The sequence below is a fragment of the Nelumbo nucifera genome, chromosome 2 (assembly GCF_055504915.1).
Source record: "Nelumbo nucifera cultivar China Antique chromosome 2, China Antique-T2T, whole genome shotgun sequence".
In the NCBI taxonomy this organism is placed as follows: domain Eukaryota; kingdom Viridiplantae; phylum Streptophyta; class Magnoliopsida; order Proteales; family Nelumbonaceae; genus Nelumbo; species Nelumbo nucifera.
In genome coordinates this window covers 106,780,912-106,853,000 of record NC_142650.1, presented here as the reverse complement: position 1 = coordinate 106,853,000, position 72,089 = coordinate 106,780,912, and the positions used below count along the sequence as shown (strand labels likewise).

The 72,089-nt window shown below is 39.7% G+C and overlaps 5 protein-coding genes across 5 annotated transcripts; all 5 read left to right on the top strand.

The window, feature by feature from the left end:
- The first annotated feature begins 3,568 nt into the window (after positions 1 to 3,568).
- Positions 3,569 to 4,757, top strand: LOC104603576 (polygalacturonase inhibitor-like). Its single transcript, XM_010267641.3, has one exon. It carries the CDS (start codon positions 3,587 to 3,589, stop codon positions 4,556 to 4,558), a length of 972 nt encoding a protein of 323 aa, XP_010265943.1. The 5' UTR covers positions 3,569 to 3,586; the 3' UTR covers positions 4,559 to 4,757.
- A 27,179-nt stretch (positions 4,758 to 31,936) lies between these two features.
- On the top strand, positions 31,937 to 33,234 carry LOC104603577 (polygalacturonase inhibitor-like). The gene has a single exon (XM_010267642.2). The coding sequence runs from the start codon at positions 31,959 to 31,961 to the stop codon at positions 32,901 to 32,903; it is 945 nt and encodes a 314-aa protein (XP_010265944.1). The 5' UTR covers positions 31,937 to 31,958; the 3' UTR covers positions 32,904 to 33,234.
- A 2,920-nt stretch (positions 33,235 to 36,154) lies between these two features.
- Positions 36,155 to 37,396, top strand: LOC104603468 (polygalacturonase inhibitor-like). The gene has a single exon (XM_010267513.3). It carries the CDS (start codon positions 36,203 to 36,205, stop codon positions 37,175 to 37,177), a length of 975 nt encoding a protein of 324 aa, XP_010265815.1. The 5' UTR covers positions 36,155 to 36,202; the 3' UTR covers positions 37,178 to 37,396.
- An 18,618-nt stretch (positions 37,397 to 56,014) lies between these two features.
- On the top strand, positions 56,015 to 57,296 carry LOC104603470 (polygalacturonase inhibitor-like). Its single transcript, XM_010267514.3, has one exon. It carries the CDS (start codon positions 56,077 to 56,079, stop codon positions 57,094 to 57,096), a length of 1,020 nt encoding a protein of 339 aa, XP_010265816.1. The 5' UTR covers positions 56,015 to 56,076; the 3' UTR covers positions 57,097 to 57,296.
- Positions 57,297 to 60,030: 2,734 nt separating this feature from the next.
- On the top strand, positions 60,031 to 61,400 carry LOC104603578 (uncharacterized). Its single transcript, XM_010267643.2, has one exon. It carries the CDS (start codon positions 60,047 to 60,049, stop codon positions 61,097 to 61,099), a length of 1,053 nt encoding a protein of 350 aa, XP_010265945.2. The 5' UTR covers positions 60,031 to 60,046; the 3' UTR covers positions 61,100 to 61,400.
- The last annotated feature ends 10,689 nt before the right edge of the window (positions 61,401 to 72,089 follow it).

Sequence of the window (72,089 nt, the reverse complement as noted above, 5' to 3'; positions counted from 1 at the left end):
ATACAGGGCTTTCCAAAGAATCATGGGGGAAACAATCAAGCCTTCCATCTCTAATTTCTCCAACTGTTGCTGTAAAAAAAAACTGGGCAAAGTTTTACAGTGTTTGGTTGAAAAGGAAATGTGAGAAAGATAAGAAATGGAAAAAGAAAGAGAAAAAGAAATGAAAAGATTTTCTTTTAGGAGAGTGGGGCCAGTTTTGCTTTCTGTCACCTCTGCTTTTTACCCTCTTGGGAAGGAAATGAAAGGAGGTAAAAGAGAAAATTTATCTTTTTCAGACAATAGATTTTTTTTTTTTTTTTTATCAGTAATCAACCATTTTTACCCTTTGGACTGGAGAGGTCAAAGGCTATTATCTCTTGTCCATTCTTTTGTTACAATTGTACCTACAAAAATTTGATCTTGTTATGCTAAGGTATCAGCCATACTGTAAGCAGCCCTTTGCACCCATTGGAATCATACTTCCATATCTTTAGTCAACCATCTGAATTTCTTAATTTCATTTCAGTATCACCACAGAGCTGCCTCTCCCCATGCAACAATCCAATTCATCATTCTTGAGTTTCCTTGAATAATTAATTTATTCAAATTCTTTATCCTTGTCCTTTGCGCACCATCCATGACAGAAAAAATCTGGTTTGGTTCGATTGTATAATGTATATGCATGATAAAATCTGGTTTGGCTCGATTATATAATGTATATTGCATGAAATACAATACTTGCTATTTACATATGGATCTTTTGACCCAGTTACATGTGTAGTAGGGGTTGATTATTTCATCGAGCACTTTAGTTCAAAGACACATTATCTCAACCGGGAATTCTCGGTGTGAAACAAGGACAGTTATGAAGTAGAATTCAGATTTATCACTGTATGATTAAGTGCTTTTTTTTTTTATGAGATATTTTGCTGAAGCACATGATGATTTCTTTTAAGTCTTTATATGTGTTTCAAGATGACTTAAGTACTTATAATTGCAAGTTTCTTATTAAGAAACAATTTTATCTTTTTTAATGTATCAAATAGCAATGTTATAATTCCAGTCCAGCCCCTGTGAAGCAGGGACTCTCTGCTAGTCTTACCTTATTTGCTAATGTCCACTTTGTTGCAAACTGTATGATAAGATGGCCCTCCTAACTCCTAAGGTTGTATTTGGTTGCAGTGCAAATTTATTTGCACTAGTATAAATGCATGAAAATGCAAATGTAAAAAATGCAATTCTTGTTTAATTTTGTTTTGGATTTTACTTTATTTTGCTTCATGTTTTAATTACTTCATTTGTATTGCAATCAAACAAAATAAGTTAAAATTTGAAACAAAAATAGGTCAAAATTTATACCCAAATAATTTGCACTATCATGGTTTTGCATCAGTGCAAATTTAGGTTGTGTTTAGTTTCGTAGGCGTTTATTGAAAAAACGTTGCCACATCAATGCCACATACGCATTGGCGTTTATTGCATATGAAGCAAAATGAAACAACTATTTGCTTTTGTGCATGGGGCATTTGGGGAAATGTCGAATTCTTGTTTCCCCCAACACCCTAGCATTTCTTAAAACAAAATGCTGATGTGGCATACTTTAATGGGTATTAATCTGAGGTGGAGAGTGAAAAACATTTACAATGAAGCCCAATCAAACAACAAAAATAAGAAACGTTTAAAGTGAAAAAATACAAATAAACGGCCTATCTAGAAACGCCTACAGAACCAAACACATAATTATTAATTGCAACCAAACACATATAAAATAATACAAAATACAAGGTTTGCACCCCATATATTTGTATTTATACTCTTTTCGACTTGAGCATTAAGAACTTTTGCTTAACTTTCTGTTTATCTTGTTTTCTGTCAAATCAAACACAGCCTTATGTTAGTAATCAAACTAGTTTGTTAACCCAAATTTAAAGTTGCAATATAGGCGGGTTCAGATTGGGCTTTTGTCAAAATTCGAATGGACTAACATGAAGACCATAGCCCAAACCAGTGTAAAATGCAAACTTGGGCCAACCCCAGTTGCACCCCTACCCAAATGCCCTTAAATATATCCACCAAATAAGTCACCTTTGGCCCAACACTGTCAAAGCATGTTTCTAAGAAAATAAAGACAGTTTATGGTTTGGCTTGCTAATTGAGGGCCTTGAGGCACATCAACAGCACCATCAAAATCACTTTTTTTTTTTTTTTGTTTTTTTGTTTTTTTTGGTAATCAACATCACCATAAAAATCTATTACCAAAACGCTTTAACCCCAAAAAGTATGGATGCTTTGAATTGTCACATGGAATCCAATGTGAAGAGAACCGGCTTTGGTTCAGTCAGTCTGAAGGACGGTAAGAAGTTAAAAGTAAAGCTGGAATTTTTTGATAAACCAGTTATGTTTGACATCTGATGATTTTTACAATTTTTTTTGGTTGAAGATTCTTTACAATTCATACCACAAATCGATCTGTCACCCAATGAGATGGGGACTAGTAGATTTTATTACGAAGTTTGACTAGCTCATGTTACAAGCCACCCTTAAAACGTAACATATAAGAGATCGATGGTTTTGTTCAGGGATGATTGCTAGGGCTACGAATCAATTGAATTCATTAGAGCTACCAATTAGGGGTGCAAATGGATTGGATCATGATTTGATCTAAGATCTAATTTTATTTGATTGAATTTGAATTACCTCTGTTCAGATTTTTAGATTGGATAATAGGATCCGATTAGAAATCAGATCGGATTTAGATCACCCCCTATCTGAAGACTTGATCCGATATATGTTATATATATAATACATATATATATATATGTTATTTATTTATTTATAAATATATTATTTATATTATATTTTTATAAATTTGTTATATTATTTATTTTTTTTATAAAAAACATGTATATATATGATGAAAATAATTAAAAAATACTTGTATTTTTTGTTTTTTCTTTATTTAAATTGGTATATTTTAATTTTCTTTTGATAATTTATTAATTTTTAAACAAAACAAATAGGATCAGATCAGATCCGATTCAAAGATTCGATTTATTGATATGATCCGAAATCAGATCAAGGCCTATTAGATCCGATCGGATCTGCCATGAATAATGTCTAATTGGATTCCGATGTATCTTAATTTGAATACGATCTGATCCATTTGTATCCCTACTACCAATTGGCCACCCACACATTGGATTATTTGAGACAAACGTAATCACTGGAGTGTGGGGAAATATAAGGATTTACACTCAGCTACAGGCTACACATTGGATTATTTGAGACAAACGTAAAAAAGTTCACTTGAAAAACTTTTTGATATATGTCAGTACAAATACATACAAAATAATATAAAATATAAGGATTTACACTCAGCTACAGGCTACAGAAGCGTGGATCACTGGAGTGTGGGGAAAGTTTCAACTCGAGAGCAGTGAACAGAAACGATACAACTAGTCGAGCACATGGAAAGAAAAACCAAACAACACGAAAGAATCTCTTATGTTTGACTAACGAAACTGGTACGACCACCTCTATATATCTATAGGTTTGCAATTAATCCCTCCACATCTTCTGATCTGTTCAAGCTCAGGTAGAAGCAGAAATGGACGTTCATAGTAGAGATGTCTATTCACTTTTCTCTCTACTTTTGTCTCTTCTCCTCGTTTCATCTTCTCTCCCTTCTCCTACCGTCTCTGCTTCGGTCGCCTGCCACCCAGATGATAAAAAGGCCCTCCTAAGCTTCAAGAATTCTCTGAAAATTTCAGAAACATTCCCCTACACCCCCTGGAATCCCGACACTGATTGCTGTGGCTGGGCCTACGTCACCTGCGATCCCAACACCAACCGCGTCGCCAAGCTGCAAATTTACATGGCCACCATCTTCGGCCAAATACCGGCTGGCATCGGCGACCTCGTCTACCTTGAAACCCTAGTCATGTCCATCTTGAATAACGTCGACCTGCCTGGATCCATCCCCGACTCCTTCACCAAACTTCAGAACCTCAAAACGCTAGATATCAGTTGGACCCCTCTCTCCTGCCGCATCCCAGAATTCTTGGGCCACCTTAAAAGCCTCGAGTACCTTGATCTCTCCCATAACCACCTCTACGGACCCATTCCATCTTCCCTCGCAAATCTCAAAAATTTGAAACATCTTCGACTCAGTGAGAACAAACTCTCTGGCAGGATTCCGAACTCGTTTCGCGCGCGCCATTCAAACGTGCAACTGATCGACCTGACCTACAACAAGATTGCCGGCGACGCGTCGATGTTTCTAAGGGACAGTGGAAAGGCAAGATGGATCCTTTTGTCGGGGAATCGGCTCAAGTTCGATATGTCAAAGGTGAGGTTTCCAAAGAACTTGACGGCTCTGTATTTGGCGCATAACAGGATTCGAGGAAGGATTCCAGAGAAGATCACCAAGCTGGCTCTACCAGATGCGTTGGATGTGAGCTACAACCGGTTGTGCGGGAGGATTCCTGTGGGTGGGAAGCTTCAGAAGTTCATTCCCAGCTGGTTTATTCATAATCGGTGTTTGTGTGGTGCGCCGCTCCCAGACAAGTGCAAGTCGTAAACCGGCGAGCTTGAGCAGGGTTTATCCGGGAGAGAAATTAATCTAACTACTTTTTAAAATGCCTTTAAGCGATGTTTGGGAGTATTGATGTTAAAAATAAGTGCTTAAAAATAGGTGGTTATTCAATAAGCACTTATTTGCATTTGGCATCGAAATTTTTTCAAACGTTTAAAAAATAAGTATTTATTTCATATTTGGTATTCGGTAGTCTTTTTCTACAATAAGTACTTAAATAAGCATTTGTGATTATTTTATCCTTTATTTTCTTTTAAATTTTATGAAAACATTTTTATAAAAGTACTTTTATGAAAGTACTTATATGGAAGCATTTTTACAAAAATACTTTAATAAAAGTACTTTATACAAAGGTGCTTTTATGAAAACACTTATGAAAGCACTTTTACAAAAAATACTTTTATGAACGTATTTTTAAGTACTTTTATGAAATCACTTTAATAAAAGAACTTTTACAAAAGTACTTAAATAAAAGCACTTTTATGAAAGTATTTTTATAAAAGAACTTTTATGAAAGTACTTTTACAAAAACACTTTTATGAGATTAATTTATAAAATTCAACTAGGGATAATTTTGGAAGAAAAAGGTTAAATAAGTGCTTATTGTATAAGCACTTAAAAGAAACTAGAAATTTGGGATTAAAAAATAAGTCATTATTTTTAAAATAAGAATTTATTTCAGGCTTATTTTCCAAACACCAATAAGTGCTTAATCATATGGTCCCGGCTCAAATAAGCATTTATTTTTAAGAACTTCAAACATGGCCTTAGTTATAGCTAGACCTGTTCATGGGTCGGGTAGCCCAATGGGCCGGCTTGGCTTGACCCGACCCTTGGACGGTTTTGCACATAGTTATTAGCCCACAGGCTTGACCTCGGGCCTAAAAGCCCGAGCCCGACTGTTTTACGGGCCGGGCTCGGGATTTGTCACAAAAGCCCGGCCCGACCCAACTTTTATATATATATATATATATAGCTTTTAAACCCTAAATTTCTAACTGAACCCTTCTCATATTTCATTCTTTCTCACTCTCAACTCTAACCGGCGCCACCAATGACCGAAGGTGAAGATGGGTTGTAGTTCCAATTAATAAAGGAACTCAAAACGGGAAGATCATTGTAAGAACGGAAGACTCTCAGAAAGTGTAACTTGTCCATGATGGCAAAGCAGAGGATGAAAGGAACAGAGAAAACAGAAGTAAGAGAAACAACATCGGTCCTAGTGTAATATTCATCCTTCTGAACCTGTATAATAGCTAGAGCTGGAAGAATTCCAAATGTAGGAACTGGGTAAGAGAAAAAGCTAGAAGAAAAAGTATGAAACTGCCCAGAAAATCTAAGCAAGAAATAGAACAAGAGAGTTTCTGCAGGTCTCACAGAAATGGGTTTCTCGAAAGAGAGTAAGATTGTTTGTCATTTGAGTGTTGACGAGTGGAGTGACCAGGTCCTCTCTTTTCTCTCTCTCTCTCTCTCTCTCTCGTTATCTTCCCCCTCTCTCTCTCTCATTATCTTCCTCTCTCATAGAAGTGGAACAGATTTCTCTTTGTTCCTCTCTTTCTCTCAGTCTCTCTATCTATTCTGTAAGTTGATTCTTCTCTCCCTGTCTCTCTCGGGCTTCGGGCTTTTTATGAGGGCCAGGCTCGGGTCCAAGTTGTAGGCCTGTTGGTCGGGCTGGGTTCGGATTCGAACCTACAAAAATTATATTAATGCAGAGTGGAAGCCTGACCCGAGCCCATCCCGACCCGACCCATGAACAGGTCTAGTTATAGCTGACGTTAGAGACAATTCATTAAGGATTTGTTGATTATCATTATGTCTGTGTATGAACATTGGTGTGTTTTCGGTTCAAGCAGACTTGATCTCACCAAGTCATAGTTTTAGTTTGTCTTATTTTCCATGCTGTTGCAACTTGCAAGTGCCAAAAGTATTTGCTGATTGTACCCAATAAAAGTTCACTTCAATCGAGTAAAGCTGTAAACGCCAAGTACCTTAGGGTAGCAATAGTGTGATATTAGGGGTGCAACTCAGGCAAGTTGGTTCGGGTTGAAGATCAACCCAGGCCAACCCTAAAGGTATAAATCTCGGGCCCAAGCCCTGGCCTAACCTTAGGTTAAGTTTAAGTTTATCAGTCTAGACTCAATTCAAGCTTAATCCAACATAATTCGGATTGGGCTCGGGCCAGGTTAGTTGGGTTTGCATGGGTTGGTTAAGTTTGGAAGAATTTATGTATATATTTTTTATATAGCCAATTTTATTGGGCTTTATGGCCCAATTTAAAGCATAATTGATTAAAAGCATGTGCAAATTTCATTTATAAATGTACATATACATAGCTTATAGTATACATGTATATATAATTAGAAAATAGATGTTTTTTATATAAATGTAATGTATATATACAAAGAAAGAGGAAACAATGAAAATCGCAATATATCAAAGAAAAAATACAGACAAAAATGAAAGAGAGAAGTACTGAAATATAGAAAAATACAAAAGAATACAAAATTTCAAATGGGCATTTTCATAAATTTATCTTTCTGTCAAGCCTTTTAATAGGATAGGGTGAAAATGCTGAAATCTGAAAGTTCAGGGTAGATCTTGGTCACAAATTAAAGTTTATATATATAAATATAATTTTTAAAGTTTAATGAGAATAATTTTTAAACATTCTCATCTTTTTCATTAATAAAAAGGAGAATGATAGTCGTGATTCGCCCAAATACCCTGATTTTTATTTCCAAAATTACCCCTATTTCTATTATCTTTCTCTTTTTAACTCAGTTTATATATATATATATATATTCAAAACAAGAGAGCAAAGCAAGAGACAATTTAGTAGCAGTAAAGGTTGCAGTTAAAAAAGAGACGAACAGAAATTACCATTCATCCCAGAAGATTTCAGCAGGTGTTTGTGCATGCATCGTCTTTTGGTTTAAGTAGTACTAAACATTGTGTTTTGGACCTTTTGGTTTAATTCTATGTTTTTTAATCTCCTTCTTGTTTTTTACTTAATTTTAACCAATTAGGGCTTTGGTTTAACTGGTTTAGAACTATTCAAATCAGCTTAATCAGCTTTAGATAGATTTGTATATTATGTTGTGTTTCTGGTCTTGTGTTGAATTAGGTTTAGATTCCTCGAGGCAAATCCATTTCTAGCTCCAGTAGCGGCAAAGCCACTGGCAACGACTGATTCTCTCTCTTTTTCTGATTTTATTTTGAATTAGATTTAGATTTTTCAATGCTAATCCACAGCTGCTAGCTCCAGTAGCAACAAAGACACTGGCAACGACAAATTCTCTTATTTTTCAGGGCTCTTCACTGTTCCCTTCCTGACTTCACTAGGAAGCTACAGGCAAATCCAATAACTACCGAGTTTTACTTTATATGTTAATTGGCTAACTCGAGTCTGAATTTGTTGTGGATAATCCAAAATATCGGGTTAATGGTGATTGATACCAGTTTAGAGAGCATGTCAACTCTCAATTATTGGTCCAGGAAACTGATATTTGGTGGGTTAATTCATTTTCAATTCATGCTTTGCTTCAACATTTTCATGTCTCATTGTTTATATACTTCTTCATAATATGATAATCTGCAGCTGAAGGGTTGATATCAATGCTAAACCATTAAAGCACTTATTTTATACGTAAGCTTTGCTGACATATTGTTTTTAATGATTAAATTATCAGTATCAGATATTGTATAGAACAACTTGGATATGGATATAGATACGATTTGAAAATACATGGATATAGACAGAAAATATGAAAATACATACAAATTTCATAAAATACATTAATAACACTAAACATATGCATCTATTATATTTTATTGATGATGTATCAATAATTGTTCAAGACACAATATGCACCTATTATATTTTAATCATTATATAAATTATTTTCTTTTTTATTATTTATACTTTTTTACATTAACATAAAAGTCAACAAAAAAAATTCAATGATCAAAGTATAAATTAAAAAACAATTAATAATTTATAAAATTATGTAAAAATTTTAAGATACATATTGTGCACAATACAAATTTATTAATTTTAAGTACTAAAATTATTATTCTATTGTTAATATTTTATTTGTATAAAATTATTAAGATTAATATCATTTTTTATATAAATATGAATTTGATAGTTTGTTTAATTCATTAATTTATAAAATACTAATTTTGAATATATATATATATTTTTAATTTTTACTTGAAACTGTTAAATGTAAATATGTATTAAGCCCCATTTGGTTCGTGGGAATAGGGGTCTAAAATCGGATTCAATTCCAACTGTTTGATTGGGCAGAATTGGAATCCCATTCCCCTCCCTTGGGAACAAAATCCTATTTTACCAATTCCAATTTTCACTCCCATTCCTGTTTGTACCAAACAAACTATGTGAATAGACTATTCTGATTCTGATTATAGAGAATTCCGATCCCGACTGCAAACCAAACGGACCAGATGGTTTGGTGGTTTAAGGCTGAATTTAGGATATAAGTGTTGGACGTTAGACAGCCTATGTTTGAATAATGCTATATATTTATTTTTTAATAGAAAGGCAGTGTATTTATCCGTATTATTTATTTATTTATTTTTTTTGAAAACAAAGCTGAATGCTAAATGCATTCATCAATTCTCAGTTAAGTTGTTTTTTACAAAATTGTAGGAAGTAAAAAATCCAGGATAGAAGACCACGTATAAGCAGAATTGAAGTCAATCTATATAATACTACAACGTGAGCTGTTTGATTTGATTGGCACTGTATAAAATTAATGTTTTAAAAAACGATCGGAAGCTGAAATCGTTTCACTAGTTTTTAAGTCAATGGTTCAATCATTCAGTCTGAATGGATGATCCGTTCTAATAAAATACATTCAAAAATAAAAATTTAAAAATGGCCAAAATCTATTGTCAAATTGACTGATTGTTTTTTAACCGATTTAATAGTTTTTGATTAAGGACTAGGTTCAGGGTAAAGTGGAACCAATTGCCTAAATGAATAAGAATGCAGTGAAGTAAACTTCCGCACTTGGCAACTAATATATGAAGCCGGCCTCTACGGTGGGATCAAAATTTCCACCACCAACAGTGGAACAATTGTATCAGTCCTTATTGACTGATACAATGTGATCTGGATCAACCTCATATGCATACACGATTCACAGGAATGGCTGGATTTGATGGGCTCGCTCTCTGTACACCCGTGGGTGTAATGGACGAGTGCACCCGCGAATGGCATATCGACACCAATACGTCGATTAGGTTTATGTTAACGCTCAAACGCACGTTAACGCGGTCTTCTCTGGTTCGCGGGGAAACGAACCGGTTCGCACGAACTAGTCGAACCCCTTTTTTCCCAGTTCCTTCGACTCTGCTTCCAGTTCCTTCGTCCCTTTTTCTCCACCGAACCCTACCCATACAACAGAGAAACCCTTGTCCATCGGCGGCGACAGAATGCCAGCGAATCGACGGCAACGTATCATTCTTTGCTTCTTCTTTGGCTCTCTCCTTCTTCTTCTTCGTCTTCTCCAGTGTAGCTCCGAACGAGTAGGTAAAACCGAACCCAACAATCCTTATTATCTCATAAATCAAATCTGCTCCAGCAATACTAACATTGTAAATGAATCTGCGTTGACCTGTACGTAGTTCCGATTAAATTGTTGCAGCACACTTCTCAGACAAAACATCATCAGTAACGACAACACCACTCCAACAGGTCAATGGAGATAGGAATATAAGATAGATAGATAAAGGGAAAAAAAAGAAAAAGGGTTGTAGTTATAGTTAAAAGATTGAAGATGTAGGGGTGGCTGCTGACCTGCTGTTCCTGCCGGCAGTTGTCCAAGTAGGTGGTTGCTGTGGTCGCCGATGGCTGTCCAGGTGGGTTGTTTCTGTTGAAAACGTAACACAAAAACCACTTGTAAGAAGAAATCTACCGCTGGAGCTATTCTTGTCGCCGATGGAGGGAGGGTTTGGTGTGTGGGTTGGCCAGCGGGAAAAAATTCGTAGAATGAAGGTTGGCCAGAAACCCAGGTTCGTTTAGGTGAACGTTGACTGCCGCTGTGATCTGTTCCGACCTGTTGAAAGTAGGAAAAAAACATTAGTTTGGTCGGACGATTTGCCGTTACACCGCCGGTGGCTTCGTGGTTCATGGCGCCGGAAGTATCCTTGTCGCCGATGGAGGGAGGGTTCGGTGAAAAGAGGAAAACATCCAGCGACAAAAATCCTCAGAATGAGGGTTGAGGGGACTTTTGATTACTCTGGGTTATATTGTGTCCGGTTCGTGCCCGATTGAACGTCAAACCCAGGTTGACGTGCAATTCACTCGTTTACGTTAAGATAGACAACGTGGCTGAATGTAATTGGTCGGTGCACTCGTCCAATGCACCCACGGGTGCACAGAACGCGAGATCAAGGTGGGGAAAATCTTTCTTATGGCTGTGTTCACCGTTCTGTATGTACTTCTGTATTAATTCATTTTGTATTATGCAATTAAATATCTTGATGTTTGAAAAAATTTAATTTGATGTGGACATGCCATGGGTTATTTAATTTACAACACCACATTTTACACGTTTTGCACACATGGGTATTGATGAATACATAAAGAAGACTTTTATTTAGAAGTATGCAAATGGGAAGAAAACTTTGTAAGTAGAGCCATATTTGATTCAGTTTGGATGTGATACATACTTTTCAAGTGGGATACGTTTGCAAGGTGCCAATCAGCTGTTGGTAAGTCTGCTACTAGTCTGTAGCAGATATTTGGGATCGAATCCCGTTTACTCCTATGTATTTAAAAATAAATAAAAAAAAGTAAGATAAATTTGCTATAAATAAATAAGTTAAACATAAAATGATTAAAATATTGAGACTATGATATGGAAAATTGTATCGTATCGAAAATCTCTCACAATATCACGTTTATAACAATTACCGGATTTATTATAAAAACAGGTAATTAATTATTTTATATTATAATTAAAATTTAAAATATTTAAAAAAATACTAATAAGCTAATTCCCAATAATTGTATCAAAGAACATTTTCTTGTACAATAATAACCCAATGTCCCACTTTGATCACCATACTAAAAGGAGTAACCACACTAGGAATTCTGAGCAGTGCAGCCATCATCTAAAGAAGCTGTGGATGAGGTGGCAGCATCAAAGAAATTCAAAGTAATATGTAAAAATGTAAGTCTTTCTAAGGATTTCATCTGCAAAATTGTCAATGGAAATGAAAGAAGAGGAAGGAGGCAGAAGAAAGAAAGAAAGAAAGCTTTACATTCAGGCTGCTATGTTTGGGGCAACCATTGTAGGCATTGCAGGTGGCCCACAAGACATCACTTCTGGTGTCAATTTAAACATAGAATTCTTTTGGAGGAGTCCCCAATTTCACTCTCGTAAAATAGAGTTTGGTTCAAAGAAAAAGAAATGTATCAAAACCATTACAATAAATCCCCACCCTATAGAGTTTTAAAGAGATCAAAAGTTGAAGAAGATAAACAAATAAAGAAAAGGAATCAACATTGAAATCCCATCTATGAACTACATCAAAAGAGAAAGAACAGTATAGACCCACATAGCTGTCAATTTGCAAACTAAAGAACCTCAAAATATTAAGAATTATCACATCTACAACCCATTAAACAAAGAAAAGGAAAACAGTAAAGAAAAAAGCCCATCAATATTATTATGATAACTGATGTTGCACAATATGGGCACTCCTAGCTAGCTGAGGGTTGACTCCTAGCTGTGATGGACGGCACCTGAGAGGAAGAAGAAGGTGAAGGGTTCCCGGGAAGCTCTCCTGGAGGGAACACTCCGATGGCTAAGTTATAAATCTGAGGAAAACTCAAAGAAGATACAGAGAGTTAAGAGTGTTGAAAGTGCTAACTTCAATATCTTTGCTTCGTGAGGGTTGGGGTTCTTTCATATCGGAGCTCAGTCACATCTGCCATAACCGCCACTACCCTAGCCGTTACTACCAGGGTAGGTGTGGCAGGCACAGGTTGCTGCTACAGGTTGCTATTGCAAGGTACGGACTCGACAGGCGTGCCATGCTTTTCAAAGATGGCAAACAGAATGCCGCCTGACAAGCAGATTGTCGCCTGGCAAGGGATCCGAGCCCTGCCTCCGGATCTGGTAGGTACGGATGTTAGGCAGGCACGGATGTCAGGCAGATTTCCCTGCAACCTATCGAGCCATTGCGCACCAAACCGCCTGGGGCAGGTTTGCCTTGCGCCGAGGTAACGAGGTACACCGAGGTGCCCGCATTGTAGACAGACCTTAATCAAGTTCGAATAGGAGTCTCGACGGTACTGCCGCGAGGAGTTCCTCCCTCAGGACACTTAGCCAAAAATCGGGGTGCTCTCTCCTTAGGAAGGGAGAGCTCGGGGCCCCTTAGGAGGAGCTCGGGTCTCAAGGGGAGCTCGGGCCCTGAGAGGAGTTCGGGATCTCCCACACTTGGTGGGAGTCAAGGTTGGCCGGGCACTAGTCCCCAGCGAGTGGGCAATGTTAGACTCGGCGGGTCCCTTCCACCGAGTTACGGTTGTGCTGTTAGGCTGAGCTGTTCATCGAGCCAAGTCACACACACGTGTCCCTGTGCTGCGAGGTCGGGCTAAATCACCCTCCATCAATTGTCCCCCACTCCCCCGTGCTGGGGGTGCTGACCCAGTGCGGGGAGTTCACGGTGCGCCGGGTGGATTTGGCTCGACACTTATGCCACCCTGTCGGGCAACCCGTTGGCTAGACCGGTCTGGCGCTCGATTCACTCGGAAGGAAAAAACCTAGGCCGCGTACAACTCACACGCGGACGTCACGCGATCTTGACTTTGCGGATGCCAAAAAACGCGCTAAACTAATTTCACCTTGAGAGCCTCGCAGCCGGTTTTCTTGAGAACCGTCGGATTGTTTCGATCTTGGCCGTCGGTGCCCGGGCCTAGTGGCTATAAATAGTGGGGGACCCTGGTTATTTTTTTCCATTACTAAGTATCCCTTGTCTAGCTTGAGCTCGCGTATGGAGTCCTCAGCTCGGGTCTTCTAACTCGTCCAGTTCTAGCTCGGTTGCATTTTTTCTTGGTGAGTCCCCGAGCTTCCCTTTCTCTTTTTTCAGCTCATTTTATTCAATGTCTAGCGGGGGTAGTCTCTTAGACGAGCCCGAGGTGGGTACCTCGGGTCAGGGTGACCCCGCTGTTGCCCAGCCTTCCCATGTCTCAACACCAGTTTTGGAATTTGATGTCTTCGAACTGCTTACCGTTGTCTGAGATCAGTACTCGAGGTAATCTGAAAAGACACACTATGTTCTTCCAAAAGAAGTTCTGCACATTCCGAGCTGTGATTGTTGTGAGAGATTCAGCTTCGACCCACTTTGTGAAATAGTCAACTACCACCACTAGGAACCTCCTTTGTCCTGTAGCCGGTGGGAATGGTCCGAGTAAGTCAATCCCCCATTGTGCAAATGGCCACAGGCTAGTGAGGTACTTTAGGTCAGCGGCAGGTCGGTGGTGGATGTTGGCGTGCTTTTGACACTTGTCGCATTTTTTAACAAGTTCAGTCACATTTGCCTTCATCATTGGCCAGTAATACCCTTGCCGTAGTGCTTTTTGAGCGAGGGCTCTACCCCCCAGGTGTCCACCGCACAGGCCCTCATGAGTATCGCGGAGGATGAGCTCGGATTTAGAGGGTTGCAGGCAGCGCAGGTAGGGGACTGTGTAGGATCTTCGGTATAGTCGTCCATCTATCATGACGTATTTGGCTGCCTGGCGCTTTACCCTCCTGGCGGCATTACGATCTGCAGGGAGGGCCGCGTGTAGTAGAAAGCTCGTGAGCGGGTCAATCCAGCTCAGCTCTGCTTGAACGACGATGGGAGCGACCTCCTCTACCCCCCTGAGAATGCTAGGCTGAGGTAAATTTTCTATATACACAGTCCTCATGGTGTTATCTCCCGTGCTGGCTAACCGTGATAGGGCATCAGCCTCAACGTTCTCTGATCTCGGGATCTGCTAGATGAAGTGTGACCGGAAGTTGAGCAGAGCCCCTCTTACTTTGGCTAAGTATGCTACCATGGTTGGCTTGCGAGCTTCGTACTCACCCAGAACCTGATTGACCACGAGTTGGGAGTCACTGCAGACGACGATGTGCTTGGCTTTCACTTCCTTTGCCAGATCCAGCCCGGCTAATAGCGCCTCATACTCTGCTTCGTTATTGGATGCCGCGAACTCAAAGCGTAGTGCGTACTCCAGTTTCACACCGCTTGGCCCGTACAGAACAATCCCAGCTCCGCTGCCCTACCAATTTGACGAGCCATCTACGTGAAGGATCTAGGGTTCTTCATCCTAGTTCGGACTTGGCCTAACTAGGAGAGATGCCGCTTTGGTTGCTACTTCACAGTGCTCGAGTTCAACCAGCCCGGAAACTCCGAGCTCTCCCGTACTGGGGGCTTCATGTTCCTCCGGCCTAGGGACTTCGGAGCCAAAGGTGCATTCTACGACAAAATCTGCCAAGGCTTGGGCCTTGATAGCAGTTCGCGGTTTATACTGGAGTTCGTACTCGCTGAGCTTGATGGCCCACTTTGTCAACCTTCCCAAGACCTCGGGCTTGAGCAAAACTTGCCTCAGAGGTTTTTTGGTAAGGACAATGATGGTGTGAGCTTGGAAGTATGGGTGGAGCTTTCGGGCTGCTATAACCAGTGCATAGGCTAACTTTTCTCTCTCTGGGTACCTTGTCTCTGCTCCCTGCAACACTTTACTAACATAATAGACGGGTCGTTGGATCTGATCTACTTCTTTTATTAGTACCGAGATGACCACCTCATCACTTGCCGAGAGGTATAGCTCTAAAACATCACCCACTTCGGGTCAAGTTAAGACTGGAATGCTGGTAAGGTGTCTTTTGAGCTCGTCGAATGCGAGCTGACACTCTTTGGTCCATTCAAAGCCTTTGCATTTTATGGCCTTAAAGAAAGGCAGGCAGCGATCTGCTGACTTGGACAAAAAGTGACTCAAGGCGGCTAACCGGCAGTTCAGCTTCTGAACCTCCTTTAATTTCCGGAGTGATCTTATTTCTAGGATGGATTTGATTTTGTTCGGGTTGGCCTCAATGCCTCGCTGGTTGACGATCTACCCTAGGAATTTACCCGAGGTGACACCGAAGACACACTTGTTTGGAATTAACTTCATATTAAATTTATGTAGAATTTCAAAAACTGAATGTAAATCTTGCACTAATTCATGCAAAAATTGGGTTTTGACAACCATGTCGTCTACATAACATTCTACTTTTTTGCCAACTAGTGGCTCAAACAGCTTATTTACAAGTCTTTGAATAGTGGCCCCAACGTTTTTCAACCCGAAGGGCATGACCTTGTAACAGTATAGGCCGATCTCGGTTATGAAAGCGGTTTTCTCTTCATCAGTTGGGTTCATCCTGATCTGATTGTAGCTCGAATAGGCGTCCAGGAAGCTCAACAACTCGTGCCTTGAGGTCGCATCAACTAGATGGTTGATCCTGGGAAGTGGGAAGTAGTCCTTTGGGCAAGCTCGGTTCAGGTCGGTGTAGTCAACGCACATGTGCCATTTACCGTTGGCCTTTTTCACCAGAACGGGGTTGGCCACCCAACTCGGGTAATGAACCTCCTTGATAAAATTAACTCCAAGGAGTTTCCCGACCCCCTCGTCGACTGCCCTCCACCGCTCTGGGGCTAAGTTGCGTTTCTTGTGTCTAACGGGCCTAACTACAGGATCAGTGTTGAGCTTATGAGTTATAATGCTGGGGTCTATGCCGGGCATTTCTGCCGCTAACCATGCAAAAACATCTAAATTTTTGAGTAAGAAATTTACCAGTTGAGACCGTAGGGGCTCCTCAATAGAAGCACCGACCTGAAGTACCCAAGCTAGATCCTCTGCCGAAGCCGGGACGGGAATAGTCTCTTCGGTAGGTGTGGCTCGCTCCGCGAACTGCTCCACAGGCCATTCTAGCTCGAGGTTGTCTGCAACCTTGGCCTTTCCTTTGAGGGCAGCTACGTAGCACTTGCAGGATTCGAGCTGATCGCCTCACATCACCCCAACTCCAAAGTCTGTAGGGAACTTCATTGCCAGGTGGTAGGTGGAGACTACTGCTCGTAGGGCGTGTGTAATGGGCCGACTTACTATTGCATTGTACAGGGAGGGGGTCGCGACCACTAGGAACTCGTGGCTGAGCCTTACGATGCTTAGCCAGGTACCGACCTCCACAGGTACAATGACTCTTCCTAAAGGCCTGACCTCCTCACCGTTGAAACCCACGAGTGGAGTGTTTGCAGGCTTTAGGTCGCTTTCTTGGAGCTGAAGTTGATTGAAGGCTGCCTTGAAGAGGATATCTGCCGAGCTGCCCGAGTCGACTAGGACGCTTTTGACTTCGAAGTCATTGATCTTAATCTTTATGATGAGCGCGTCATCATGGGGGTAATGGACCCCTTGCGCATCGTCCTCAGTGAAAAAGATCGATTCCTCCATCCTTGGCTGCTTTGGGGGGTTAAGCTCTTCCCTGGCGGCCTCTCGGGCTGATGACCGAGCTGCCGCCGAGGTGCAGGCCACGACAATGCATCTCCCGACAATGACCTGGATGGTTCTTCAAACTGGTCTCTCGTCGGGAGGTTGCCTCTGTGGCTGCTCTGCTTGTTTGCTAGACTCGGGAGCTTCTTTACCCTGCTCCCCATGCCTACCTGTTTTATTATTATTATTATTGTGTTGTACAAAATTTCTTAGATATCCGCGACGGATAAGTTCTTCTATCTCCTCGCGGAGGTTCTTACAGTTTTCGGTACTATGACCGTGATCTCTATGGAAACTACAATACAAGTTTTTATTCCTAACATTGGGATTGGCCTTAAGCCGAGGTGGCCACTTCACATATGGGGCGTCCTTGATTGCCATGAGGATCTCGGCCCGCTTTGTGTTGAGGGGCGTATAATCCCTTTCTACTGCCGGAGCTCGAAAAGGCTGGATTGGCTTTGCCCCCCGAGCTAAGTCCTTCTTCTTCTTGTTGTCACTCGGAGCTGGGGGCTCTGGTTCCCTTTTTCTTTTTTCAAGGGCCTGCTCGCCCTTCTGGTTGATCTCCTCCTCTGTCCCTATGAACCGATCTGCCTGTTCGAGGAACTCGGTCACGGTCTTGGGTAGGTTGACCACCACGTGCCATCTGAACTCCTTGTGGGTAATGCCCCGCTTGGCCGTAGTGAGCTGAACTGTAGGGTCTTGGTTGGGTATCTGCAAGCAAGCATCGTTAAATCGCTTGATATAGTTCTGAATGAACTCCCCTTCCCTCTGGACTATGCTAAGGAGGTCTTCTTGGGTCCTCGGGCACCTCTTACTAGTGACAAAGTGGGAGGTGAAGACCTGCACGAACTGCGCCCAGCTCCTTATTGAGCCCGACGCGAGGTTTTGGTACCAGGTGCAGGCTACTCCCTTGAAGGTAGTGGAGAAGGCCACGCACAAGCAAGACTCACTTGCCCTGGCCAGATGCATCTGGGATTGGAAGGCGTCGACGTGGTCGTTGGGGTCAAAGGACCCATCGTACTTGTCCAGAGGGGGAAGCTTGAAGTCCCTTGGCATGGGGACAGCGAGGAGCTCTGAGAACAGAGGGGAGGGGACTGAAAGGAGTGGTGTAGCTTTTACCTCTTCCGAACTTATTTCTACTTTGCCTCTGAGCTCGGGCAAGCTATGGGTGGTGGCAGTTCGGCGAGCTTAGCGGCGTCTCCGCTGCTTCTTGGCCGGCTCGGCGTTGGTGCTGCTGGCCTCAGTGTTTCTGAGCTCGATGGGCCTAGGGAGAGGTAGGGATGACTGTCGGTAGTTGCGAACAGAGGGACCTTATTCCAGGTCATCGGCTAGCACTTTGAACCGGTTCTCCGCAAGAAGAGGCTCGAACTGCGAACACTGCGGTGACGCCGGCCTAATCGGCTGGGAAGCCCCCGACCTGACTGCAGGTCGCGAGGCGGGGGTAGGGAGCCTTTCCTTCCTTCCATGAGACGATGCTGAGGTCTCTCCTTGGCGGGAAGGGAGTTCACTGTGGCGGTGAGGCTTAGTTGGCTGCGCAGCTGGGTGTCGGGGAGGGTGTGAAGGAAATTGTTGCTGATACTGATACTGGGACACTTGGTGCAGCACTTGCTGATGGTGGAACTGAAGTTGTTGGAATTGTTGCATTTGAGCCTACATGGGTCGCATGCACTGCATCAGGTCTTCAAACTAACCTTGGCTGGCCACCGGAGGGAGGATGGTGGGTTCAGCGAAGGTTGTTCCAATGGTAGAGGGTAATGGAACGGTCACGGGTGCCACCGTGAGGGGCACATTCAGACTAGGTACCCCATCCACGGAGAGGGGGACGGTGAACTGCCCGATGCAGACGGTGGGTAGCTAGAGTTGTTCCTCTGGGGTGTTCCGGCGTTCGGAGTTGCTAGAGGAAGCCATGGTGATGATGAGTTCTTTGAGGGATATTTCACAGAAGTTAGAGGAAGGCCTTTTGAAGCGATTCCCACAGATGGCGCCAAATGATGCTGCACAATCTGGGCACTCCTAGCTGGCTGAGGGTTGGCTCCTAGCTGTGATGGATGACACCTGAGAGGAAGAAGAAGGTGAAGGGTTCCCGGGAAGCTCTCCCGGAGGGAACACTCCGATGGCTAAGTTAGAACTCTGAGGAAAACTCAAAGAAGATACAGAGAGTTAAGAGTACTGAAAGTGCTAGCTTCAATACCTTTGCTTCATGAGGGTTGGGGTTCTTTTATATCGAAGCTCGGTCACATTTGACATAACCGCCACTGCCCTAGCCGTTACTGCCAGGGCAGGTGTGGTAGACGCAGGTTGCTTCTACAGGCTGCTATTGCAAGGTACAGACTCGACAGGCGTGCCATGCTTTTCAGAGATGGCAAACAGAACGCCGCCTGGCAAGCAGATCACCGCCTGGCAAGGGATCCGAGCCCTGCCGCCGGATCCGGTAGGTACGGATGTCAGGTAGATTTCCCTACAGCCTGCCGAGCCATTGCACACCGAACCACCTGGGGCAGGTTTGCCTTGCGCCGAGGTGCCGAGGTACGCCGAGGTGCCCACACTATAGACAGACCTTAATCAAGTTCGAATAGGAGTCTCGATGGTGCTGCCCCGAGGTGTTCCTCCCTCGGGACACTTAGCCAAAAATCGGGGTGCTCTCTCCTTAGGAAGGGAGAGCTCGGGTCTCAAGGGGAGCTCGGGCCCTGAGAAGAGTTCGGGATCTCCCACACTTGGTGGGAGTCAAGGTTGGTCGGGTGCTAGTCCCCGGCAAGTCGCTTAACCCGTCGAGTGGCCAATGTTGGACTCGATGGGTCCCTCCCACCGAGTTACGATTGTGCTGTTAGGCTGAGCTGTTCGTCGAGCCAGGTCATGCACCCGTGTCCCTGTGCCACGAGGTTGGGCCAAATCACCCTCCAACAATAACGATTCTAACGTTATCCTATACATTTACGTGTTGGTTACAAATTCTTTCTCCTGTATTCTTATCCCCTCTTGTAATCTTATCCAAAAGAGTTAGCTTCCTACTTTGACTCTATTTCTATCTTTGTATATATTTATAATCGATAATCAATATACAGATTAAAGAATTATTCTTTCATGGTATCAGAGCTGAAGAAAGTCTTCTCTTTCCTTGTTTTGAGTTTTAATTCTTCGTAATGGCTACCAACTCCGCTAAGACAATGAGTTCTCTTTGATCGATACGGTAGAGAGCCCCTATTACCTTCACCACTCTGATAACCCAAGTAAGTATGTTGCTCGTATCCTCTCCTTTGACAGGAGAAAACTACAACATGTGGAGTCACACCATGACCATGGCCTTGTCTGCCAAAAACAAATTGGGTTTTGTCAATGGCACCATTCAACAACCTAAACTTTTAGATGCCAATATTCATCTTGGCAGAGAGTGAATAATATGGTACTCTCATGGATCCTCAACGCTCTCCACAAAGATTTAGCTCCTACTGTTCTATACGCTGAATCAGCTGAACAAGTCTAGAAGGACCTCAAGGATTCATGGTGAGTAACGGACCTCGCATATACCAGCTGCAACGAGCCATCACCATGCATCAACAGCATTCTACCTCAATTTTCGCATATTTTAACACTCAAAGGATTATGGGATGAGTTGGCAAAATATACAATTGTTCCTTCTTGTTCATGTGCATCTTCAAAGGACTACACAACGGCCCAACAACAACTTCATCTGATGTAGTTCCTTATGGGCCTCAATGATGCCTTCTCCAACCTGAAAGCTCATATTCTTCTTATGGACCCCTTACCCCCGGTTACCCGAACGTACTCATTGGCCTTACAAGAAGAAGCACACAGAATGCTACAGGTCCAATCCACACCTTCACCAAATACCATGGCTCTCCATTCATCTTCACGTGATTCCTTCAACACTCCACCATCAAAGAATCAGGATTCTAGAGGGAATCGCACCAAGGATCGTTGCACTTATTGCAATATCATTGGGCACACCAAGGATGCATGTTACAAATTGCATGGGTACCCACCTAACTACAAGCCCTGGAAGCTTCGTTCCAGTCATCGTCCTAATGACAACAACAACAAACTGGCATTGAACACTGCAACTTCTCCACCATCTCTTACTCAAGAACAGTAGGACAAACTTCTCAAGCTTCTTGGTGAGACTAAATCTGGACCATCTTTAGCCAACTTCGCAGGTATTTCTTTTGCTTTTATTACCAGATGGCTCATCAGCCAAAGTTGCTTCTATTGGCACTACCACACTCTACCCTCATTTAAATTCAATTTTATTATCCATAAGCAAAATTACCAAAGCCTTAAACTGTTTTGTCACTTTTTCTGCTGATCACTGTGTTTTTCAGGACCTATTGACAAAGATGGTTTGTATTACTTCGTGGGCGCCTCACCATCAACTTCCCTTCTTTCTACCATCAAAGATTTTGACCTCTGGCCTTGGCGCATGGGACATCCTTCTGATGCTTGCCTCGCAACCATGAAGAACACCTTACACTTACCTACCACTACATCCACTATGTATTAGTGTGGCATTTACCCTTTAACTAAACAAACAAGATTGCCTTTTCTTTTAAGCACCATCTCTACTACAACTCCCTTCAAACTCATCCATTGTGATATCTGGGGACCCTACTCTGTTCCATCTCTAATTGGAGCTCGCTATTTTTTATCTATCGTTGATGATTACACTCGTTGTACTTGGGTTTTTCTCATGCAATATAAATCTGAAACCTTTGACTTAATGCAATATTTCTTTACTTATGTTTCCACTCATTTCAATACATCCATTCATTTCTTACACCCAAAAAATAGATGGGAATTCCGATCTTGACCCATGGTCCATTTTTTGCAATCTCATGGCGTCATTCCCTAGCTTAGTTGTGTCTCCACCCCCAACAAAATGGGGTGGTTGAATGAAAACACAGGCACCTCCTTAACGTTGCCCGTGCTTTACGTTTTCAAGCAGGCCTCCCTTTAGTTTCCTGGGGGGATTGTGTCCTTGCCGCCACATATCTTATTAATAGAACCCCCACTCCACTTCTTTAAGGACGTACCTCTCATGAACTCCTTTTTAGTCGTCGTCCTTCTTACGAACACCTACGTGTCTTTGGGTGCCTCTGCTTTGCTTTCAACGACCATTTCACACATGATAAGTTCAGCTCTCGTACCCGCCATTGCATATTTCTTAGCTACCCTCATGGCTACAAAGGTTGTCGTGTCTATGATCTCGACTCTCATACAACATTCATCAGTCGTGATGTAATTTTCATGAGGATTCCTTCCCTTTTCTCTCTCTCTCTCCTTCCTCTCCATCTAGCTCTCCCACCATTGTCCTACCCACACCCGTCCCAGAAATCGCAGTCTCTTTGGGAGCCCCAATCAACCCTTCCACACCTCCCACAACTGAACCTACCTCCCATACACCAACACCTATTCCCTCTGAACCAGATACCATTCCACGCACAGACAGCCCAACTACTACTTCCGCACCAACACTTCCCGCACTACGACGTTCCACTCGGCCTCACCACCCACCAGCCCACCTACGTGATTACTGTTGTAGCACTCGTCATCTACACCAACATCCACCGTCTTCAGGTATGTCCTACCTCATCTCTGACTTTCTCTCCTGTGCCCACGTCATACCCAAACACATGGCCTTTCTCACTTCCATTTCCTCTACCTCTAACCCATCTTCCTTCTCTATTGTTGTTAAAGAACCATGTTGGTGTGATGCCATGGCTGCTGAGAGAAAGGCTCCAGAGGACAATGGCACTTGGGTTATTATTGACCTACCCCCCAACAAACGGGTCGTGGGCTGCAAGTGGGTTTTCAAGACCAAATATAAGTCTGATGGAACCATTGAAAGGCACAAGGCTCGCCTTGTTGCCAAGGGCTTCACACAAACCGAAGGCCTCGATTACACAAGAACATATTCTCCAGTTTCCAAACTTACCACTTTGAGATGTTTACTTGCTGTAGCCGCTACCCAGAATTGGCATCTATTTCAACTTGATGTGAACAAAGCTATGTCGCCTTATCAAATCCCTCTACGACCTCAAACAGGCCTCTCGGAATTGGTTTGCCAAGTTCTCTTCAACTTTGCTTGCACATGGCTTTCAGCAATCTCAGGCTGACTATTCACCTTTTACTCAACGTCGTGGCACCTCCTACACTACAGTTTTGGTATATGTCAATGATATATTATTGGCTGGTAACGGCATTGCTGCTATTGATGCCATCAAAGCCTATCTGCACTCTCAGTTTCATCTCAAAGATTTTGGAGTTTTGAAATACCTTTTCGGCCTAGAAGTTGCTCTCTCCCCTTCCGGAATATTTCTCTCGCAACGGAAATACGCTCTTGATATTGTACATGATTATGGCCTCACAAATGCCAAACCTACTGCTTTTCCCATGGATCAAAACAGCCGTTTTGATGACACACAAGGTGAACTTCTAGTCGATGCCACTCACTACCGTCGGCTTCTTGGATGCCTCCAATATTTGACGGTCACCCGTCCAGATATTTTGTATGCTGTGGATACTCTTAGCCAGTTCTCTAGAAAACCGAAGAAGGTTCATTGGGATGCTGCTCTTCGCATCCTTCGCTACATTAAAGCCACACCTGGCCATGGTATCCTTCTCAGCTCCACCAGTTCACTTTAGCTCCACATTTAGTGGGACTCCGATTGGGCCTCTTGCGCCACCACAGGTTGCTCTGTAACTGGTTATTGCTGTCTCCTAGGCAACATTCCCATATATGGCTCAGTTTCCTATTTCGAGATCTCAGTGTCCCTCTCCAACCTGCTCAACTCTATTGTGACAATTATGCCACCTTACACATTATACGTAATCCAGTCCTCCACAAACACACCAAGCATGACTTCGACTGTCATTTTGTTCGCGAAAAATTGCAGTTTGGTCTTCTCCGAGCTTCTTACACTCCATCTCAACAATTGGCAGACGTCTTTACCAAGCCTCTCGGCAAAGACCATTTCTCTACATTGGCTTCCAAGTTGGTTCGAACCATTTTCTCTCCAATTTGAGGGGGAGTATTACAATAACCATTCTAACGTTATTCTACACGTTTACGTGTTGGTTTCAAATTCTTCCTCCTGTATTCTTATCCCCTCTTGTAATCTTACCCAAAAGAGTCAGCTTCCTACTTTGACTCTGTTTCTATCTTTGTATATATTTATATCGTTGTACTCTACTCGATAATCAATATGCAGATTGAAGAATTATTCTTTCAAATATAAATTATAAAATAACACGTAGGTAAAAGAAAAAGAGAAACAAATTCCAGCCAAGAATAGAAACTAATTCAAGAAACAAAACCCAAAAGCCAAACGCCATCCTCAATTGAACCCAAAGCTTAAAATCAACCAAGGACCGAAAAAACAGAAAAATTACATGACGGTGTAAGGATTGTTGGTACTCTCAATGGGAAAATCGATGATCCCACCTTGCAAGGTTTGGCTATGCCTTACACTATCACGAGCTCTAAACTCACTCAGCTAAACTCTCTAGTTTATCGGAAAGGTTCTTTCGAGCTTCAGCCTCTTCGGAAATCCACAAAACACCACTGCCGGCAAGAAATGGCACCCAAAACCAAGATCAGAAACCAGCATTTCATTTTGATTTGCTTCTCACTCTTTCCCGAGAACAAAAAAAAAATGTGATCTTATATTATAAACCCGTACAATTCAGACTCTTCTTTGCCCTGTCACTAGATCGAGGTGTGTGTCTTTCTGTATCACTGAAAGCGCAAAAAGAGAAGAATAGAGTGTGTGAGAGACAAAGCAAGAAACAGACTAGAGACTGCCCAAGGTCCTAAGCAGAGAGAAATCAAGAAGAGAGAGGAGACCTCGACAACGGCCACCAACAGAGAGAGGAATGGGGGTCGGAATTTGGAGAGGGTGATGTTTAACGGTGAAGACGTTAACGTCTTTCTTTTTTTAAAATGAATTTCTTTTTGAAATGTTTATTTTTAAAACCGGTTACATGAGATAACCTATATTCATCAAAACAGACAAATCGAATGTTGATTAATCCATATCATCCGATATGATATAGAAAATATATTTTTTCTATATCATATATACATTATTAATAAAATGAAATAATACAAAATGGGTATCAATTTATCCTTTACAAATTCGATCACAATAGCATATTCTCCGATAGCACTTTCGTCTACGCCATTCCGCACAACTGTGGGAAGATCAGCCAAACACCGGCTATAAATGATAGAGTGAATGGCCATTATGGCCTAGTAATTAAAAAATATTTCAATAATTTGCAACAAGGTTGACTGGTAACCATTGGGATTGGATACGTCTCCACTGTGTCATATTTGCTAGGTTTTGGTAAAGCCTTTTTTTTTTCATCTAAATCTCTGTGAGAAAAAAATAAAATGAAAGCATAATACTAATTTCAATCTCTAATAATCAACGTGTTATTCTAAGACAATTTGTTCAGTCTGGTTTGACCGTTTGAATTCAATAGACAGCCTGTTTTGACAAAAAAAATAAAAATAAAAATATTTAAAAATAACGACTAAAACCATAAGACAGTTTGAATAATTCGATCGCCCGAATCAACAGTTTATTAACCAAATTAATGATTTTTGATGAAATAACAATTCTGGGGTAAAACGAAACCGGTCACTGATCAATTCCCAATTTTTTTGGTCCAACTGTCTGGTCAAGTCCAGTTTTAAAAACCATGAAATAGACCCATTTGAGCCAAAACACTATCGTCCGATCTTCCTACTTTGCTTTTAGTTCTATGTGACTCAAGGGATGATGGTGTAGTTCTAGGCAAGAATCAGAAGCCATTCGTGTGGCTTTAACCAACTATGTTACAATTTTGGAGAAATCAACTGAAATAGTGAAACCTCCCCTCAACTGTTTTACAATTGCCAAACTTTTCCTCTATTTATTAGATCATCCTCTATTAGATAAAATGGTATTGAATATTGATTACATATTATTATTTGGTCAATATATTCTGTTAAATATTGATCTTTCGTGAACCCACCTGACTTCATTTTTTTTTTAAGAACTATGTACCCTTCTCTCTAATACACGAAGTGACCATATATAATATTGTCACTTGTTTCACAGAAAACCCTGTTTATTTTCTTGGCTATTGTTTAAGGAACAATCAAATTAGGTTTAGGAAGAGTGATGATTCAACCAAATTCTCTTCTTGCAGTCAAGCTTTAGAGTTTGTTAAGCTTTAATTTTGCAGAAGATGGCTTAGGATTGCAGGATTCTGGGATTTCCTTTTATGTAAAGAACAGGGAATCAACCTACTTTTCCCCTACATCCATATCTGGGGAGTTAACTTCTTTTTCCAGCAATTGACGGCTTCTCCTTTAGTTAAACTGAAAGTGGGTATTCTATATTTTGAAGAGTATTTTGATCATTTAAAATATGACCATTTGCCGTTTGTTAAATTGACAAAAGGACAACAGAGTTTTTGTCCCTTTCTTTCTTTCCCATTATAAAAGGTAAAACCAATTAAAGTAATTAATGGAATATCAGCCAATAGACAAGGTTCTAGCAGTCTAGCTAGATAGGAAATATTAAGGAAGATGGAAAATTGTGGTACGTAATTAATTAAGTGACAATTTACCAACTCCATAAGTTAATTTAAGCATGTTTGGAATCAATGCAGTTTTTTGAGAAAATGGTGTTGTATTAGTGTACTGTTTGTTTAGAAAATATTTTTTTTTCATTTTATTTTTTTGTGACAATTTGTTGGTCACTGTCACATAGGTGTTTTTCAATGCCACACCAGTATAATGTTGTTAGCAACGGTTGAAAAACCTAAGTAAAACACCAAAATGATGTTTTTTATACACCCTTCTCAATTTTTAAGCCATGGTCTGAAAAAATGTATAACCAAATAGCATGTATGGTCTGAAAAAACAGATCTCAAACGTGGTACTGATGTGATGCCATTTTTTAGGCTCAGTTTGGAAAGAGTACAAATGCAAATATGTACCGTGCAAATACATATAAACCAATACAAAAATATAAGGTTTTGCACTCTATGTATTTTGCATTTGTACTCCTTCCAATCTGAGCCTTAAGAAAAATGCATCAGCTCTAAATACAGGTTGACTCAGCTAGCAAGATTTCAACCAACTGATTGGTAAGGTCTCCTACGGGTTGTAATAGAGACTTGGGATCGAATCCTGCCTGCACATAGGTTGGGGGATGGGCTACCATATCAGTACCCCCGTTGTGTAGCCCTTCAAAACAAATAAAAAAATAAATCAAACAACCTTTTCGAAAGAATTAATTAAATTCTTTTCCACAATTTGTTCAATCAATAAAAGAAACGCATTGTTGTTGTTCAGTATGTGGGTCGTCCCATTTACAACTTTTTTCATTGCAGTGAATCAACACTGTTACTGTTGCTTGAAGTTCATATGATTTAACATGTCATTTATGGAGGAAAAAGCTTCGTCTGTCCAGGAGGCAATGGGGGAGAGCTCTCTTGGCATCCCAAGCTGTTTGCACAGGTTTTCCTACATTTTTTTTCTCTTTCTATATTTTCTTTCAAACCAAACACAGCTTAAAATCTGAGTAACTAGAATAATTACAAGCTTTCTCCTTTGATAATTTGTTTTTAAGGCTCTAGATTTGAAAATCTTTGAGATGATGCCTACAAATTAAACAACATTTTACGGAGTTTTCAAAAATGTGAATTGTTTTTTTTTTGTTTGTTTCATGTTTCAAAAGCAAATCAAAACCATTTGATTTGAAAATGGATTATTTCTCAAAACAAAATTACAGAAAAAACATGTTCTTGATTGTGTATGTGCTTCTTATTTTAAAGACTGAAACTGAAAAATGTTCTCGAATTTTTTGTTTTAAAAACATGTTCTCATCTGGTTATTTAATATAATTTTCCATAAGTCATAGTTTTTATACTAGAATATTTGGTTTTATTTTAAAAACCACTATTTTGTGAGTGTTCCATATCATGGTTGTTTTTTTTTAATAAAAAATAACTGCCACATCAGTAAATACAATATAATTCTGCTGATGTGGTAGTCATTTTTGTTTTCAAAAACAAAACCAAACCATGTTGTCGAATACCCTTTTGATGAGTTCAAAAACATGTATTGTTTCTTGAAACAAAATAAACTTACTTTTTGCCATTGAAATCAAAAACAGAATTTGAGAATATAATTTTATATTTTTTGCTGATATGATGATTTGAAAAACAAATGAAAAGGTAAACATTCATGTTGTAGAACACCCTTTAGAGTTTAGATTACTAGTAATCTGTTAATATTTTGTAAAACGATAATTTTAACTCAGGTAATTAATCTTTGATTGTTTTAGAACTGAATGCATATATGAATGTATTTCTTTCTTTGGATGCCCCCTGATGTAGTGCAATCTGATTATTCTCAGCTGGAGGTGATCTAGCTTCCAATAGACGACGAACTCGATTGATCTGCAAAAAGTGAATCAGAGAATCTGGGGTTGCTTACCCGACGAGGTCGCTTCGATGCTTCAGTCAATACTTGGTTGCGAGCTGATAATAGCTTAGAATGCAAGAGAACTAGAGAGAAGAGATTACGCGTACCTTGCACCCCCGGGGGGTGAAGCCTTTATATAGTGGAGTCCTCGTGGGTTTCGCGGAGTGGTTCCGGAATCCTCGACTCGATGAGGTCCGTTTCCGTGATAATTGGGGATAACGTTGCCAACTGATAAGATTCATCACTTTCACCCGAATCAGACAGGGGAGATAATGTTAGCTGTTACGAGGCGTGATCCTGTGAGGTGCGGAATCTGGTGGCGATATCTTCGGGGTTTCCAAGCAGTGGTCGGTCAATATTACCCGAGCTAGTGCCCTTTGGATCCGACTTGGTATGAATACCGAAGTGCCTTGGGACCGAGGTGGTCCTGATGCGATCGTGCATTGAGGTGAACTCGTCCCGAGGTAGACTTGCCCCGAGGTGGTTTGGTTATTCGAGCTCGACCCGTTGCAGACTTGGTATATCAAACTGAACTGTCACCCTGCTAATTAGGTCGTGTCCATGTGTCCCCCTATTAGTAGGTCAGGCCAAATCACCCTCCATCACCCCCAACCCATCTTTTGAAGTCTTGACTACATGTTTGAGATTCACTACTCTTTTTTAGTAAGCCAAGGGAATGAAAAATCTTTCATTTTACTTCTCTAACAATTGAATTGAATTTATGATAAAATTAAGTCAATTCAGGTGAAAACTACTTGATCGTTTTCTTGAGATTTCTTATCATTTACTCCATGAATCCAATTCGCATATGATGTGGTAAGCAAAATCGAGGATTATGTCGGGTTGAGGTCAGATTTGATCCAACCAAATCCCTTTAATTCCGGATGAGGCCTCGCCAACTTGCAAAAAGACTAAAGTTAGAACTCAGGGAAGAAATTACAAGTATTTATTAGTCATGGTTATCAATGGGTTGACCATGGGCCGGGCCAGGCCAGGCCGGGTTTAGCACCTATGTAACGGCTACACCTTGGGCCCTGGCACATGCTATGGTATCCTATTCCTTAATACATTAAATTTTAATACGTATGATATTTATAATACAGATAATTTTATAATATTAATATATAATTATATATTATCAAATAAATTTGGGTCAGGCTGGGCCCAATACAAAACCCAGGCCCAAGCCTGAAAATTTGCTATCTGTCCAGATTATCCTGACTTCCAATCACCTCCTCTGAACTTTTATGACATAGTTTCAAGTAGACTCCTTTCTGTTTGAAATCTTTAAAAAAAGTCAAGAAAATATTCAAAATGCCCATGTAGTTATTATGACCAAAATAAGTTTTTTTTACATAAAATCTCTACCCCAAATTCTTCTAATCTTTTTTCTGAAATTGATTTATTTTTCAAATTTGTCCTTCGTATCAATCACTCAAATATAAATTTGCAACTTTAAATTCTCTTTTTTTTGTTTTAATAAGGTTTATATTATTCTTTTTTCTATAGAAGCAGCATCAATAGTAACTGTATGGGAATTTTGGACATTTTGATGTCTCTTTTTAGAAGATTCTAATGAAAGGGGTCTATGTTCAACTGTGTAGTATGTGTCAAAAGTTTAAGGAAGGTGATTGCAATTACCAAACTTCAGGATCAAGGATTCCAAGAGTAAAGTTGTAAAAAGAGCTCTCATTTTACCATTTAGGCCTCGTTCACTTTTCGGTAAGTTATTTATCCGAGTAAATGCAATTACCTGGGTAAGTTTTTGCAGGAAACATTTACTTGGGTGAGTGCATTTACCCATGTTCTTTAATTTTCCAAGTAAATAATGCAATAACCATTTTAGCCATAAAATTCCATTATTAAAAGGGGCATTTTTGTCCCATTCAAGTATTGTCAATTTCTAGGTAAATGATACCCATGAAAATAAACTTTCCCTAATCCACACATAAATTTGAATAAAGAACATAAGGTTCTTGGTCAATGGAAACCACAATCCCATTAACTTTTCCTCTCAAAATTTCAAAAAAAACGCCCCCTTACTTTTTTATGTGACCCACCATAAAAAAAAAAAAACAGGATTTTAAAAGATTGCCTCGACTTTTAAACCCTATTCTCTCTCACCATCCTTTGCTCTCGGAGTCTGTATGTGTGCGTTTCCGATAAAGATTGTTCCTCTCCCTGTGACCAAATATGGAGCTCTTGAAATCTTAAAACCAGTTTAATCAAATCTAAATCTTCTTCTTAGGTGAATTTTAATTTTAATCCTTTCAGCTGGAATTTCTCCCATTGTCTACGTTGCTTGAGCAGTTGAGCTGCACAACAATCCCATATACAACTGTTTTATCGACTATCTACACAGTAAAACCAAATGCAACTTTCCATTTAGGTGCTAGTTTGAACTAGAGTGTCTAGCTGTTTGATTCCCATTTCAATTCAAGGAATTTCCTAGCTATATGTACAAATTAAGGTTCAAAGTGTTGATATGATACATTTTTTGTCGAACGTATCGTATCGTATCTTTTCGTTTCGATACATTAATTTACAAATGTTTTAGGATCTCTTTTATTTTAATAAAAAAAGGTTTAAAAAGCATTTTCAGAAATCAAGTTTAAAAAAAATAAATAAATAAAACATTAAGCGGATACACGGGAGTATCGATACTTTGAAGCTTCTTGTGCATTTACTGCATTGTTTCGGTTTCAAGAAAGCATTTTACCGGAAATTGACTCTTTTACAAAAAGGTATAGAAAGGTTTTGGAAAATTTTCCTATTTTGATCTTCTGATCGTTAAATGATCAGTCTTTCTCCATTCTTATGCATGATAAAAGTTTGCTATTTCTTTATAAGGGGAGGGATGGAGATTAAACCTGTTCATGGGCCTTATTTCGGCATGTGCATCGATTTTGTCAAAATTTGAATGAATCTGGCCCCAAGTTCGAACTCAACAACCCCAAAGTCCAACCCGAGAATAGGTGCAGTGGACACAAATCAGTAATATATAAATATCGGAGTGGCCGGACTGTCCTTAAATCTATTGAAAAAGTTTCTAAGATGATGTTGTGGTAAAAAATAATTGAGGTCCACGTAAGAGGTGGATCGAAGGGTCATGGCACGTAGGGAATATAATAATCCACTAGCCAAGTGCAGTGCTGCGAAAGCTCAGTTGATGATGTTCTTGAGAAGAGAGGCTGCTCGAGAAATGCAGCACATAGAAAGATCAAGATTTAACGTCTGATTGGCTACTTCCATCTCGTAGTAAAGGCGTAATACTTCTATAAATTCAAGACTTTTCCCTTCCAGGTCTTAGAAGTTAGAAGTTAGAACCACAGTGAGGAGAATGCAAAATGTTATTCTTTCTTCTCCTCTCTCTGTTCCTCTTCTCGCCTTCTTTCTCGTCTCCCACTCTTTCGGCCACCGTCCGCTGCAACCCATCAGACAAAAACGCCCTACTGGCGTTCCAGAAATTCCTCTACATCCCTAGCGACCTCCCTTCTTGGGACCTCCGTACTGATTGCTGTAAATGGACCTACGTTCACTGCGACCCCTTAACTAACAGAGTCACCCAACTCGTCATCACCTCAATCAATACCGGCCAATTCCCGGTGGCTCGGGGCCCAATCCCAGCGGCCGTCGGCGACTTACCCTATCTCGAAACCCTCTCCTTTAATGACATCATCAACCTTACTGGCTCCATTCCTTACTCCATTACCAAACTTCAGAACCTCAAACGCTTGGTTATCAGTGGGACCACTCTTTCTTCCTCCATTCCTGAGTTCCTCGGCCAGCTCAAAAACCTCGAGTACCTAGACCTCTCAGCTAACGAACTCTTCGGTTCAATCCCGGCTTCCCTCGGAAATCTCGGCAGATTGGTAAGTCTAGAGCTCCAGTCAAACAAACTCACTGGTAAGATACCCAATTCGCTGGGCCGATTGAACCCAGAAGCGATCGTTCTTTCAGATAACAAGCTTTCGGGGGATGCGTCAATGTTGTTCAGCGCCGATGGAAGGGCCAGATGGATCAATCTTTCCGGGAACCGGCTCGAGTTTGACCTGTCCAAGGTGATGTTTCAACGGAACTTGACGTTCCTGAGTTTATCGTACAACAGAATTGGAGGAAGCATTCCGGAGCAGGTCACGGAGTTGAATCTGATACAAGTGTTTGATGTGAGCTACAATAGATTGTGCGGAAAAATTCCGGTCGGCGGGAGGTTACAGCAGCTCGGGGCGCCACCTTTTCTTCATAATCGGTGTTTGTGTGGTCCGCCCCTATTCAAAAAGTGCAAAGCCTAAATGCCAGCGTTACCGGTCTCGAATTTTCCGGCCGGTTAATTTACTATCGTTGAATTAAATAAAAATGATTTTAATCTGATTATATGATCTGATATGGCATATATAATTGATTCAGATTCTACTGTGTATACATTGACGTGGATGAAGATCAAGAAATACCAACAGCCACAGGTTGTGTTCGGTAGGAGTTTTTCTCTGATCCTATACTGTTATACACGATGAGGATTCGACCCAACCTGATCCGTAATCTTTCAATTGTTGTAAAGGGAAAATGCCTGATAAGTACCCTGTATTTTGGTTCCAGCAATAATTTGGTCCCTAACTTTCAAAATGTGATAATTCAGTATCATATTTTTAAAATATGAAAATCTAGTTTCAAACTTTCAAAATGTGACAATCTAAAACCTGCCATTAATAAGTCATTAAGTGACATTTGGAAAGTAAAAAATGCCTTAAGAATGCAATTTAATTCTCTTTATCAATCATTCAAACATTGACAATAAAATAAACAGTCACAAATTCTAGATTATTCTAAACAGTCACCAACTTTTTTGAATAGAAGATGTTAGGATTTGGGACTGTTCAGTTTTTTGTCAATGTTTGGATGGTTGATAAAGAGAATTAGATGGCATTCGAAGGGCATATTTGACTTTTCAGATGTCACTTAACGACTGATTGTTACAGTATGAAAGTTCGGGTATTGCATTGTCACATTTTAAAAGTTCAAGTACTGGATTATCTCATTTTAAAGTTTGAGGACCAAATTGTCACTCGAGCCAAAGTACGAGGTATTCATTGGGAATTTTCCCTATTTAATTTTCAAATGTCACTTTAAATACAATTTATTAAAAATATAAAAGCAATTAACTTAAGTGGAATTTAGTTTATGGGTTTGTGGTGTTTCTTTCGGTTCGAGATCTGCTACCCACAAGTTATATCTACATGCATACCCACAAAGCACTACCACCATGTATTGGGAATATCTAAGAGAGATATTCACAATGCGCAATTGTCATGTCTCGTAGATCCGAGCTCGTTTTTTTCTCCATGGTGAAAGATGAAAAACGAAAACATGAAGAAAAATTCTAAACCGTAAGATTAAGGGGCTAGAAATTGGCTTAAAAAGGGGGGGGGGGTTAGAAGTTGTATAAAATTGCCAGAATATCCTTTATATGCAAGAGTATATCATGACCCGACAGGATATGTATCAGCAAAGCCCAATCTGACTCGGATTGAATAATCAGAATGCCAACCAGATCCTACACGAGAGTAAACATGATCCTGTCAAATCGGATAATATATCTAGCACTCTACTAGTTGGATCACCATGGATTGTAGGTATTAAGGCTGTGTTTGGTTTAAAGGAAAAAGTAGGGAAAAGAAAGGAAAGGTAAGGAAACCTTCACAAAACTTGTATAGATTTCCCTATCTTTCTTTCCTTTCCCTACCTTTTTCTTCAAACCAAACATAACGTAAGGGTGAGCAAATGCATAGGTCTTACCTATAACCCAATGAAATTGTTCTTGAACAGGCATTAAATTGATATTATCCAATCTATTACATGGTAGAGTATGGCTCCAAATTCTTGGAACCGATCTCCTACCCAGGTCGGTTCTAGGGTCAAGGAGTTTATCCGATTCATAAAACAACCGGATGAACCGGTCTTAGTGGAACTAGCCTCAGAACTAAACTTGTCTTGAAATAAACCCTAAAATACTTTTAATTAAGGATCTCAAGATTTAAACCCAAGCACTCATAGTTACAAAAGCCATGGTCTCACTTGACCATTGAATTACTTAAGTGATTTGATCATTTGTTTTTACTTTAATATTTGAATGGTATGATAGTAAATAATGTAAAAGGTAATATTTATAAAATTTAAATTATAATGACAAATTCTGAATCATATATTATTATATTATGATAATCTACATATTAAATTACTCAATTTAATCAATAAAGATAATATAAATTTTAAACTATATATTAACATTATCGGAAATCAGATTTTTAAAAGATATATTTCATTTTTCTTTAAGGAGGAGATTAACGAAATAATAGGTTCCACAGGTAGACTTTAAAACCAACCAAGGTCAGAACCAACCTTGAAACTGCCAAGGCCAGAATCGACCTTGAAACTAACCTTCGCAGGATAAGTTTCAAGTTCAGCCATAGAACTGAACCAAACTGAAACGACCCATTCTCACCCCTAATAGGTATGCCAGTTTCTATGAACCCCAGCTTTTAGCAAGACCATCTGCTATACCATGTTTCTCTCTCAGAATCTAATTGAAGGTGGCATGCAACGCTAGTGCCAAATCTGTGGCTTTTATTTATATATATAATGGGCCAATCTCCTCGGCCCATCTCATCTTCTAAGGTGAAATATAGAAGGCAATGCGCAAAATCACTAATCGGTTCGTAGGGATGTATCTATGGGCAATCATGGACCGGGATGGACTGGGTTTAGCACCTCTTTATAGCCTATGCCCGGACCTGATTTTTGACCTACGAATTTTATGTATAAAATATTATATATATGTTTTATTGTATGTCATATAATGTGTGTAGAAAAATTAATATAAAAAATCATATAATATATATTATAGTATAGGTGTCATTTTAAAATATTTATATATAAATATAAAATTTAACATAAAACAACACATGTGAATATATATAAAAATATAAATACATTGGGTCAGGCTAGGCCTAAAGTGTTAGGTTCAATCCTGAACTTGAAATTTGTAGGCCTGATATAGGCTCTGAGCCTGAACACAAAACCTAAGACCAAAACTTTTGGGCTGGGCTGGCTTTTTAGGGGTCAGGAAGAAAATGATCACCCCTACAGGGCGTCGACCAAACTTTGGTGCGCAGTGCGCTCCAAGTTTGTTACCAAATTAGTCAAGCGAACTATATAGAGAGAGAGAAACAACCCTTAGTCCTTAATAACCAGGAAAGACTGAAAGAGCGACGAACATGAATTCAATGGGCCAGAGAAACAACAGGTAACGAAAAAAAAAACATAGTAAATGACCATTGATCACATGAGTTTCTTCCCTACTTGGGCACATACTATGTTTCACCTGGTCAGAATCGATAGGCTCTCTATTCAGGATGAGATCAAGCTCATCAAGCACATGGGAAGAAAATGAGAGCAGAATCAAGGGACCTTTGGCTTAATTTGACTAGACACACCCACTCAAGCTCATATGATTCTCTCTATAAATTTAAAGCATAACTCTCCTTTCCTCTGTAACTTATTAGCTCAAATTTCACGAAGAAGAATATCGTCGAATATGGAAATTTGTAGAAGAGGTAGTGCCTGTTCGCCCTCTTCTTTCCTTTTCCTCATCCTCTTCCTCCTCTTCATTTCGTCCTCTTTCCCATCTCTCACTCTGTCCGCCTCCTTCCGCTGCCACCCAGATGATAAAAACGCCCTACTAAACATCAAGAAATCCATAGACATCCCCAAAGATTCTTACGTCCCCTGGGATCCCAACACTGACTGCTGCGAGTGGGAGGACGTCACCTGCGACCCCAACACCAACCGCGTCACTGGTCTGGAGTTTCGTATGATCACCGTCTTCGGCCAAATCCCAGCTAGCATCAGCAACCTTCCTTACCTTGAAACCTTTGTCTTGGCCCTTTTGAAGAACGACAAACTTCCCGGTTGCATCCCCGACTCCTTCGCCAAGCTCCACAACCTCAAGAGACTGGAGATCAGTTGGAGCCCTCTCTCCTGCCGCACCCCCGAATTCCTTGGCCAGCTTAAAAACCTGGAGTACCTCGACCTCTCCCATAACAAACTCCACGGTCCAATTCCGTCATCACTCGCGAATCTCAGCAAGTTAGTACATCTTCGGCTCAACGACAACAAACTCACCGGCAGGATTCCCAACTCACTAAGTGCGTTAAACGTCGAACTGATCGATTTGTCCTTCAACAAGCTTACAGGAGACGCGTCGATGTTTCTGAGAGCCGACGGAAAAGTAAAGGATATCCTTTTGACGGGGAATCGACTGGACTTTGATATGTCCATGGTGGGGTTTCCAAAGAACCTGAAGGCGCTGCATATTGGGGGAAACAGGATTCGAGGAAGAATTCCGGAGCAAGTGACGGAGTTGAAACGACTGGAAGCGTTTGATGTGAGCTTCAATCGTTTGTGCGGAAGGATTCCTGTGGGTGGGAATATGCAGAAGCTTATTGCGAGCTATTTTTATCATAATCGGTGTCTGTGTGGTCTGCCACTCCCCAACAAGTGCAAGTCGTAACTCGGCCAGCTCCGGAGCATCCAATTTCTGGTTCAGGGCTTTGAATGGTGAGAGAAGTTGGAGATTTGACTGTTGATATGATATGATATACGCCTTTACTCATATAAGAGGCCAAAGATGTGATGTGCGTCTTTGGCTTCCAGTACTGCTATCTTTTTATGATTAGTGGCTTTCAATAAAATTTCCTAAAAGTAAAGCTTAATGACTTTTCTAGCTTTATATTTGACTTCCACGCTAAAATAATCTTGAAAGCTTTAGTGTGGCAACGGTTTCCATTTTCCTCTTCCACGCTAAAAGAATCTGAAGAAGCACTTTGTTGAGGTAAATTATTAAGCTGTTTGGTACCAGACAAGAAGTGTTTTGCATGGGATTTATCTTAAAAAATGAGATGAATGATTGATAAATGTTTTGGCTATTAGGCATCATATAAGCTGAACATTTAATAAATACTTAGTTGTTGAGGAAACATTAAAAATTTAAAGTGATGTCCTTTAATTATATTATAATTACTTAAAATACCAATGAAGTTTTAGGCCTTACTTAAAATACCCATAAACTTTTATAAATATGACACATATTACCCTTCCATTAGTCACCCCTTTGAAATTTCTAAAACCCAACTTTTTCCTTTTGTTATTACAACTTTGATTACCTTTAATAAAATTTGAAAAGGGAAAATTTTTTAAACTACCCTTATAGTTTAGCTAATTGACTAAGTATACCCTATTGTTTGACTATTGTCTAATAGTACTCTTATTGTTTCAGAAAATTACCATTATTGTTAAAATATTAACAAAAGTGTTGAAACGCATGTTTAACCCTTAGGTCAAATTGGAATCTCCTCTGGTTCTTCTTCATCTTCCTCGGTTTGTCTTCGTCGCCCAGGTCCAGATCTGGGTTCCTTCATTTGAGATGAGGTGGGCAACTATGGAGGAGCTTTGAACAAATACAGATGTAGATCTGAGCAGAGGGCTACCTTGTACCTATACTAGTTTCAACTTTCAAAGCCAACATAGCACCGACCTCTCTCTCTCTTCATCCCCTTCGTTCTCTCTTCCTCTCGCCCTTGTTTCATCACTGTCGTTGTAGCAGCGATGGATCCCTCCACGTCCAACCTCTCTCTCTCTCTCTCTCTCTCCCTCTCTCGTTCCTTAAATCATTACTTCCCTCAAAACTGCCCAAATCTAGGAATCAAAACACACTACCTCCTCTTTGGCTCATTCCAATGAACTTTGCATGAGATGTAAAGATCAAAGCGAAAAATGAATGCTTGAACCCTACAGAGTGGAATTGTCTCTGTAGGGAGCTATCTCTGGTGAGATTGAGGCTCAGAGATAACCAGTGAAAAGATGGATAATTCTTCTTGTCTTCAAGACAAATTTTCTCTTCACCGCAGAGTAGAGTTTCTGGGTTTTCATTAGCAGATTGGTAGGAAGTGATGGTGACTCTCTTGAAGAAGACGGTGAAGAAGGAGGAGAAGAAGAAGAAGAAGAAGGGTTAGGGAGGGGGATGAAGGGTAAAATTGGGTTTAAAAAATATTTCACGTGTGGTGGAATATTAATGAATGCTAACGGTAAGGGTAGAGCTAGTTAATTGTCAAAAACAGTAGGAATAGCATTAGACAATAATCAAACAATAGGGGTATACTTAGTCAATTAACTAAACCATAAGGATAGATTAAGAAATTTGCCCATTTAAAAACAATAAGAAAGCATCTTAGGAGCAAGGGAAGTAACCACCGGCGAGTCTTCTTCTCTCAGGCTACCGAAAACGATCATCTTCCTAAATTAGCATGTATACTCACCCAAATTAGCATGTATACTTTCCCAAGGGTACGTTCTGTACCCTCTTTGTATTGAGTGGTCCTTCACCATAGTCCCAGGAACCACCACATTGTTAAGTTTATTGCATCAAATAATATGCCTTAAGAATACAAAACCCCAAAACCAAGAGAGCAAACAAGCCATCTCCAAATTCAAATTAAAGCAAAGGCCTTAACAAGTAAATCACCATGGAAGAACGACAACATCTTTTGTAATTAGGAACATATCATTAGTGGAAGGATCTTATAGGAAGGTATCTCTTCAAGAACTAGTCTTCTGCTGGGTAGTTGTTTATATGAACAATATATGACGCTTTCTTAGATTCACTAATTGACTAAGGCCATGCTTGGGAGTGCTTAAAAATAAGTGATTATTTGGGTTGGGACCACACCATTAAGCACTTGGTGTTTGAGAAATAAGACCTAAATAAGTGCTTATTTTAAAAATAAGGGCTTATTTTTTAAGCCCAAAATTCCAACTTTTTTTTAAGTGCTTATACAATAAGCACTTATTCAAAATTTTCTTCCAAAATTAGCCCTAGTTGAATTTTAAAATACCACTTATAAAACTGTCCCTAGTTGAATTTTATAAAAGTGTTTTCGTAAAAGTAATTTTATAAAAGTATTTCTATAAAAGTAATTTTATAAAAGTATTTCTATAAAATTGCTTTTATAAAAGCACTTTTACGAAAGTGCCTTTATTAAAGTTTTTTATAAAAGTAATTTCGTAAGTTTTTTTATTAAAGTACTTTCGTAAAAGTGCTTTCATAAAAGTACTTTCTTAAAAGTACTTTTATAAAAATGTTATTATAAAATTGCTTTCGTAAAAGTGCTTTTATTAAAGTGCTTTCATAAAAGTACTTTTGTATAGGGCTACAATTGAAACAAGCTGAGTCAAACTTTGGCATGTCTTGGCTTGGCCCAACTAAAATACTACTAAGTTCAAGTTCGAGCTCGAGTTCGATTCGAACTATATTTTTTGGCTCGAGCTTGATTCAATTAAATATTCAATGAACTCGAGTTTAGCTCAAAAGCTCGAAAATAAATATATTTGTACATTTTATATGTATGATATTTTATTATATAATATATTCTTATATTATATAGAATATAAAAAATATTTTATAATATTCTTTATAATATAATATATATGATATTTTTTATAATATATAATATATATTTTTTATGAATGTATGTATGTGTTAATCAAGCCAAGCTCGCAAGCTTCCGAGCCAAACTTTTTATTGGTTGAGCTCGAGCTCGAATAACTAATCGAGCTTACCCCAAAGTTCGAACTCAACTTGAGCTCGATTGGAATTGAACTCGAATCAAGCCTAATCAAATTCGAGCCCAAACTATTCGATTAGAGCTCAATTCGGTTGCAACTCTGCTTTCATAAAAGTGCTTTTAATAAAATTTGAAAGAAAATGAAGGACAAAATAGTCACAAATGCTTATTTAAGTGCTTATTGGAGAAAAAGACTACTAAACGCCCAATGTGAAATGAGCACTTGAAAATGTTGGGTGCCATATGCAAATAAGTGCTTATTTGAATAAGCACTTCTTTTAAGTATTTATTCAATAAGCACTCCCAAACATGGCCTAATTATGTGAAGCAATGTTGTCGTAGTAGAAATGTAGTCTTGTTTTTGGCTTCATTTCTAATTCTAGCATTAGCATAATAGCATGCCATTGTAGTTTGAAATACACCTATAATGATCATTCACTCACTCTACTTATAAATCTTCAACTGCAGTACCTATTTCTCAACCCCAAACCATAGCATTAGCATAATAGCATGCATTCAAGCTGCAGATCCTATAATAGTACTAAGGATTGATTTGAGCCCAGCTGAGTCGTGCCAAATATTTGGCTGTTGGAGCTCAGCTCGTCAATAAACTATAAGGCTCGAGCTCGAGCTCGATCCAAGCTAAAGTCTTGCATTTGAATTCAGCTCGAGTCAAAATCTCATAAGTTCAAGCTCGACTATGATCTAAACATTTTATAAAAATAAAAAGTATACATATTAAAAATTATTTTTTTATTTGACAATTAAAAAATAAGAATTATAAAAACTAGTTATTATTATATATATAAAAAATAAAAATATTATATATATAGTATTTTTTATGTATGTATATATGTATGCATGTAAAAGCTTGATTAGGCTAGCCAACTGAGATTTACTGGGCTCGAGCTTGGCTTGAAGCTCAGTTTAGACTTGTGGCCACCCCTAAATAGTACTCACCCAAAGAAAATTCAGAATCAACTTATTCATCCATGTCCCAATATGATTCAAGCAAGAATGGAGCCCTCTCTTATTTAGTCAAAGACTCTCTGTTGGCTTTTAGCTTTGACATCCATGAAGGCAACTATCCAATTGCCACTTGTCGAAACTCCCTTTCCATGGAGAGGAACTAGTAGGGCTCTGTGCGATGCACGAGAGAAGTTGATGTCCAATATGATGATGGAGGGGATTAAAATTGAAGCAAAAGAGCAATCTAAGTATTGTTTTTGTTAAGAGAAATTGAAGCAAAAGGAGACTTGTGACATTTCCAATTGGGTTGTGTTGGTTCACTCCAACTAAAGTATTAATTTTGGTCAAATGTTGTTTTTTAATTTTTATTAATTATAATAAAATTAAAAATTTTATTATTATTTTAAAAATTATTAAATTTTAAGTTTTGAATTTATATTTATTAATTAAATAAATTTATATTTTATTAATGTAGTTATTTTTAATTAAATTTATTTCAAATAATTAAAATTAATTTAAATTTATACAAATTATATTTAATTAGAATTATTACAATGTTATTAAGTGAATTTTGTTAATATAATATGTGTTAAAGTTTTGAATTTTTATTAATGAATTTTGTAAATTACTAATTATAATAATATTATTTGGAGCCTGCTTGGTATTATCGAATTTTTATTAGGGAATTAACTCACAATTCGTTGTGTAGCCTCATGAAGCCTGAAAAAAAAAAAAAAGAAAAAGAGAATATAACGAAACTCACACATATACCACATGGATAATTGAGAATTGTATAATAAATTAAGTTACTACATCTAATTCGTTATTTAAGTTATTAAGTAATTTTTCTTTGCTTAAGCAAAAATTTGTCTTCAAAGCTTCATTCACATGCTTGGTATTTGAAAGAAATACCAACTTAAATAAAAATGTCTATTGAGTTCGATACTTCTAGATATAGCCTTCCTCTCATCCTTAATTTCTCCTCTTCATATGGAACAAAAGCAAAATTTACCATCAAAGAAATTTATAACATTAAAGTTCAATAAAAACATATGTTGTATTAAAGTTCAAATGACTTACTTCTCGGTGCTGGCACAAAGCATAAGGTAGACAGAAAGAGACTATATGGAAGAAAGAAAAAAAATCACTTAAAATGATATATTTAATAGTCATTAATGTATAAATGCATGTTATGCATATTTATTGACAATTTTGTGTATTACTGTGTATTTTATTTCAAGTATACGTATTTTCTTCAAAATACCCATGATATTAAGAGAATTCTACATTTTATGGAAACTTTTGTTAATTATTAACTCAAAATTATTTTTATAAGCATTGACTACTAATTACTTTTGTAATTATCATTTGTGATAAATAAACAATTAATCAATGATAATTATTTGAGTAAAAATTTCAGTAATGATCTCAATAAATAAATAAATTAATTTGAATAAATTAATTTTCCAAAAATTATGTATTTATAGATAATGAATTATGTCAAAATGAATTGATATTTTCATTATTTTCATTATTTTCATTATCCTATATGTTTAATGTTTTGGAAGTTTCAGCAATTGTTACAATGGTGAAATGGGACTATGGGAGGCAAGGTGACGTGGCCAAAGACTAAGAGCCTAATGATGTGGCAAAATGAGGGGTCTGGGTATGTTGAAGGCAAACCTATACTGAACCGTGTTTGTTTGTATTTATTTTTATTATTTTAAAATTGAATTAAATTTAATTTAAATTAATAATTTCTATTTTTATTAAATTTTAATTTTGGTAGTAAATTGTTATTGATGCTCAATTTAAGTAATGATATTATGCTAAGTTTATTATTGTTTAAAATTTTTAATAATGCTATTTTTTATTATGAATTAAATATAATATTATTATAATTAATTTAACAATTATTATTGTTATAATTAAAAATAGTAATTTATTTTGAATTTTAATTTTTATATGCTTATCATTTTTAAATTGAAATTAATATTTATTACTTTATAATTCTAAAATTATTATAATTAATTATTAAATTTTATAAAAACAACATGAAAATATTATATATAATTATAATAATATTTTAAACTAATTATTTGTAATTATAAAAATATTATTATTTATAATTATTAATTGCATGAAATAAATAATTGCATGTATTTAAAAGGTAGAGAGAGAGAGAGATTTAAGGGAAAAGGAGAGTCTCTCATTGTTGTTTTAAAAATGGCATGAAATAAATAAAATAAAGAAATCCAAAAAAGTAGAAAAAAAGATAAACTTTGCAAGATCTAGAAAATAGACAACACATCAAAGTAACCCACAAACAAGAAACCTACTTGGGTTTTAGTGTTTCTAGGATTACTCCCATAGGACTTCAAGCTACGCACATAGAGGAGGGACTTCATCAAATATTCTTGTGGTGCCGCTAAAGATGGGTGAGTAACTGGTGAGTATAGTGATGGCGATGGTGGCAATTGATGCACAGTCTCTATGTTGTTTGGATTAACTGGCAACAATAATTAGGGGTTCTATTTCGGGTTGGGATTGTGTTAAAATTTCAATAGGTTCAACACGAAATCTCAGCCCGAAATAGTGTAAACCGTTAACTCGGGTCAACCGGACTTGCACCCCTAATAATAATGGTCAGAAGATGGGTGATTTTAATGGAGGCAAATTTTGAAAATTTAAAGAAAGGAGGGTAAAAGAGTCTTTTCTCCAATTTAACGACAAAGGCTTAAGGTAAGCGGAATTTTGAAACCTTAGGCATACTTTAACTAGGGCTTAAAACTTCAGGATTAAGTTATTATCATATAGTCTAGCCATACTTTAAGTAATTAATTAATTTTAGCTTTCCCCAATAGTTGGCTCTCACATAAATTAAGACAAATGTTTCTTTAAACTTCAGGACTAAGTTATTAATTATCATATAGTCTAGCCATACTTTGAGCAATTAACTATTTTTAGCTTCTCTAAATAGTTGGTTCTCACACAAATTAAGACAAATGTTTATTTAATAAGCGTTTTACTAAATAACATTTTAGAATAAACACCTATGTTTTAATGAATTGGTAATGTTTTTCAAATAAGTGGCAATGAAACCAAATACCATATATATATAATCACCCTATTTAGTGGGTGGTGACACTTTGCTCCCCTAAACTTTGTTATTGTGACATAAAATCCTAAACTTTCAAATTCTGGCTCGATCTATCTAACTAGACTTATTAAATTGTTCGTGTGAGATTCTATGTCATAACAATAAATATCAAAAACCACTCTAAAGCATTAATCATTCTCAAGGTGCTTTCAAGATGAATTTTATTAAGAGAAACATGTGAAAGTTAGGACTTCAGAAAAATTAAGTTAAAGAAAAACATGTTATTTTTAGAAATGTTTAAAAGAAATATTCCATGAATTTAACTAATAGAATTAATTAGAACTGATAGTGACAAAGTGTTAGAATCCAAAAGTTTGGGGGGGTGGGGGGGATCTTTGTCAGAATACCTACTAAATACATGGTGACTATCTATAAGCGTAAATTGTTGAAGCCTCCTTGAAGTTTTTGATCATTGTTGAAACATTTCCTAAAGTTTAGTAATTTCACTCACCTCCCTCAAACTTTTTGACAATCACAAGTAGACTCCTTTGTTAAAATCCTCTAATAGGAGGCATGGAAACGTCCAAAATACCCATACAATTACTATTGAGGTTGATTTCTACAGAAAAAACAATACAAACTATACGAACAACAAAAGGCAGTGTTTAAAGTTGTAAGTCTGCCTTTGAGCGATTGATATGGACAAATTTGAAAAATAAATCAATTTCCGAAAATAGATTGGAAAGGTTTGGGATAGTGATTGATATGAAGAAAAACTTTGGAAAATAAACATTTTGGTCAATAGTAACTGCATGGGCATTTTAGACATTTTTGTGCCTCTTGTTAGAGGATTCTAACATAGGGAGTTTACTTGCAACTGTGCCAAAAAGTTCAAGGGAGGTGATTGCAACTAAAACTTCAAAGGAGGTTTCAACAATTTACCCTATATATAATGTATATCTTTCTTCCTCATCTTCTTCTTTTAATATTGACAAAATAAATGGAAACAAAGCATAGCGTGTGTGTGTGATGTTATACATGGGAACAAAGTATAGTGGGTTATACCAAGTTTCCAACCTTGGGCCAAGTTGAGCCTAGGAATTTAGGCCCATCCCACTGATCTGCACCACCGAGAGAGAGAGAGAGAGAGAGAGAGAGAGACGAAGGAAGAAAATGGAGGAGAGGTGATGGTATTGGTTGCAGTGGAAGTGAGAATGGAGAGGGGAAAGAAGAAAGGAGAGAGAGAGAGAGACGGATGGGTGGGTCAATAAAATTGATTTTTTTGTACTCTAGATTGTCGTTAAGTTTAGACTCCATTAAATTTTAAGATGGGCATGGACTGGATGGCATGGCATGGTGGCAATTAGGGGAGTCAATTGGACTAGATTTGGTACAATCCAATCCAGTCCAATGTGAGTCCATTATAAATGGACCAGGTCTAATTCAATCCAATGAATGTTTTGGGCCAATTTGGACTGGTCCAATTCAATGTTAATTTAAACCATCCAATTTGTTCAAATTCATTTTGATTTAGATTGGTTTCAATTCAAATCTGGTCCATTGACACATATATTCTTATCTTATATTAATGGACTAGATATTGGTCTAATCAGGTCCAATTCAATCTAATAAATACTTTGGATTGGATTGGTCGAACCCAATATTTCTTGTTGGTCCGTCCAATCTGTCCAAATTGATTTTGGATTGGATAGGGTCCAATTCAAAACCGGTCCATTGACACCCTTAGTAGCAATCTGTTATCGCTTTTGCTTACAGATGGGAAGGACCATCGTTTTAGTAGATGCTAACTCTTAACAACCATTGAGACAAAATGATTCTACTTGCAGCTTTTCTCATGCATTCCAAGCCAAAGAAAGGAAAAGAAAAGAAAAAAATTGATCATTCTCGTTTGAAATAATTATAGACAATTCATTGATTTTTTTTCTTTTGACTTTTTAAGTTGTTCTTTTACCCATTTGACTCAAGCATTTGAACCAATGACCTATGACCTAGAAGAAAAACTGAAAAACAATTCAGCCTTTGGTAAGTTTTGAATCACTGCCCAGTATAGTCATATAGAGCCCGGATCTCTTATAAGAAAAAAAACTCTACACACAATATCTCACCATACATCAGGAATATTTTCCGCATATGTGTATTAATTTTATGGGGGAGATGTTTGTGCAATTGGATAGAGATGACAATTTTCCTCATCTCCACTAGGTACCATTTCCCTGACCTAAAGGGGTGGGAATATTGCATTGGTGAAGATGAGAACGGTGATGGGAGTGAATTCTCCACCCCGTCCTCATCAATTATAAATATTAAACACACACACACACACACACACATATATATATATATATATATATATATATAGAAAAGATAATTATATTATATATCTAATTTTTTTATATTTAAAAAAAAATTCTTGTTTTAAATATATATCTATTTTTAAAAAAATTTAATTTAAAAATTTTGGAGATTTAAATTTCAAATAGAAAATGAGGAATATGGTCCTTACCCCAAAGTTCCCTCTTGCCATTATTAGATGCCCATGATTTTTAAAGTGTCGTTGCTTAAAAAAAAGAAAAAAAATGTATGTGAAATTATTACATATAATGTGCTAGGAAGTTAAAATATTTTATATTTATTTTGTCTTTTCATGTAGTAGGTAAAAAATAACTTTAGTTGGGTCATTTTCTACTTTTTGTAAAATCTGGGTTAGTTGAAAAGTGTACTTGAAGAAGCTTCTTATTTGGCTTGCAAAAGAAGCCATTCTTGTATGACTCTAACTAAGAGAGAAACTAGAATACTTACGAAGTAATTTCAGCCTTTTTCTTGCTCTGTGTTTTACTTTTTATTTCAATTTGCTACATGTAAGACTTCTATTTTCTCCACTTTGCATGCACCCATAGTTAGCTGAAACTACAACCAAATCCCAACAAGTGGTATCAGAGCTGCAAGGTTCATTGGAACAAGTTTGGGTGCAAGAAAAGTTAAAGAAAAATTCATTGTGGAGAGCAAACCATGGCCAACACTAATGCTGTTAATTTCAGCACAGTCCAAGTTCCTAGTTTTTATGGATAAGACTATGATTTCTAGTATGTTAAAATGAAAACCCTATTCTTGTCTTTGGATTTATGGGACATTGTTGTCTTTGGATATGAAGAACCAGAAAATGTAGCAAATCTTACAGCAGCTCAACAAAAGGAATTGAAGGACAAGACAAGTAAGAATGCAGGAGCACTTTTAATGATACAAAGAGAAGTTGGTAAATCTATTTCTCCCATGATAATGAGTGCTGAAAAGGCAAAAGAAGCCTGGGAAACACTTCAGCAAGAGTTTCAAGGAAACAAAAAGGTAAGGGTTGTTAAACTCTAATCTCTTAGAAGAGATTTCAAAAATATGAAAGTGAAGGAAAATGAAAGTTTAAATGATTATTTCAGTAGATTTATGGAGTTGATAAATCAAATGAAAGCACATGGTGAAAATTTTGATGATAGGAGGATTGTTGAGAAGATTTTAATTAGCTTACCTGAAAAATTTGATCCTATTGTGGCTGTCATCGAAGAAACAAAGGATCTCACCGAATTAAGTGTTCAAGAGTTGTTGGCATCTCTAAAATCATATGAGCAAAGATTGGCACGTCACTCCAAAAAATCAATAGAGAGTGCATTCCAATCCAAACTCAACGTCAGTTCCAAAAGTCATGATGGAACATCCTCAACTCATGAGCATGGAAAAGGAAACTTCTATAGAGGAGGTAGATATGCAAGACGAAGAGGAAGATGTAGAAACCAAAAAGGAAGAAGTAGAGGTACTTTTGACAGAGAGTCTAGTGATGAAGGATCATCACAGCGATATTCTATTTGCAAAAGAAGCAGCCATGTTGACAAGAATTGTTGGTTTAAAGGAAAACCACAATGTCATTTTTGCAAGAAGTTTGGTTATCTACAAAAAGACTGTAGATTGAAAAACAATCAGCAAACAAATTTACAGAAGAAAAAGAAGATGAAGGAAATTTGTTTTATGCATGTCAAAGTGCCACGGAGGAAAGCAATGATGTGTGGTTCTTAGGCAATGGGTGTAGCAATCATATGACGGGGCATCCAAATATTTTTCTTGACATGGACACATCATTTATCTCAAAAGTTGAAGTAAAAGGCAAAGACACAATTGGTGTTGAAACAAAGAAAAGAAGAAAATTTATACATGATGTGTTATTTGTACCTGAGTTGAATGAGAATCTTCTCAGTGTTGGACAACTTTTGGAGCATGGTTATTCACTCCATTTTGAAGATTTTGGTTGTACCATTTATGACCATGAGAAACATGTGGTAAAAATTTTGAAAATGAAGACAAATAGAAAATTTCTACTAGTGTTTAATTGTGCAAGAAAGATTGTTATGAATGCCAAGGACATTGATGAATCTTGGCTATGGCATAGAAGATTTGGCCACCTAAATTTCAAGGGGCTGAAACTGTTATCACAAAAGGAGATGGTTCAAGGGCTTCCAAACATTGAAGAGAAACATGAAGTTTGTGAAGGTTGTGCACTTGGAAAGCATCACCGAGTGTATGGACCCATGAGGACACCCTCTCATTCTCAAAATAGGTACTTCATTCTTTTTATTGATGATTATACTCGCTTGACTTGGGTTTATTTTATGAGAGAAAATTCTAATGTGTATACTATTTTCAAGAATTTTAATTGTCTTGTTGAGAAACAAAGTGGGTGTTACCTTAAAAAATTAAGAAATAATCATGGCAAGGAGTACATTTCAAAAGAATTTGATAAATTTTATGAAGATGAAGGCATGGAAAGGTAACTTACAGTTCGTTATACTCCTCAACAAAATGGAGTATCGGAAAGGAGAAACCAAACTATGATAGAGATGGCTAAATCCATGCTACATGAGATGAAACTTTTCAAAAGTTTTTGGGCTGAAGCTGTAAACAGAACTGTATATTTGATGAATCGATGCCCCACTATTGCTATTAAAGGAATGATTCCATTGGATGCTTTGAGTGGAAAGAAACCATTGGTTAGACACTTGAAAGTGTTTGGTAGTGTCTGCTATGCCCAAGTTCCAAAAGAGAATAGATCAATGCTTGACGAAACTAGTGAGAAATGTATTTTTATTGGCTATAGCTCTATGTCAAAGGGTTATAGGCTGTACAGTTTGAAAACAAACAAGATGGTTATTAGTAGGCATGTCTTGTTTGATGAGAAAGTTGTTTGGAATCGAGAGCAAGAAAAAATTGAAGAACATGTTCCTGTGTCTAATTTGGAAGAGAATACAATTCAAAATGATGAGGAAACTTCCCAATCATCTCCAAGTTCAAGCTCATCTTCATCTAGCTCAACTCCAAGAAAAATGAGGAGCTTGAGTGATGTTTATGCAAGGTGCAATTTCTATGTTATAGAACCAGAAAGCTTTGAAGAAGCTATTAAGGAAGAAGATTGGAAAAATGCAATGAAAGAAGAGGTTGTCATCATAGAAAAGAATAAAACTTGGGAGTTGGTTGATAAACCCAATAATAAAGAAATGATTGGTGTTAAATGGGTTTACAAAGTGAAGCACAAATCGGATGGTTCTGTGCAAAGAAACAAAGCAAAGTTGGTTGTTAAGGGCTATGCACAATAGCCCGATGTTGATTATTTTGAAACATTTGCTTCGGTAACACGGTTGGATACTGTTAAAGCTCTCATTGCACTTGATGCCCACAAAGGTTGGTTGTTATGACAACTTGATGTTAAATCAGCTTTCTTGAATGGAGAATTGAAAGAAGAGATGTATGTAGAACAACCACAAGGCTTTGTGATTCAAGGCAAAAAAGAAAAGTGTACAAATTAAAGAAGGCTCTATATGGGTTAAAACAAGCACCAAGAGCATGGTATAGCCAAATTGATGCATACTTTGCTAAGAAAGAGTTCATGAAAGGCAAGAGTGAGCCTATTTTGTATGTGAAGAAATAAGGTTTGGATGATGTTCTCATTGTTGCTTTTTATGTTGACGACTTGGTTTTTATCGGAAACAATATGAAAATGATTGAAGATTTGAAAAATAAAATGGTGAAAAAATATTTAAATGAACGACATGGGACTATTACATCACTTTCTTGGTATTGAAATTTATCAAGGTGATGATGGAATATTCATTTGTCAAAGCAAGTATGCTGTAAATGTTCTTAGAAAATTCAGAATGCTTGGATGCAAATCTGTAGCTACTTCACTAGTTATCAATGAAAAATTAATGAAGGAAGATGGTGGTAAGAAGGTAGATGAAACCTTGTACAGAAGCTTGGTTAGAAACTTGTTCTATCTTACTACTACAAGCCCAGACATCATGTTTGATACAAGTTTACTATCCAGATTTATGAACAGTCCAGTCACATTAATTTTGGGGCTGCAAAAAGAGTGCTAAGGTATGTACAAGGCACCATGGATTATAAACTGAAATATAATAGAGGAAATGAAGTAAACTAATTGCTTTTTGTGATAGTGATTGGGGAGGATGTACTAATGACATGAAGAGCACATCTGGTTATTGTTTTTCCTTTGGTAGCGGTGTGTTTTCTTGGTGCTCAAAGAAGCAAAAATTAGAAGCTCAATCTTCAGCAGAAGCAGAGTATGTTTTAGCATCAATAGCAACATTTCAAATAATTTAGCTTAGAAGAATTATGGAAAATGTTAATGAGAAGCAAGAGAATGCTACGGTGATTCATTGTGACAACAAATCTGCCATTGCTATGTCAAAGAACCCATGTTATCATAGTAGAATCAAGCACATTGCTCTCAAACATCACTTCATTCGAGATGCCATTAAAAATTGAGAAATTGAATTAGTATATTGCAGGACCCAAGAACAATTGGCTGATATTTTCAGCAAGCCATTGACAAGAGAGAAATTTGAAGAATTAAGAGAAGCATTAGGAGTCCAACAACAACACATTAAGGGGGAAAATGTTATAGCTAATGTGCTAGGAAGTTATTTGTCTTTTCATGTAGTAGGTAAAAAGTAATTTTAGTTGAGTCATTTTCTACTTTTTGTAAAATCTATGTTAGTTGAAAAGTGTATTCTTTTTACTTGGCTCGCAAAAGAATCTATTCTTGCATGACTCTAACAAAAAATGAAACTATAATACGTATGAAGTAATTTCAGCCCCTCTTGCTCTGTTTTACTCTGTGTTTTAGACTTCTATTTAATGCATCCATAATTAGCTGAAACTACAGCCAAATCCCAATAGAAACATCCTGTGGCCATGGCCTTCGGATAAAAGGAGTGGATGATGATGATGACTCGACAATGGGTTGTTTGTTTTATATATGGAATAAGAAACCGCCCGTTGGTTGGGAAGTGGGGCATGACATTGACGTCGTCACATGCACCGGGGGTGACAGCATATATCTGCTGAAGCCGGTGTTGATAATAATGACGTAAAAGGTCTACAGTAAAAACGTTTGCCAAACGTGGTGTGCCACCGACTCCGCGACTCGTTAAGTTTAACGGTTTAACCAGCACATTGACAATAAAACTTTTAACTTACTACATGTCATTGGTTGGGTGGTATTTGTTCCTGCAACTATGTATTACATTACATCGGATATTATGTTTTTAATATTGTATGTGTCATGAGTTGGGTTTCATCGATTGGTTGGAAGATTGGAAAAATAAGTCTGTTTGGTTTGCAGAAAATGAAAATCAGATTTGGAATTAAAATCTCATAGAATCGAAATTAGAATGGTAAGAATGGATTTCATTTCTAAAAGAAGGGAAGGAAAAGGTCATTCTCTCAAATGAAAGAATGTCATTCCATAGAATTAAATTCCGATTCCATTCAATCAAACATGCAATTAAAATCAGAATGGCTCGTTCCAAGTCTAATTTCAAACTCTTATACTTATGAACCAAACGGGACCTAAGATTCATTACCTTGGATTTGAATTTGAACCTATCTGATCTGATGTGGTGGCAAATCCAAATAAGGGACATTACGTGGTGGCATCTTCTATTGGGACACTGTATAGGCTGCAACGGACGAAACAAACAAATCGAAAACCAACAAAGAAGCTCTGATTCTCCGAATATGTTGCGAATGGGCAGCGTGGACACCAAGCAAATCATGAAACCTATGTCACTAGGACTCAGCAAAAAAGGAAAAAAAATCATTAGGACATTTTTGTTTTATTTATATTTTTTGGAAGATTCTCATCATATCATCATCATTATTGATGAGTGTGGTTTTGGCTCTCCAATGATATTATGACACATGGCACCTCAGAACAATTAGGTGACACCCGAAACCACTTTGGCAACAACTTGCCTTAACCAAGTTGATGGTGTCCCACCTGGCGGCCTGGCATAGGCACGGCCTGATGGTTTAGCCACCTCGGGTCCTTTGGCATTTGGTTCCTTGCAGGACTCTAAAGAGCAAGGAAGCTTGTCACCTAACCTGCCTAGCTCGGCACCTGGTCAGTTTGGCACCTGCTCGGCACCTGGTCAGTTTGGCACCTGCCCGACACCTGGTCAGTTCAGCACCTGCCCGGCACCTCACAGGTAAGTCGGCACCTCCCAGGCAGTTCGCCACCAGGTAGCTCACCACCAAGTAGCTCATCAAGGTAGCTCACCACAAGGCAGTTCGCCACCAGGTAACCCACCACCAAGTATCTCATCAAGGTAGCTCACCACAAGGTAGTTCGCCACTAGGCAGTTCACCACCAAGCAGTTCGCCACTAGGTAGCTCGCCACCAGACAGCTCGCCACTAGGGAGCTCCACTTCAGTCTCTGAGTCACAGGCCACTTGGGAACAGACGTCACTGATGAGGTACTTAGCCAAAAAATTGATACATCACAAAAAAATTGATATGTGACCAAGAAACGGTTACATCAATTATTATTACTAGAAAATGACTTGTATTATATTTTGATAAATTCTGTTTGACATTTTATGTTATAAATTTTGGTTTTGATATATAAATTTGATACTTAATTAAGAGATTAAATCAAGTTTTATTTTTAAATAATAATCAATATTATAAATCTTTCATCGTCATACAATATATAGATCAAGGTTTTTAAAATCGGATTGGATAAGAAATTATTTTGGGGTCTGATTCCAGGGTCGAATGGAGGGTCTGTTCTGACAAAAAATAAAAAAATAAAAAACTAAAAACCATTGTTTAGGTTGACAGTTTGACGAGTTCAATTGAATGGATCAACAATTTTTTAATTAAATCAAATATCAACGATTTTTGGTAAAAAAGTGGTTTTAAAGTAAAACCAAACCAATCAGCTCGGTTTTTCCAATTCGGTTCCGTTTTGAAAACACTGCACAGGATGGTGTTAAAAGATACCCATATTCCATAGCTGGTTGTGGATAAGTTAAAATAGCTTCATTTTGATTTCTTATTTTTCTCAAAGATTAAAAAGAAGACAAAATTATAGACGGATTTGGAAGCAATATGAGGAGGAGAGAGAATATACATGGTTCAAGGTGTCAACACATATGGGGTGTATTGGGCGGGCCTATTGTATTGGATTTCAAGGTCACCAATATGTCAAATTCTTAGAATTAGGACACCTGGTCACTTTTGACGGGTAATACCCCTTCTATATATAGACGTCTTGAGTCCATTTTCACAAGATAATTCTTTTTAATTCCATGTGCATCGCCCCTTTGAATCACATGATACACAATTTGAACCTACCTGTAATTCCAATAAAGAAACAATTAAAATAAAAATTCTTCAATATCGATTCAATTTATTTGCATCGAATAATTTAGTCCATATCCACATCTGGATACTAGAACAGAAGGAAGATATTCCCAATATTGAAGCCTAGAACTCCTTCTACACCTTTGAAGATCTACTAGAACAACACTTAGAATTACAGAATTACCAATTATTACACAAGGATTGCCATAGAAAATAAGTATGAGATGCTAGATGTTTGATTACTTATTTGGAAACTAAACTACGACAGCCAACACCAAATCTAGTGATATGGTCCAACAACTTCTCTTCCTCTTTAGGCATTCTAGATTTTCTACCCACAATGGATGACAGGGAAGATATTCTCAATGCACTGTAATGTCTCATGGGTATACATGTGGGAACATTTTGTGAGTAGCAGAACCGAACTAGCCCCTCCTCAGAGACCATAAAATTTTCTTTAGCTCTTGTTCTGAATGATGTGGGTGCCCCATTACTCCAAATCTCCTACCCAGAAAAACTTTATTCATTCTTAGCCAGCAAATACTACTTCTGTGCATTGGGAACATCTCATCATGCATAATAACATGTGATGATCCTTCAAATATGGATAATGACCCTCTTTCACTTCAAGTGCTAAATATTTATTTGAAAGCTTCAAAACGGAACAAATACAGATGGGTTAATTGGAAATTTTCAAGTAAGTTTGCTTACAAGATGAATGTGGATGGAGTTTGTCGCGGCAATCCTGGTGAAGGAGGAGGTGGGGGTTTACTTGGAAACTCTTTTGGAACACTCAGTTTTACTTTTCACTGTTACTATGGTCAGTCTACTTCTATTCAAGAAGAATTTTTAGCTTTGTATGATGGTCTAAGCCTTTGTTTGCAAAGAGGCTATAAAGAGATTGAGATTGAAAGTGATACCATGATTATTATTGACATTCTAATGGGTAGATCGGATTATCCTTAGAATTCTATTTAAATCTTGCATAGGATTAAGAACTTGGTGCAGAGAATGAACATTAGGTGGACCCATATCTTACAAGAAGGAAATCGTTCTGCTAATCTCCTAGCTAACAAAGGAATTGATAAAAGGTGCACGCTTAAAGTGATCAATGGTAATTCCCAAATTCTTAAAGATTTGGCTCATCTTATTCACGAAGATAATTTGGGTTTTCCGATCCTTAGAATTAATTAGGTTTTGCTAGGCCTTTTTTTTTTGTGGGCCTGAGATGGTGAGGAAGAGCTATGTATGCTTGGATAATGGGGAAAGGTGGGCTAAATCCTCTCCTGTTTTTACAAATTTTCCTTTTCAAAATGATTAATAATATTTAATGTAGTCGCCCCTCCACCTGGAGTAAAATTGGGTTAAAAAAAACATGAGATGTTCCCTATGTGTGGCTACTATCAAGTCACCGTGGCTCGGAGATCCAGACTCGCATTTTTTAGATGAAGCTGATGATGATTTTAAATGCATTTTCTTTGCTTATCTCCCCATCTATAATCTCCTAACCTTGGTGATAGTAGGACTTGATCTCAAGTATATATCTGCTAAAATCAGGTGGCAAGTTACAACCTTGGAGTGACCATCTTGTATCGACCCAGACCCGTTTTTTTGACAACCCTAATTTTGGAGTGGAAGATTCAGACCCCGTGACGAAACTGAGGGATTTATTTTTGTCCCCGTCATTGACTAAATGACACGGTGATGCTTATCCTACTGCCCAATAGGTGGTCCCAGTGTAGCATGAAGCACGTGATTCAACTCTAGTTTACCTGTTGATTAAAGTTTTGGAATACAATAAAGTTTTAACTTGCCACGTGTCATAGGTTGGGTGGTTAGCTAATTCTTAAGCTATCATGTTTAGTTCTGAGGTTGGTACCTAAAGAATAAGGTAGCTAGGTTCTCCTGGTTTCACTATAAATAGATGACTAGAGCGTATATGGAGACCCATCCCAACAAGCAACAATAATCTCCTAAAACTACCAGAGAAAGATATCATGGAGTCTCGCAGCAGTACTTCACTCGTCTCATCTCTCCTTCTCTCTCTCCTTCTGGTCTTGCCTTCTCTCCCGTCCCTCACTCTCTCCGCTTCCTCCTTCCGTTGCAACACACACGATTATAATACTCTCTTGGGTATAAAGAAAGCCCTGAACAATCCTTACGACATCATCGCCTGGCTTCCCAACGTCGACTGCTGCGACTGGCCTGGCATTACATGCGACGAAAACACCAACCGCGTCACCCAATTTGATATCTCCCATAGCAACTTGTCTGCCGAAATCCCCCCTGCCGTCGGCAACCTCACCTACCTCCAGTACCTGACCTTCCACAAGAACCCCGGCCTTCATGGTTCCATCCCCTCCACCATCACCAAACTTGTGCACCTCAAATTTCTCCGTTTTAGCTGGGACGGCCTTTCCGGTCCAATCCCAGAATTCCTGGGTCAGCTGAAAAACCTGGAATACTTGAATCTAGATTTCAACCAATTCTCTGGTTCAATCCCAGATTCCCTTGGCTACCTCCCCAAGTTGTCAGCTCTTTTCCTTGACAGGAACAAACTCAGCGGACCCATACCCTATTCGTTCGGAGGATTTAAAACCAGTGACTTCTATCTGATTCTCTCCCACAACCAGCTCTCCGGTGAGATCCCCTGTTCACTGGGTGCTGTGGACTTGACGAAAATCGACCTTTCCCATAACCAGCTCGTCGGGGATGCATCGACGTTGTTCGTCCCAAATGGAAATTTGCAGACAATCGACTTGTCAAGGAACAAATTTGACTTCGTCCTTTCGGGAGTGAAGTTTCCGAAGACGTTGATATACCTGGATCTGTCGCACAACCACATCCATGGGAGTATACCCAAGGAGATAATCAAATTAGAGCTGCAAACCTTAAATGTGACTTATAACGGACTGTGTGGAAGGATCCCGTATGGTAAGAACATGAAGAGGTTTGATTATGACTCCTTCTTCCATAACCCCTGTTTGTGTGGAAAGCCTCTCCCTAGTTGTAAGTAGATCTAGCTACCTTCTACGTACGTCGGCCATGGATGGTAATGATGGAATAATGAATTTTCCGGCCTGAACGGTTGGTTGCCGGGAAATTGCAATTTCGAATGCTATGTTCCAATTATATTGTTGTAATAAGTATGTAAGAGAGATATATTGTAGTATTTTAATTATCATCAACGTAATAAATTAGAAGCTGGTTAGTTTAATTGTGTATCTATCAGACTATCACGTAGCCTCATCATCATCTATCTTGAATCTTGATGTCATATTGTCATGTCATCTATTTCAAGATAGGGCCCACAGCATTCTTCTATTAATGATCACATCTCCGCCCCAAAACTGTATTCTTCGATTAATGACTGCATGCAACCTGTTTTTCACACAGATGGATACTTGAGATGGAAATTTTAATTTGTATATATGACCCCACACGCCCCTTCATACGAAAGCCCAACTTAATTAATTATGATAGCTGATTTTGACATCCTTAAAGTGATTTTGACATCCTTAAAGAGGTTTTATTCTCTAACAGATATAACTCTCCATCTCCATTTGATAAGTCTTCATTCTGCTAAGATTTTAACAATATAAGTTATATGGTTGTGATTAATTACTTAAAAGACAATTTCTGTTAGACTTTTCAAATTGTTACATGACTGGATGGCCTTGAATCTGGAATTTGTCATTGACAGACTCTAAGAAGACTGGATTTTGTATCATTAATTTATTCATGAACTTTATTTGAATTCCTTGGTTTGGATCCTTTTCACTCCACTATTCTTCAACTATTCACAATGAGGCTAGAGTATATAACAAAACGTCTACTTGAACAACCAGGTAGTCTTTTGGGTATGATTGACAATCCATTTATGGACTAACGTGGTCATGCCTCATGTGATAATTGAACAACTAGTGTTTTGTAAATATCATTTTATTTCTTTGACAATGTGAACATGGCTTTGGGTATGGCGCAAGACGCAGTGAGTTAGGGTTTAGGGAGGAAGACATGGTTCCGAAGAAGAAGAAGAAGAGCGAAGAAAGAGGGGAGGAATTCATTGCTGTTAATTGTAAGAAATAAATCAAACAAATAATTATCAAGGTTTAAAGTATCGGAAACGTAAGGTGTATCAGAAAGATAATTTTAAGAAATATATCAGGATACGCTTTGGATACGTATAGATACAGATGAAAAATCAAGATACACATAAATATGTTAAGAAACTCAAATAAATCTTAAAATATATATTCACAATGATAGTTGCAAGTTTTATATGATTGCAAATAAGTTATTTAAAAGTAAAAAAAAAAAGAACTGGAATTTAATGGTCTATATAAAATTCGAGATATTGGGACACACTTAGTAACTATTGACAAATGATGGAATAACTAAAACGTGAGAAAACAAATAACAAAAAACTAAAATGTATATTGATATATATGAGTTTTAAAATAATCAATATAATATATATTAATATTTATTAATGCATAAATTTTAATAATTAATTCTAACATTTATTGATAGGCATACACTCAGAAAAAGAGAAAATTTACTTAAAAACAAAAATGCATAAACCCATAGTAAGCAAATGGGTGTGTCTTAGTGGTGAACCTCTAGTTGTTAAAGCTTATCTAAGGTTCGAATCTTGCTATTGCTAATTTTGTAGCTTTATGCTAACAAAACGAATTTGATGAAAAAGAGGGTTATTAATTAATGAAATTAATGAGAAGAGAATTCCAATTAGGCGCTAAAATTGAAATTGAAATTTAAAATTATGCATTAATTACATGAATAATTAACTAATTAATGAGAGAGAAATTGCACTTAAATATAGGAGTAAATATAAAATTAATGAGAGGTAATTCGACCCTAAATATAATTTAATGAAATTAATGAGAGAGAAGGGGGAGACTTGGGCTAAAATAGAAAATCATTGCTTTAACTGAACCGACTAGTATACATATATTTATATATTTTATGTATATAATATTTTCTATACATCATAAATTAATAAATATGCACTATTCATATAAATATATATATATATATATATATATTCATAATATATAATATATTATTTATTATTTAAAGTATAATATTATATATATTTTTTTTTTCTAGTGTTTTATTATATATTTATAATATATATTATAAATAATAAAAAATCGACAAATCGACAGACCGAATTGATGATTAACCGAATTGGTCAATCAATTAACCGATCAACTTCGTTTCGGTGTCTATTACCCCGATTCAGTTTCAAAAATAAACCTACCATTCAATTAACCAAACCCTGGACACCCCTAAAGTTTGAATCTGCTATTTGCAAAATGCTCCTCACACCAACCTCAAAGAATATCCTGACCACACTCTCTCAATAGAATATCTCAATTCCCTTATATGTAATGTAGTGGCCCCACCAAGAATTAACTCATCCAATTCAAAGTGGGGCGATGGCAACTAATCAAAGACATTTTAGTTGCTTTAGCGCACAGCTATCACATTAAGCCGTTATCACTCTAGAAACTCGCCACTAATTATCCACTTCTGAATACTGGCACTAAAATCCGGATTCTTTAATAACTAGTAAAGGAGATAGGAACGATCTGTTACTCATAGAGGGCGCCTCACAACGATTTCGACACATGCATTGGGAATATTTTTTATGAGATGTGTTTCCGTACTTATTTTATTATTTACGGGAAATATTTTCACTGCAAGTGACATGTGAGATGTGCCTGTGTGGTCGGTGTGAGGCGCCCTGTGTAAGGAAAATATCTCAATGACCAGGAAAGAGCGCGATAATCGTGAAATTCAATGGGCCAGAGAAACTGTGTATCACCTGTCAGAACCGGTAGGCTCTCTATTCAGGATGAGATCAAGCTTACCAAGCACGTAGGAAGAAACTGAGAGCAATCAAGGGACCTTTGGCTTTGACCAGAAACCACTCAAGCTCATATGATTCTCTCTATAAATTCAAAGCATAACTCCCCTTTCCTCTGTAACTTATTAGCTCAAATTTCACGAAGAAGAATATCGTCGAATATGGAAATTTGCAGAAAAGGTAGTGCCTGTTCGCCCTCTTCTTTCCTTCTCCCCCTCCTCTTCATTTCGTCCTCTTTCCCATCTCTCACTCTATCCGCCTCCTTCCGCTGTCACCTAGATGATAAAAACGCCCTACTAAACATCAAGAAATCCATAGACATCCCCAAAGATTCTTACTTCCCCTGGGATCCCAACACCGACTGCTGTCAGTGGGAAGACGTCACCTGCGACCCCAAAACCAACCGCGTCACTGGTCTAGAGTTTCGTATGATCACCGTCTTCGGCCAAATCCCAGCGAGCATTGGCGACCTTCCTTACCTTGAAACCTTTGTCTTGGCACTTTTGAAGAACGACAAACTCCCCGGTTGCATCCCCGACTCATTCGCCAAGCTCCACAACCTCAAAAGGCTGGAGATCAGCTTGAGCCCTCTCTCTTGCCGCATCCCCGAATTCCTAGGCCACCTTAGAAACCTGGAGTACCTCGACCTCTCCCATAACAAACTCAACGGTCCAATTCCGTCTTCACTCGGAAATCTGAACAAGTTGGTACATCTTCGACTCAACGACAACAAACTCACCGGCAGCATTCCCAACTCGCTAGGTGCATTAAACGCCGAATTAGTCGATCTGTCCTACAACAAGCTTACTGGGGAGGCGTCAATGTTTCTGAAGGCCGACGGAAAAGCGAAGGATATCCTCATATCGGGGAATCGGCTCGACTTTGATATGTCCAAGGTGAGGTTTCCAAACAATCTGAAGGTGCTGTATCTGTCGGCCAACAAGATTCGAGGAAGCATTCCGGAGCAAGTTACCAAGTTGAGGAAGCTGGAAGCGTTTGATGTGAGCTTCAATCGTTTGTGCGGAAAGATTCCTGTGGGTGGGAATATGCAGAAGCTTATAGCGAGCTATTTTTATCATAATCGGTGTCTGTGTGGTCTGCCACTCCCCAACAAGTGCAAGTCGTAACTCGGCTAGCTTCGGAGCATCCAATTTCCGGTTAAGTTTTTGAACAGTATGAATAGATAGAGATTTGATTTTTTTTTTTTTTTGTTTTTTTGTTTTTTTTACAGGGATGTGATTTATGTGTTGGTCAGCTTGAATAAGATATCAAAGATGTGATGTGCGTCTTTGGTGATGCGATGTTTTATCATTAGTGGTTTGAAAATAAAGCTCGATAATAACTTAACGTTTTAGCAACGGTTTCTTGTTTCCACTTCTTACAAAATCTCAAAAATCATTTTTTGCATTCATTTATTAAAACACTCCGTTTCATGGATTACTTAAATCTACCTTACATTGCATTTTATTAAAACATCCCATATAGTTTCTAATCGATTTCCTTAATCGACCTTCTATTAGATAACAATGGAAATTGAAAGTTAAACACTAAAATCTATTTGAAAAATTTAAGCGGAAGAAAATAAAAATGAAAATATTATTTTTTGTCGCTAATAAGACATAAGCAATCATTCTATTTGATCAATGTTATTTTTCACTGTTTTCATAATCAGACCAGACCAGACAGTCGGACCGGAAAAATCGGGAATCGGTCACTTGACCGGTTCCATTTTCCTCCAAAACCACTTTTTCCCTCAAAATCGTTGATTTTGGTTAACAAACCGTTGAACCGGCCGATTAATCGTTTGAACCGTTCAAACCGTTTGAATGGTTTTGACTGTTTTCCAATTTTTCAATTTTTTTTTATTTATTTTTTGTCAGAATGGGCCGGCCATTCAGGTCGAATGGTCGGACCGTTCGAACTGGTAACCGGACCCCTGACCGGTTCGATTAGTAATTCATTTTTAAAAACCATGATTATTTTCTGTATGAAGAAGTGTTAGGGATACTTTCAAAATAAACAATCATGGATCCATGCCCTTGAACAACTTCCTTTCAGTTTGGGGAAGAAGGAGAAAGTGAAATTCTAAATCAACTTTTTTGTTGGATTTTTTGTTGTGGCATTTGTTGAAACATCATTGATAGATCTATTAGACAATGCTATGTGGCAAAAACAAGTTTGAAAAAGGCCACTTTCGACCCAAAATTTTGAAAATTGGCCACTTTAATAAAATTAATTAAGTAAATTACTTCAGGGTTTAATTAAATGACCCTAAAGTATTTAATTAGATTAATTAAGTAAATAAAAAAATTACAGTAATTAAGATAATTAAGTAAATTAAGCAATTAAATAAGTAAATAAAATTAATTAAGGAAAGAAAGTTAATTAATTAAATTTAATAGGCAAAGATAATCGATTTGAATAAGTAAATTAAGCCAATTAGGCATGGTTTTAAAAACCAAACCAAAACAGAACCGCTTTCGTCATCAATTCGATTGTCTAGTCCGATGGATCAACCAATAACATTTTGAAAAATAAAAATAAAATACAATTAAAATACAAAATGAATAAAAAAATCATTTAGCAGATTGAATAATTTAGTGGTTCAACCATTTGGGTCAAGAGTTTGTTGACCAAGTTAAAAATTTCGAGCAGTTGAGTAGTTTAACCCAGGAATTGGTCAATTGTCTAGTTCTATTTTATACTTAGGGAATCAAACCATTTGACCCAAGAACTAATCTGCCTAGTTCCATTTTTTACTTAGCAAACCGTTGTCCTAGATGGTTGAATTGCTAAGTGCTTTAGTCCAGTAAATGGCTTTTGAGATGTTTTTTATTTAAATTATATTTTATTTTTTATTTTAAAAATGTCATGGGTTGATCTATTCAAACTATAAGATTAAATTGTTGACCTAGAAATTGGTGGTCAAAGTGGTTTTATTTTGGGTTGGTTTTTAAATTACCGTGCTTAATTTGCTTAATTTACATAGTTAGATTGATTAGCTTTGTTTATTTAATTTAATAAATTAACTTTGTTTCCTCAATTAATTTAATTTGCCTCTTTAATTGCTTAATTTACTTAATTATTTTAATTTGTGTAAATTATTTAATTAAATACTTTAGGTCATTTAATTAACTAACTTTATTTTATTAATTAATTAAATAAATTAATTAACTTTGGGGTCATTTAATTAGACTCTAAAGTAATTTACTTAATTTTATTAACGTGGCACATTTTCAAACTTTAGGTTCGAAAGTGGTCTTTTTCAAACTTTAGCAGTTTCACATAATGTTGTCTAAAGAATTTGTCAATGTTGTTTCAAACACCATCTATTTTTGCTTACAAATGGCCTTTTTATCAGAGTTCGGGGTAAAAAATGACCCTTTTTAAGTTTTAATTCTTTAGGGTTGAAATTGGCATTTTCACGAAGTTCAGGGGTTATCAAAGCCAAAAGTTCGTTTTTTGTCATATTGTATGTCTTTTTCTCATCACATTTCCATCACAAGCATATGGTGTGGATGTTCATATCTGATACCCTGGCTATTCAGAGTATCGCCATGTTTTTTTCTTTAATTTGTTAAGTCTTCTTTTTTTCTAGGATTGGTTATTTGTGAAGATTCATTGAATATTCAAGATGATGGCAGCTGTTAATTATTCTATTGTTGCAAATCTGTAAATAATGGTCGTTTTTGTTAGAAAATTTGTCTAAAACTCACCATAACTTTTCATCATTTCTCTTAAATTCATTGTATACGTATTTATTGACAGAAAGTGTTGGGGAATGCAAATTGCCCCTGAATGACTAGTCAATCTTATCAAATATACTTTTATGATTAAAATGCCCTTAACCGCCCAATTATAAGATTTTCTGAGTTTCCTGGAGGAATGCAAAAAGATGAGAGGAGATCCTACTCACTACCCAGGTTTGGGAGGTCCGGCCAAGAAAATCACTAGAGGCTTCTTTCTATCTCTGGCCTCCCCCTCCACCTCCTGTTCTTTGTATTCTCAGGTGATGATCCAAAAAGAGAAACTTTTTCATTTTCTTTTTCTGTAAAGGATTTCGAATTACTTCAATAGCGGAGAGGAACAAAGAAACCAAAGCTCAATGCTTCATGAGAAATTACGAGCTGGGGCATGGGACCTGATGAAGGGGAATTTGGCCCGACATCGCAATTACCCGACACGTGGCAAAAACAAGCAACTCGGGACAGTAGAGCGCCCGAAGCAAACACCGAAAGCAAAGTCCAAGCTCACTACTGAGCTCGAACTCCAGATCGCCCTACTAGGAGCCCGAGCCCCCCGTGAAGGGCCCGAGCTCCCCACCAAGAGCCCGAGCTCCCTACCAAGAGTCCGAGCTCCCTACTGGGAGTCCGAGCTCCCTATTAAGAGCCCGAGCTCCCCACCAAGAGCCCGAGCTCCCTACCAAGAGCCCGAGCTCCCTATTAAGAACTCAAGCTCCCTACTGAGAACCCGAGCTCCCTGCAAGGAGCACAAACTATATTGGGCCCCAAGCCTCGCAAAGCTGTGACCCGAGCTGACCCGTGGCAGCTCGGAACACTCCCCAAACCAAACTCAAGACATCTCGCTCACTCCAACACTTCGCTTCCGAAACACCAGGCTGATCAAACGTACCTGATGCCAAGGACGTCCGTATCCGAGGGCGACGCACCTGACTGATTTGGGATCTGACGCCTAACAGCCGCACTTCAAACGGCCTCCTGCTACCGCCACCTACCACCGTCGTTACTAGCCGCAGAAACGGCTCCGACAAAGGAACAGTGGCGGTTCTGACCGGCCAGAGGAAATGACATCCGAACTGGTAGGAGTTCAGAAGTAATCATGCCCGATCTGACAGAGGCCTGGAAGTGAGTGCGCGAGGTGGTTATAAAAGGCTCCTACCCCCCAGAAACGAGGTATGCTAACTTTCGCGCTATCTGATCTATCTTGCCTTTGAAAAACTCTAACTTGAGCTTCGGAGCCCTTACGCCGGGTTCTCCCTGGAGCTTCTCTTCTCCTTCCGTTTCAGGTCCCTACCACCCGGTTCAGAGGCAAGATCGTTGACAGCTAAGATCAGTCGAATTGCGCATCATCAATTGGCGCCGTCTGTGGGAATCGCTTCAAAAGGCCTCCCTCCAAAACTTTCATACCCTTTTCTTCTTCTTTGAAAAACTCAATACTCATGGCCTCATCCAGCAACGCCGGACGCGCCACAGAGACAAACACCACCGGGGAACAGCCCCAAGTTCCCGTGGTGTGTGTCGGGCAGTTCACCATCCCCCTCTCGGTGGATGGAATCCCCAATCTGACTACGCCACAAGCAATGGCGCCTGTAAACCTACCTGCCACAAACATCCCCTTCCCTCTCCCCATCGAGACTACCTTCACTGAACCAACCGCCGTCCCCCTGGCAGCTAGCCAAAATCGGTTGGATGACCTAATGCAGTGCATGCGGGCAATGCAAGCCCAGATGCAACAATTCCAGCAACACCAGCTTCACCAGCACCAAGTGTTGCACAACCTCTCCCAGTACCACTATCAACAGCAGTTACCCCAACTGACACCGAACCAACTACTACTTCCACCTCGCCACCCTGCTCCGAAGCCGGTCAAGGCCTCTCCACAGGATGGGCGCCTCCAAGGAAAGGCCTCTAGGCCCCAGAATCCCCCAAACAGCCAGGCCTCGTCCCCAGGCCGGAGAGAAAGAAAAGTCATCCCCGCCTCGCAGCTCGCAGGCGGATCGGGAACCTCGCCCGCGAGATCGGCACCTCGGGGTTCCAAACCGGAGTCCCCACTGGTGGAAAACCGATTCAGCGCACTGGCAGCAGCGGACTACCAGCACTCCAGGCCCATCGAGCTCGGCAACACGGAGGCCAGCAGCGCCAGTACAAGGCCCACTGAGCAGCGAAGGCGCTGTCGAGGTCGACGAACCGCCACCCGCGTCCTGTCAGAGCTCAGAGGCAAAGGCGAGACGAGCTCGGACGAGGTAGGAGTTGCCCCGATTCTCTCAGTTCCTTCCCCCCTCGCGTCAGAACTCCTGGTAGTCCCCTTGCCCAGAGATTTCAAGCTCCCGCCTCTAGACAAGTATGACGGGTCCTTCGACCCCAACGACCACGTGGACGCTTTCCAGTCCCAAATGCACCTCGCCAGAGCCAGCGAATCATGCATGTGCATGGCTTTCACCACCACCCTCAAGGGGGTAGCCCGCACTTGGTACAGGAACCTGGCCCCCGAATCGATAAAGTGTTGGGCTCAGTTCGTGCAGATCTTCACTGCACACTTTGTCACTAGCAAACAGTGCCCCAAAGCAAAGGAAAGCATCTTTGGGGTAGTCCAAGGGGAAGGAGAACCCATACGGAGCTACATCAAACGATTCAATGAAGCATGCTTACAGATACCGCGGTTAGACCCCGCGGTGCAGCTCGCCGCAGCAAAAAGAGGGGTGACGCACAAGGAGTTCAAATGGCACATGGTAGCCAACCAGCCCGCGACCGTGGCCGAGTTCCTCAAGCTCGCAGACAAGTTCATGAGGACGGAGGAGGAAATCAACCAATGAACCGAAGGCGAAAACAAGAAAAGAAAGAGGGATGGCGAGCCCTCTAACTCAGCCGACCGAAAAAACCCGGCCCGGGACCCAAAACCGAACCAGTCGTTTCGAGCTCCCCTGCCAGTTCAGACGGATTACACGCCACTGAACACGAGGTGGACCGAGATCTTAATGACGATTAAGGACGCCCTGTACGTGAAATGGCCACCTCGCCTAAAGGGAAATCCGAACGAAAGAAACAAGAATTTGTATTGTAGTTTCCATAGGGACCATGGTCACAGTACCGAGCAGTGCAATAACCTCCGAGACGAAATAGAGGGGCTCATCCGTCGCGGATACTTAAGAAACTTTGTACAACACAGCAATAATAGCAATAAAGCGGATCGGCCAGGCGAGCACGAAAATGACGCCTCCGAAACTAGCAGTAGGCCAGCCGAACCGATGCAGCGACAGCCTCCGGTAGAGAGGCCAATTCGGGGAACCATCCATGTAATTGTGGGTGGTTCGGTGGTAGCGGGGTGTACATCGGCGGCAACCCGGACTTCAGTTCGCGAAGCGGTCCTCGAGGAGCGGAACCCTTCGAAAAGGCCAAAGACCGAAGAGCCAATCCTCTTCACAGAAGACGACGCGCGGGGAGTTCGCTACCCTCACGATGACGCGCTTGTCATCAAACTAAGGATCAGCAACTTTGAGGTTAGGCGTGTACTCGTAGATTCGGGCAGCTCGGCGGACATCCTCTTCAAATCAGCGTTTGATCATCTATAGTTGCCAAGGAGCAAACTAAAGCCCGCAAGCACTCCCCTGGTGGGCTTCAGCGGAGAGGAAGTCAGGCCCCTTGGAAAAATAACGGTGCTTGTGGAAGTCGGCACGTGGCCTTGTGCGGTCAGACTCAACCACGACTTCCTGGTGGTCGCGACCCCCTCCCCATACAATGCCATAATAGGGCGGCCAATCACGCATATCCTGCGGGCGGTGGTCTCCACCTACTATTTGGCCATGAAGTTCCCTACGGACTTTGGTGTGGGGGTAGCGCGGGGCAACCAGCTCGAGTCCCGCAAGTGCTACGTTGCCGCCCTAAAGGGAAAGACCAAGGTAGCCGGCGACCTCGATCTGGAGCGGCCTGCGGAACAAGGCGAAGAACGAGCCTCGCCCATAAAAGAAACAGTCGCGATCCCGACCTCGCCTACGGACCCAGCTCGCGCACTCCAGATTGGTGCTTCCGTCAAGGAACCTCTACGAACCGAACAAGTAAGTTTTTTACTCCGAAATTTAGATATTTTTGCATGGTCCGCAGCCGATATGCCCGGTATTGACCCTGGCCTTATAACTCACAAACTTAACACTGACCCTTTAGTCAGACCCGTTAGACAGAAGAAATGGAACTTAGCCCCAGAGCGCTGGAAAGCGGTCGACGAGGAAGTCGAGAAGCTCCTCGCGGCAGACTTCATAAGGGAAGTTCATTACCTGAGCTGGGTGGCCAACCCTGTACAGGTGAAAAAGGCGAGCGGCAAGTGGCGCATGTGCGTCGACTACACCAACCTGAACCGAGCTTGCCCGAAAGACTGCTTCCCCCTTCCTAGGATCGACCGCCTAGTGGACGCGACCTCGGGACATGAATTGCTAAGCTTCCTGGATGCCTACTCAGGCTACAACCAAATCCGGATGGACCAGTCCGACGAGGAAAAAACCAGCTTCATAACCGAGTTCGGTCTATACTGCTACAAGGTCATGCCCTTCGGGTTAAAAAATGTCGGGGCGACCTTCCAAAGACTTGTAAATAGGTTGTTTCGGCATGGTCGTCAAAACACGGTTTTCACGGTCGTCAAAACACGGTTTTACAAGGTCATAACCGAGTGCTACGACATGGTCGTCAAAACACGGTTTTACAAGGTCATAACCGAGTGCTATGTAGACGACATGGTCGTCAAAACACTGTTTTCACGAGAAATAATAAAAGACTTGGACTCTGTCTTCCAAATCCTGCGTCAGTTTAGCATGAAGTTGAACCCCAACAAATGTGTCTTTGGCGTCACCTCGGGCAAATTCCTAGGCTACGTTGTCAATCGGCATGGCATCGAGGCCAACCCGGACAAGATAAAAGCCATCCTAGATATGAGACCGCCTCGGAAAGTAAAAGAAGTTCAGAGGCTAAACGGCCGCATAGCCGCTCTAAGCCGCTTCATGTCCAAGTCGGTAGATCGCTGCCTACCCTTCTTCAAAGCAATCAAAGGCAAAGGGTTCGAATGGACCCAAGACTGCCAGCTTGCGTTTGACGAGCTAAAAGGTTACCTCGCCAGTGTGCCAACCTTAGCTCGGCCCGAGGAAGGCGAAATCTTAGAACTGTACCTCTCGGCTAGCGACGAGGTGGTCAGTTCGGTACTAGTAAAGGAGACAGACCGGGTCCAACGACCCATATATTATGTTTGTAAAATCTTGCAGGGAGGAGAGACAAGGTACCCACAGATAGAAAAGCTAGCGTACGCACTGGTGGTAGCAGCACGGAAACTCCGCCCGTACTTCTAGGGTCACACCATCATCGTCCTGACCGACAAACCTTTGAGACAAGTACTACTCAAACCCGAGGTTTCCGGCCGACTGACGAAGTGGGCCATCGAACTCAGCGAGTACGATCTCCAGTACAAGCCAAGAACTGCCATTAAGGCCCAAGCATTGGCAGATTTTATCGCCGAGTGCACGTTTAGCCCCGAAGCCCGTGAGCCGGTCGAGCCCGAGATCCCCAGTTCGGGCGAACTCGGAGCTCCCAAACCAAACGAGTCCGAACCCCGTGAAGTAGCAAACAGTGTGGCATCCCTCCTGGTTAGACCAAGCGCGAACTGGGAGGAGGAGCCATGGATCCTTCACGTAGATGGCTCCTCGAACCAACAAGGTAGCGGGGCTGGAATAGTGCTACGCGGCCCGAGCGGAACAAAACTGGAATACGCACTACGCTTTCAGTTCGCGGCATCTAACAACGAGGCGGAGTACGAGGCGCTGATAGCCGGGCTAAACCTGGCGCACAAGGTTGGAGCAAAGCACATGGTTATCTGCAGTGATTCCCAGCTCGTAGTCAACCAAGTTACGGGCGAATACGAAGCGCGCGAGCTCACAATGATTGCATATTTGGCAAAAGTAAAGGAGGCTCTGCTCAACTTCCGATCACACTTCATCAAGAAAATCCCGAGGTCAGAGAACGCTGAGGCCGACGCTCTGTCCCGACTAGCTAGCACGAGCCACAACGCTAGGAGAACCGTGTACGTAGAGAACTTACCTCGGCCCAGCATTCTCGGTGGGGCAGAAGAGGTCGCTCCCGTCACTGAAGCAGAGCCGAGCTGGATCGACCCACTCGCGAGCTTCCTGCTAGACGGAACCCTCCCTGCGGACCGCAACGCAGCCAAGAGGGTGCAGCGCCAGGCAGCCAAATACGTCATGATAGACGAACGGTTGTACCGACGATCCTACACGCTCCCCTACCTGCGATGCTTGCGCCCAGCCGAAGCCGAGCTGGTACTCAGCAACACCCATGAAGGCTTGTGCGGCGGACACCTGGGGGGCAGAGCCCTCGCCCAAAAGGCACTTCGACAAGGATACTACTGGCCAATGATGAAGACAAAGGCAATCGAGCTCGTCAAAAAATGCGACAAGTGTCAGAAGCATGCCAGCATCCACCATCAGCCCGCTGCCGACCTCAAATACCTAACCAGCCCATGGCCCTTCGCCCAATGGGGCATCGACCTCCTGGGGCCATTCCCACCAGCGACAGGCGGGAGAAAATTCCTAGTGGTGGCAGTAGATTACTTCACAAAGTGGATAGAAGCTGAACCCCTGGCAATAGTTACAGCCCGAAACATACAAAACTTCTTTTGGAAGAACATTGTATGTCGCTTCGGGCTACCTCGGGTACTGATCTCCGACAACGGCAAACAGTTCGAAGATATCAAGTTCCAAGAATGGTGCCAAAGTATGGGAATTAGTCAGAACTTCACGTCGGTCGCACACCCGCAAGCAAATGGCCAAACAGAAGTAATGAACAGAGCCATCCTCTGCGGACTGAAAGCACGATTAGACCGAGCCAAAGGTTTGTGGGCAGATGAACTACCAAGTGTTCTATGGGCTCACCGAACCACGGAAAAAACCGCCACAGGAGAGACTCCCTTTAACCTCACCTATGGCACCGAGGCGGTGATCCCGACGGAAATCGAAGTGCCTACGTTGCAACTAGAAGCGTATGACGAACAGACAAACGAGGACGAGTTACGCACCAACCTCGACCTACTGGACGAAGTGAGAGACCTCGCGCACATCCGAACTGCGGCCTACCAACAAAAGGTAGCTCGGTATTATAACGCGCGAGTAAAGAAGAGGAACTTCCGCATCGGCGACCTGGTTCTCCGTAAGGTCATGGTGCCCGAACCTGGCGTAGGGAAACTTGGACCAAACTGGGAAGGACCCTACAAAGTAATGAAAGCACGCGGTGGGGGAGCATACTAGCTCGGAACCCTAGAAGGAAAACAAGTACCCCGAGCATGGAACGTCGTCAACTTAAGAAGATACTACCTATAAACCACAAAAGCAAGTACCCCGAAGCCTAGGTAGAAAACGAACTGGACCAAAATGGTCAGGTCGGAAAAAAACGCAGCTCGAAGACAACAAGACAAAAAGCCATTTCATGTCAGAAAACGAACTGAAGGACCGAAATGGTCAGTTCGGCAAAAAATGTAGCTCGAAGACAGGACCAGCACTTGAACAAAAAGCCATTTCATTTCAGAATAGATGTGTACATTCAAAAAAAAAAAAGGCCATTACAAGTCAGGGGCTACTTCATCATTATCAGAAGCCACTTCGACAACACCCGAAGGACCTGCCTCCCCCTCGGAGTCCGGTTCGGCATCCACAGCATTAGCCATCTCTTGAGTAATGCACGAAGTGGATATGGCGCTGGTATCGAGCTCGGGGTACGTATTCCGGATCATCCACCGGCTTAACTTGAAACCCCTCCTGTAGGAGTCCACCATCAGATCATCGAAATCCGGCGAAGCAATATAATCATTGACAGCTTTCTTCTTCGCGTCTTCGATGCCTTGAGAGAAGATCTGAGTCCTCTCCCTGATATCCTCCTGAAGATACTCGACCTGGTGCTGCAGGTCCAGCTTCAACTCCACCATATTTTTCACCACCACTCTCGTAGCTTCGGCATCTCTCTGAGACCTCGCTTGCCTAGACCGCGCGAGGCGAGCAGCAGCCTCGGCAGCACGAGCAGCCTCCTCAGCAGTTCGAGCAGCCTCCTCAGCAGCTCGCGCCTGCCTCAAGTATCTCTCCACCTGGTTCGCTAAGGCGTGAATAGAAGAGTTCACCTATCAAAGGAACGAATAGAAGAATAAAAGCCAAAGAACTCTAAAGAAGGGAGCATTTACCACCATAGCATGAGTAACGGCACGGCAGGCCACTTGGTGCAGAGGGAGCTCGGTCCACGCTGCAACTTCCTCGGGAAACATCGCCTCCTTACTCCGTTGAAGAGCATGAACAGGCGACAACACGCTCCTGAAGCCCCCCGGGGCCTCCAAGCCCAACGGCCC

Excerpts from the sequence above, each read along its gene's own strand:
- LOC104603576 (XM_010267641.3), top strand. The coding sequence starts at position 3,587 with ATGGACGTTCATAGTAGAGATGTCTATTCACTTTTCTCTCTACTTTTG.
- LOC104603577 (XM_010267642.2), top strand. The coding sequence starts at position 31,959 with ATGTTATTCTTTCTTCTCCTCTCTCTGTTCCTCTTCTCGCCTTCTTTC.
- LOC104603468 (XM_010267513.3), top strand. The coding sequence starts at position 36,203 with ATGGAAATTTGTAGAAGAGGTAGTGCCTGTTCGCCCTCTTCTTTCCTT.
- LOC104603470 (XM_010267514.3), top strand. The coding sequence starts at position 56,077 with ATGGAGTCTCGCAGCAGTACTTCACTCGTCTCATCTCTCCTTCTCTCT.
- LOC104603578 (XM_010267643.2), top strand. The coding sequence starts at position 60,047 with ATGATTCTCTCTATAAATTCAAAGCATAACTCCCCTTTCCTCTGTAAC.